Here is a 72,089-nt window from a genome sequence, read left to right on the forward strand (position 1 = left end):
ATTAGGTTTGTTTTCGGGATCCATCTAGATTCCGATTCGTGTTTCCTTGCCGGAGTAGGTTTCGGAAAAAAAAAGGAGTCGGGTAGCCACGCTCCGTTTAGGCCCAAAATTTTTCGAAAACGCATTTTTCGAATAAAATTCTGGCTATCCTATTTTTAGGTGTTTCTGAGTGTTTTGAGACAGGTGCCATTATAGGAAGTTTTTTTTGACCCGTTTCCAGTTTTTGGGTCCGGGCAGTCGAAAAAAAAAATTGGTCGAAAAAATTTCGTGCCCATCCTGTCAGTTTGAGCTAGGAAGAGTTTTGAGACACTCGCCATTATAGTGATTTTTCGCAAAAAAAAAGCAGCGCAAAAAAAAAGAGCGCAAAAAAAAAGAGCGAAAAAAAAATTCAGAGTGTGCTTTTCCCTTGTTTACGTGCCGCGCCGTGATTTTGTTAGTGTTCTAGGCTCGCGTCTCTAGCATAGTCTAGCCTAGGACCAGCACAGTACCGTCGTTGAGCGTTTATTCAACTTTGCATCTCTGAATTGATTATTGCTGACCCTTTTTGCTACCATATTATAAGCCTTCCCAGCTCCACATACATCTACGTCGTGCGTTTGACTCTCCCTGGTAATCGCTCTATCCAAGCTTTGAGAGTTTTTGACTACAACGGTTGCCGATCACCGCTTGCTGCTGGGTAAGAACTGGTAAGAATTTGAGATTTGCTTGACGGAATTGTGACACCCACCACCACCACTTGTTCGTAGTCTGTAGGATCATATTCTTGTGTGTTTCTATTGCTTCTAACCATGCCAGGATCACAAGCCGACGAGATTGACTGGGAGAATTTATCGAACGAGGAGCTTCATGATAAGTTTCAGCAAATGATGACTGAACAGGTGCAAGATGTGCTGAACAATTTTGAAGAGGCCATGGAGAAGATCACTGGCCTTGAGAAGACGTTCGAAACAAAGCTCGATAACAAGTTTAATGAATTGCTCGCGCGTCTTCCACCACCACCACCCGCTGCACCTAACGCACCTCTCCAACAACAACAACAACAACGACTACCTCCATGTCGCGAAGCAGACCTCCGCCCCCTTCCGCATCAGTATGGACGAGCACAGCGTGTTCCTATTGTGCCAGGACAAAATTCTGGTGCCGCTGTTACTGCTGTTGGTGCTTCTTTGGCTCCTGCTACTGCTCCTGCTGGTACCCAGGAGGATGATGAGTATGCGGGCGATTATGAGGATGAGGTTGATCAAAATCAGATCTACGAGCAGCCACCAGCACCACCACCAGCAGGTCGACCTCAGGTATATATTCGTAATGGTAGGCCTGCACCACCACCTCAGGTACGAGATGATGTCCATATTCCTAAACTGAAATTGAATATTCCACCATTTGAGGGTAGATATGTTCCTGATATATATCTTACTTGGGAGTTAGAAACTGAACAACGATTTACATGTTTACAATATCCTGAGGAGAGACGAGTTGCTGCTGCTGTTTGTGCTTTCACTAGTTTTGCATGTGTATGGTGGTCTGAACATTGTAGATTATATCCTATTCCAACTACTTGGGCTGCTTTGAAAAACTGCTATGCGTACGCGTTGGGTTCCACCATATTATCAACGTGAATTGCTTCAAAAATTGCAGCGTTTAAGATAAGGAAAAAATTCTGTAGAAGAATATTATCAGGAATTACAAACTGGCATGATTCGATGTGGTATTGTTGAGGAGAATGAAGCTATGCTTGCATGTTTTCTGGGTGGATTAAATAGAGAGATTCAGACCATTCTAGACTATAAGGAGTATACTAATATCACTCGTTTATTCCATCTTGCTTGTAAAGCTGAACGTGAAGTGCAGGATCGACAAGCATTGGCGCGAACTAACTTTTCTGCAGGCCGACCTTCCTCATGGACGCCGCGTGCATCTTCTACTTCCACTGCACCAGCACCTCAATCAGGTGCCTCCTACAACCGTGATACAAGAAAACAGGAACAACCACCATTATCTGCCAAGAGCGCACCTGCGGGGCCTGCACAGCATTCTTCTTCTTCCATGGCATCAACAGGGCACACAAGTGATATTATTTGTCGTCGTTGTAAGGGAGGAGGTCATTATGCGAGGGAATGCAAATCTCCGCGTGTGATGATTGCTACCGCGGATGGTGGATATGAGTCCGCTAGTGACTATGATGAGGAGACATTGGCTCTTATTACACGTGAAGAACATGGTGGAGATGATTCTGATCATGAGACGCAATACATGGCTCCTGAAGACGCTGACAGGTATGAATGTTTAGTTGCTCAACGTGTTTTGAGTGTGCAGGTCACACAAGCTGAGCAAAATCAGAGGCACAATTTGTTCCATACCAAGGGAGTTGTGAAGGAACGTTCTGTGCGCGTCATAATAGACGGAGGGAGCTGCAACAACTTGGCTAGCTTGGAGATGGTGGAGAAGCTTTCTCTCACCACAAGACCACATCCACATCCTTACTATATCCAATGGTTCAACAACAGCGGCAAGGTTAAGGTAACACGTACTGTTCGTGTGCATTTTAGTATCTCTACATATGCTGATTATGTTGATTGTGATGTGGTACCTATGCAAGCATGTTCCTTATTACTTGGTAGACCATGGCAATTTGATAAAAATTCTGTACACCATGGTAGAAACAATCACTATACTCTTGTTCATAAGGATAAAAATATTACTTTGCTTCCTATGACTCCTGATTCCATTTTGAAAGATGATATTAATAGAGCTAATAAAGCACAACAGGAGAAGAATAAGAGTGAAAATCAGATTGTGGCAAAAGAATTTGAGCAACAAATGAAGCCTAATAATAAACCATCTAGTGTTGCTTCTGAAATTAAATTGAAAAGTGCATGTTTATTTGCCACCAAATCTGATATTGATGAGCTAGATTTTAGCAAATCTATTTGCTATGCTTTTGTGTGCAAAGAGGCATTATTTTCATTCGAGGACGTGCCTTCCTCTTTGCCTCCTGCTGTCACTAACATTTTGCAGGAATTCGCTGACGTTTTTCCACAAGATGTGCCACCGGGATTACCGCCTATTCGAGGGATTGAGCATCAGATTGACTTAATTCCCGGTGCTTCACTGCCAAACCGTGCACCATACCGTACCAATCCAGAGGAGACGAAGGAGATTATGCGTCAAGTACAAGAGCTTCTCGACAAAGGTTATATACGCGAATCCCTTAGTCCTTGTGCTGTTCCTATTATTCTAGTGCCGAAAAAGGATGGTACATCACGTATGTGTGTTGATTGTAGAGGCATTAATAATATTACTATTCGTTATCGTCATCCTATTCCTAGGCTAGATGATATGCTTAATGAATTGAGTGGCTCTACAATATTCTCCAAAGTTGATTTGCGTAGTGGCTATCATCAAATTCGTATGAAATTGGGAGATGAATGGAAAACAGCATTTAAAACTAAGTTTGGATTATATGAGTGGTTAGTCATGCCTTTTGGGTTAACTAATGCACCTAGTACTTTCATGAGATTAATGAACGAAGTTTTACGTGCTTTCATTGGACGATTTGTGGTAGTTTACTTTGATGACATATTGATTTATAGCAGATCTTTGGAAGAACATTTGGAACATTTACGTCCTGTTTTTATTGCTCTACGTGATGCACGTTTGTTCGGTAACCTTGGGAAGTGCACCTTTTGCACCGACCGAGTATCTTTTCTTGGCTATGTTGTTACTCCACAGGGAATTGAAGTTGATAAAGCCAAGATTGAAGCTATTGAGAGTTGGCCGCAGCCCAAAACGGTCACACAAGTGAGGAGTTTTCTTGGCCTCACTGGATTCTATAGGCGTTTTGTGAGAGATTTTAGCACCATTGCTGCACCTCTCAATGAGCTTACAAAGAAAGATGTGCCTTTTCTTTGGGGTACCGCACAGGAAGAAGCCTTCACGGTATTGAAAGATAAGTTGACACATGCTCCTTTACTCCAACTTCCTGATTTTAATAAGACTTTTGAGCTTGAATGTGATGCTAGTGGAATTGGATTAGGAGGTGTGTTATTACAAGATGGCAAACCTGTTGCATACTTTTCTGAAAAATTGAGTGGGCCTAGTCTGAATTATTCTACTTATGATAAAGAATTATATGCTCTTGTTCGGACTTTAGAAACATGGCAACATTATTTATGGTCCAAAGAATTTGTTATACATTCTGATCATGAATCTCTGAAACATATTAAAAGTCAAGCTAAACTGAATCGTAGACATGCTAAATGGGTTGAATTCATTGAGACTTTCCCTTATGTCATTAAACACAAGAAGGGAAAAGAAAATGTTATTGCTGATGCATTGTCTCGTCGCTATACTATGCTTTCACAACTTGACTTCAAAATATTTGGTTTGGAGACCATCAAAGATCAATATGTGCATGATGCTGATTTTAAAGATGTAATGCAGAATTGTAAAGAAGGAAGAATGTGGAACAAGTTTGTTGTTAACGATGGATTTGTGTTTCATGCTAACAAGCTATGCATTCCAGCTAGCTCCGTTCGTCTTTTGTTGTTGCAGGAGGCGCATGGAGGAGGATTAATGGGACACTTTGGCGTGAAGAAGACGGAGGACGTACTTGCTACACATTTCTTTTGGCCAAAGATGAGATGGGATGTTGAGCGTTTTATTGCTCGCTGCACTACATGTCAAAAATCTAAGTCACGACTCAATCCTCATGGTTTATATATGCCTTTGCCTGTACCTAGTGTTCCTTGGGAGGATATATCTATGGACTTTGTTTTAGGTTTACCTCGAACAAAGAAGGGGAGGGATAGCATATTTGTTGTCGTGGATAGATTCTCGAAAATGGCACACTTTATACCATGTCATAAAAGTGATGATGCTGTTAATGTTGCTGATTTGTTCTTTCGTGAAATTATTCGCTTGCATGGTGTGCCAAATACTATTGTTTCAGATCGTGATACTAAATTTCTTAGCCACTTTTGGAGATGTTTATGGGCTAAGTTGGGGACTAAACTGCTTTTTAGTACTACTTGTCACCCCCAAACTGATGGACAAACTGAAGTAGTCAATAGAACGTTGTCTACTATGCTTAGGGCTGTTTTGAAGAATAATAAGAAAATGTGGGAGGAATGCTTTCCTCATATTGAATTTGCTTATAATCGTTCATTGCATTCTACTACTAAGATGTGCCCTTTTGAAGTTGTGTATGGTTTCCTACCTCGTGCACCTATTGATTTGTTGCCTCTTCCATCTTCGGAGAAGGTTAATTTTGATGCTAAACAACGTGCTGAATTGATTTTAAAAATGCATGAGTTAACTAAGGAAAACATTGAGCGCATGAATGCTAAATATAAACTTGCTGGAGATAAGGGTAGAAAACATGTTGTGTTTGCACCTGGAGATCTTGTTTGGTTACATTTGCGTAAGGATAGATTTCCTGATTTGCGCAAATCAAAGCTAATGCCACGTGCTGATGGTCCCTTTAAGGTGTTAGAGAAAATAAATGATAACACATATAAACTTGAGCTGCCTGCAGATTTTGGGGTTAGTCCCACTTTTAACATTGCAGATTTGAAGCCTTATTTGGGTGAGGAAGATGAACTTCCGTCGAGGACGACTTCATTTCAAGAAGGGGAGGATGATGAGGACATCAATACAATTGTTACACCCACAGCCCCTGCTGCTATACATACTGGACCAATTACTAGAGCTCGTGCACGCCAACTAAATTACCAGGTATTTTCGTTTCTTGGTAATGATTCTAATGTTCATGAGAATATGATGCTGCCTAAATTGGATACATTTGTTTTGCTTACAAATGAAGGGCCTAGCTTGGAGAAGGATGAACATTGGAGCAAGAACAAGCATGGAGATGATGGCATGCGCAAGGGGAACAAGAACGGAGTTACAAGTGATGATTTCAGGACTTTGATGCCACCATAATGGGTGCATGAAGCCTTGGACGAAATATACAAGATGCCACTTCATAAATTTCATCCCGAGGCTATTTTAGGTGCTGCGTCACCTTATTATTGGGCCAGGCCCATGTAATTTCGAAATACATAAGTATAGGCTATTTTTAGAGTCCGTATGTGTGGGGAAACAAGAGATAGGGTTGATTTCGGACCCCTCCACCAAGGGCCACGAAATTCCCCCCTCTTCCTCCATATATACAGCCCTTAGGGCATCGTTTAGACTTTGGGTTTTGTTTAGATTAAAAGTTCGCCATAGCTGCAACTTCGCGTACTTCGTTTGTGTTCAACGACCAGACAAAGGCGTCACAGAACCCCACCTTGATCAATAAAGCTTTCATCTTATATTCGCAATATCCAGATTGCAATCTCAGTTTCTTGCTTGTTCTTCGTTTGCTCGCAGGAAACAGACCCTCGTGGTCAGGTTGATCGTGCTCCGGCGTGGTCAATAACCTCTCGGACTTGGTTTAGCGATTGCTAAGGCGCGACGTCCTCGCACGTTCGTAATCGGATCGTCAAAGTCGACTTCCAACAAAGCGATATCCATCATCTCATCGAAAGACGGGACACCTCCGCCTCTATCATTTCCGGCCTTAAGTTATTTTATTTTTCTCGGGTTCGGGTTTTTTTCTCCATGTGTTGTTGTCGTTGTCATGCATCTCATATCATGTCATCATGTGCATTGCATTTGCATACGTGTTCATCTCATGCATTCGAGCATTTTCCCCGTTGTCCGTTTTGCATTTCGGCGCTTCGTTCTCCTCCGGTGGTCATTTCTACCTTTCTTTCGTGTGTGGGGATTAAGACATTTCCGGATTGGACCGAGACTTGCCAAGCAGCCTTGGTTTACTACCGGTAGACCGCCTGTCAAGTTTCGTACCATTTGGACTTCGTTTGATGCTCCAACGGTTAACCGAGGGAGCGAAAAGGCCTCGTGTGTGTTGCAGCCCAACACCCCTCCAAGTTGGCCCAAAACCCACCAAGATCCTCTCCATCATCTAGAGCGTTCGATCATGATCGCGTGGCCGAAAACCGCACCTCATTTGGACTCTCCTAGCTCCCTCTATGCCTATATAAAGATCCCCACATTTCAAATCCCGGGCGAAACCCTAAAATCCCAGATCCGCCGCCGCCGGACAAAAACTCGCCGGGCCGGACACGTCCGACCCGCGCCGCCGCCGCCACTTGTCGCCTTCCGGTTCGCCGCCGCCACTTGTCGCCTTCCGGTTCGCCGCCGCCTCCACCTACCGCGCCGGCCCGGAGAGCCCGCGGGAGGCCCTCCCGACCCGGAGCCGCGCCGCCCGCGCCCGCCTCCATCTCCGCGCGCTCCGACCGCCGCCCACCACCGGCATCTGCCGCCTCCGCCGCGATCTGCCGTCCCGCCGTTGCCCAAGGTCGCCGCCGGCGCCACCCGACCGACCCGCGCCGCTCGCGCGCCTCCATCGACGCCGGCCGCCGTGGCCGCCCCGCCCGGCCACCGCTTCGGCCGCGGCGCCCCTCGCCAGCCCCTCGCCGTCCGGCCTTTCTCCTCCATCTCCGGAGAAGCTCCGGCCAACCTCGTAACCCGTACACCCGGATCTGGATCTAGATCCAAATATCTCGGGTTGACTTTTGCCCGAAACCCTAACTTTTTGCTCCTTTTCATTGCATCGTAACTTTGCATCCGTAGCTCCATTATGGGCATATAGCATATCAAAATGTTCATCTCAGAGAGCACATCATTTCATCTCATTGCATCATTTTCATTTGATTTCATCTTGATGCCCGAAATGCTGTTAGAAAAGTGCTATTTGAGTTAATTGTCAGATCTGCTGCTCCAATTAGATATTTGTCATTTTTGCCATGATTATCGTGTGCATGATATGCCCATGAGCTCTACATATGTTTTGTTAAGGGTTTTTCCATCTTTCCAGAGGTGCAACCCATGTATTTTTGTGATGTGTGTGGCGACTAGCACAAGCTTGCAAAGTGAGGCATTTGTTAATGCTGATTTCAGGGACTTAGCATTTCCACTAAGTCCTTGAGCTGGTTATCTCATATGGCCATATGTTCATGTTGTTTCCTAGTGATCTGTGCCTCTTTTGAGGATGATCAGTAAGGATGTTTTGTTAATATTGTAGTGCTCTATCCATCCATGTCTTTGTTTGCAATTATGGAGCACCCTAGCTTGAGTCAATCGAGCTCTACTTTTGTCATTTCGTGAATCTGGGCAGATTGTCTACTTGTTAGCGATTTTGCCGGGGATGTTGTAGTTGATCCGTGCATGCTATGCTATTGTTCTTGCCATGTCTAGCTTGAATTTTGTGTATTCTTGATGGATGTATGCTTAGTTTATCATGACTTGCACTGTAGTGAGTGCATCGAGCTCGTAAACATGCCTACTTGATATCCGTTTTCAGCATGCTCCAGTTTTCACTAAGTCTGAGAACTGATTATGTTTTTGCCATGTTCACATGCTTGCAAATGTATTTTCTGATCCCTTTTGGCTCAAGATCACTAAGGGACTTTTGTTAAGCTCTTTGAGTAGCTCCATTCCATGCTTTACTTTGCCATGTTCAGGTCCTGTAGCATATTGTTTTCATGCTCCAAAGTGTGCTATCTGATCTTAGATTCCAGACAAGTGTTAATTTCACTAAGTCTGAAATCTGTTTACCAAATGCATTTTTGCCATGCTTGTTTGAACCTGTTAATGGATGAATTGGCCGTAGCTCAGTGCTAGACTTTTGTTAAGCTTCATGAATGGATTCCGGCCATGTATTTTGATGCCATGTTTGAGTGCTGTAGCATGTTCATCTTGTTGCTTTTAGATGGCTACTTGCTGTAAATCGCAGAACGTGGTCATATTTCAATCGCTTGCCATTTCCAAAACCGTAACTCCGATTCCAGCATTCTTTATATCGTTTTCGAGCAATTTCATCTCATCTTTCCAGTGGCACACTTGGATTTCCAATTTGAGGCCAGGTTCATGCATTCCTTATCAAATCTTGCATATGCATCTCGCATCGCATCCCGCATAGCATACTAGCCTTGCATCATATTGGTTGAGCTTTGCACGTGGTTGATTGTGTTCCATTTGCTTGTTTTTCTTGTTTGGGTAGAGCCGGGAGACGAGTTCGCTAATGAGGAGCCCGTTGAGTTTGCTTTCGAGGATCCAATCAACTCTGACAACTTTGCAGGCAAGATGATCATACCCTCGAAATCACTACTATCTTTGCTTTGCTAGATGCTCGCTCTTTTGCTATGCCTATGCTACGATGCCTACCGCTTGCTTATCATGCCTCCCAAATTGCCATGTCAAACCTCTAACCCACCATGTCCTAGCAAACCGTTGATTGGCTATGTTACCGCTTTGCTCAGCCCCTCTTATAGCGTTGCTAGTTGCAGGTGAAGATTGGAGATCGTTCCCTGTTGGAACTTGATTTACTTGTTGGGATATCATTATATTGCCATGTTATCTTAATGCATCTATATACTTGGTAAAGGGTGGAAGGCTCGGCCTCTCCCCTAGTGTTTTGTTCCACTCTTGCCGCCCTAGTTTCCGTCATATCGGTGTTATGTTCCAGGATTTTGCGTTCCTTACGTGGTTGGGTTATAATGGGAACCCCTTGATAGTTCGCCTTGAATAAAGCTTTTCTAGCAATGCCCAACCTTGGTTTTACCATTTGCCACCTAGCCTCTTTTTCCCTAGGGTTTCTGGAGCCCGAGGGTCATCTTATTTAAGCCCCCCCCCCAGGCTAGTGCTCCTCTGAGTGTTGGTCCAAACTAGAGTCCTGTGCAGCGCCCCCTCGGGGAAACTCGAGGTTTGGTTTTAGTTGTATGGAGCGCTCATCTGAGTGTGCCCTGAGAACGAGATATGTGCAGCTCCTATCGGGATTTGTCGGCACATTCGGGCAGTGTTGCTAGATTTGTTTTAACCTGTCGAAGTGTCTTGAAGAACCAAGATACCGAGTCTGATTGGAATGCCTCAGGAGGAGGTCTATTCCTTCGTTGAGCGTGAGAGCTTGTCATGGGCTAAGTTGGGACTCCCCTGCAGGGATTTGAACTTTCTAAAGCCGTGCCCGCGGTTATGGGCAGATGGGAATTTGTTAATGTCCGGTTGTAGATAACTTGAACCTTAACTTAATTAAAATTAATCAACAGTGTGAGTTACCGTGATGGTCTCTTCTCGGCTGAGTCCGGGAAGTGAACACAGTGTTGGAGTAATGTTTTTGTCGCAGGTTGCCCCTAGTTATTCGACCGTGCTTTGCCTCCTATTCTCGCTCTCTTTTGTGGATAGGTTAGCCACCATATATGCTAATCGCTTCCTGCAGCTCCACATATTTTACCTTGCCTTACCTATAAGCTTAAATAGTCTTGATCGCGAGGGTGCGAGATTGCCAAGTCCCTGTGGCTCACAAATTACTATTACACCAGATGCAGGGCCTGATGATTCTGCTCCAGATGGCACGCTTCAGCTCAAGTGGGAGTTCGACGAGGACTCTCAACGATACTACGTGTCTTTCCCTGATGATCAGTAGTGGTGCCCAGTTGGGGGTGATTGGGACCGTGTCGCATGTTGGGTTTATCTTTCATTTTGGCGCCGTAGTCGGGCCATGAGTGTTTGAATGTTGTAATGTGATTTATGCACTATGATTGACGTGGCGAGTGTAAGCCAACTATGTATCTCCCCTTTTATTATCTATTTTACATGGGATGTTGTGATGATTGCCTAACTTGCGACATTGCTTTCAATGCGGTTATGTCTCTAAGTCGTGCCTCGACACGTGGGAGCTATAGCCGCATCGAGGGCGTTACAAGTTGGTAATCAGAGCCTTCCCCGACCTTAGGAGCCCCATTGCTTGATCGTTATTAGCGGCCGAGTTGTGTCTAGAAAAATGTTTTGAGTCATTTAGGAATTATATATCGGAGAGTTTAGGAATTTTTTTTACTTCCCAGTCTCCTCATCGCTCTGGTAAGGCATCCTGACGTAGAGTTTTGACTCTTCTCTTCTCAAATTTCACTAAAAAAATATTTAGGATCACGCGGGTATCTTGGAATCGTTCCGATGGTTTTGTGACGAGAACATTGTCTTGGTGCCTCCTGTCAGGGGTTTGTGGAAGTGTCCCGGGGAGTTGAGCTCTGAGGTGTTGTTGTCATAATTTTATCGTTGCAGTTCTGGAATACCTGAGTTTAGTACGCCGACATTGAAAATCTCTTTTATGCAGTTTGTTGGTGAGATAACCTCGACGCCACCCAGTACTGGGGCGGGAGTTCGGGAGTATCGCCATAACTTGTATAACGGATGCTTTTTTGAAGGTTGAGGTAGATGGTTTCCGAAGTTTTCTCGGTTATGTGTTGAAGGATGGATACAGCTAGATGTAGGATTTGCTAGATTTGGGTGAGATATTGTGCTTCCCCTGTATCCCCAACACCTGATTGCATAACCGGAAAGGTTCGGGAGTTTCATAGGTGGGAATTCTTGTAGCTCTAGTTCTTCTTCCATGGATATTTGGTTTGAGATTGGGATTTCTTACCAAGTATTCGTTCTTGATCCGTACCTTGTTGATTTATTTCTCTACCTAATTCTAAGTGGCTTCTCAATTTATGGATATGTGACCATTTCAAGAGGAATGCATTCGTTCATTTTGTTCGGATGTGAAGACTTTATGTTGCAATTTTCATTTCGTTGGATTCAGCTTCATTTTATCTGTCAATGTGCTAACGGTGGTCAACCTCTTCAGGATGGCTCCCGCTAAGAGCACCAATCAGAATCAGAATCAAGATCCGCGACCACCTCCACCTCCTCCGGAGGCATGGCAAGCTGTGATGGCCGCAACCAATGCAAACACACAGTTGATCATGCAAATTCTTCAAGAGCGCAATCAAGGCAACCAAGGGAACCAAGGCAACAATCAGAATCACTTTGCTACACTCAACTAGTTCCTTGCTAACGGGCCAAAGACTTTCAGCAATTGTGTTGAGGCAACTGATGCTGACGATTGGCTCGTGGATCTGTTCAAGCATTTCGAGTGCAGTAACGTCAGGCCTGAGGACTTTGTCAAGTTCACTTCCTTCCAACTCAAAGACCAAGCTGCAGAATGGTTCCAGCAGTACAAGGATTCCAGAGGTGTACATGTTATTACCTGGGATGAATTCCGTCAAGATTTCAGAGCTCACCATATCCCTCAGAGCGTGGTTGAAAGCAAGCGTGAGGAATTCTACAACCTGAAGCAAGGCTCTTTGTCTGTCTATGACTACAACAAGTTGTTTCAGAAGCTCGCCCGTTTTGCCAAGCAGGACGTCCCTGATGAGAAGAGCATGATATACCAGTTCAGGGGTGGTCTCAGGGAAGAAATTCAGCTAGCTCTTGTTCTCTTTGAGCCCTTGAGGTACGATGAGTTCTACAACATGGCATTGAAACAAGAGGCTGCTCAACTGAGGTGTGATGCTTCCAAGAAGCGAGTCAGAGATGCTATGCCTTCTTCCTCTACTCAAGTGGCCAAGCAGCAGAAGTATTGGCTTCCTCCTCCTCCATTTCGTCAGCCGTATCAGCAGAAGAGCAAAGGTGGCAGTGGATCTTCCCACCCACCCAACCCTGGCTTTCAGAACAAGACTTCGTCTTAAGCTCCAAGATCGAGCGCTCCTTATCACCGTCCGCTTTCAGAGGTCACGTGCAACAAGTGCCAACAGAAGGGTCACTATGCCAACAAATGCTTGAATCAGAGGCATCTCCCTCCTCCTCCTCCTGTGAGATCGGCAAGTACAGCTGTGGTCAAGCATAAACCCAAGTGCGCCAAGGTCAATATGGTGAACGCAGCTCAGCCAGAGGACTCGTCAGATGTCATCATGGGTAACCTTCCTGTTAACGATATCCCTGCAAAAGTTCTTTTTGACACTGGTGCATCGCATTGTTTCATTTCCAAACCTTTTGCATCTAAGTATGAGTGCGATTATCAGTATCTGCAAAGTTCCTTGCAAATCGTGTCACCGGGCAAGCAAATGACAGCTAATACCTGCGTCCCGGATGTTACTATCACGTTGGGCAACTACAAATTTCTAGCTTCTCCTATTGTTCTGGGAAACTCGGATATTGATCTTATTCTCGGAGTGGATTGGCTTTCTAAGCACAAGGCGCATCTTGATTGTGCAGCCAGGCAGATTCAATTGACTCATTCTTCTGAGGATGTAATTGTCTTTGCCGCTCGTGATGATACCATCCATCTATTTTCTCTCAATGAGAAGGGTGAACTGGATGCTATCTCGCATATTCCAGTCGTTTGCGAATATCAAGACGTCTTTCCAGAAGAGCTTCCAGGAATGCCTCCGCACCGGCCAGTTGAATTCGTCATCGATCTTGAGCCTGGCATGGAACCTGTGTGCAAGCGTCAAAGTAGTTGTACTTCGCAGATCAAAATGCCAATCCAGCTTTTGCTCTGCTCTACCTTGGAGTGTTACCATCTTATGTCAAGAATGTCATGAGAATTGCACCACCTCTTATGAATTATTGACGTAGTGATACTTCTCGCCATCATTATTCATTCCTCGGTCCCGTGTTGTTGTAACCGAAATGCCGACAAGTGAATTGTGATGTGTGAAATGAATACTTCGAGCAGCTCGTTGCTTTGTAGCAAATGGACAATATTCTCATTATTAGAGTGTTGATTATTAAATCATCATCCCAAGATTGATCGTGCTACCTAGTCCTTATTTCTGGTGCACTCTTCTATCCATGAGTTGGGATTGTGTCAATCCCTCACTCTTTCGATCATACTGTCTTGCCCTGAAAAGCAAGATTGTTCTCGAGCTTAGAGTCATATCAGTGGTTCGTGATTTTCCGAATATCTTCACGGAAGTATCACTAGGTTGTCACCTAACCGCTATGTTGAGTTCGTGATCATGTTGGTTTTCCTCCAAACCACCCATTCTCCAAGAATCCGTGTTGGATACCCCTGAGCTAGTTGGTTAAGCTAAACAACAACTTGGATAGTTGGAAGATAAAAGCTAGCCCAACTTACTTCATTCCAAAGGGATATCCTTGTGTTTGTGTGTTAGTTGAAGAAAGATGATATCTTCATCGATTGTTCCTCGTGATCGGTTGTTGGATCTATTGTCTTGTCAAAAATTTGATTTGAGTGTGGGCTATCCTGAAATCAAATCAGAACCAACGATATTCATAATGTTGTCTTACTCGTGGTTGACTCCTCGAGCGTATACCATTACATCTTTGGTCTGACCAATACTATCACATTGTTCACATAATGGTGGAAGTCCAGTGATATGGAAATTCCGATGAGTTGCTATTGAGCCCATCAGCAGCATTTTGTCTCCTCCATGATTTGCGTTGAACATTCAGCTAGTGTTGGAAACTTGTGTAAGCATTTTCGTCATGCCCCGTTCATGAAGTGTATGTTTGGATGAAAGAAGTGACTTCCTTTGATTCACGTGCATTTGATGTAAGTTGCTGTCGTGAATTCGAGAAAGTTTGTTTTGCTTCTCTGGAATCATCCCAAGTCATTCACGCATGTGCGAAGTATTCTATGGCCTGATAGACTGATCATCTTCATTCCATATGTATCCCCTAGCACACCAAGCCACTGATTGATTTGTTCAAGGAAAGGAAGTTCCTTCTTAAGAGCATGCCTTATGCAAGGACTTCAATATCCTCGATTATGGTTCCCCACCTGAACTCGGTAGTGTTTTATTATAAGACTGCCACGTGGTCACGCTTGTCTAGGACAGTGTGTTCATAGGTATGTAGCAAAACCTGCTCATGTTTTGGAGCTTGCTATCGTAGTTCATCTCCCGAGAGTCTCGCAACGTTATCTCGTCGACTTGTGTTGAAACTCTTCTTTTCAGACATGTGAGTCTGAAGTATCCTATTTCTAACCAGATCTGAATCGCATGCAGATATGATGGTTGGAACATTCCCGACATTTGCATTTTGTTCCCTGCTTGCACTGCGTTTTGTCAATCTCCCTTGGACTGCCCTTCTCAGCAATGGTTGTTCAGGATCATCTTCAGAAGTGGTCCTACCATGGGTCCCATCCATTTTGATGATAAGCAAACCATCCATTGCGTTGTCTTCAACAAGGTAGTCCACCTCATCCATTCTAGTCTGGGTATGTCATTCTTTTGAACTCCTTCAAATGATCGTTTGTAAATTTCCTTAGGCTGGTATAGAGAGTTCCAATGATATCTGTATCAAAAGTAATTCTTTATGCCACTTAAGGGAATAATTTTACGAGTCACCTCTCCCAAGGTGCCCCGCTATGGGATCATGGAAATTGTTTCTTAGCTACTTTGAAACCCTCGTCAAATTATTTCTTCTGTTCCTCCTGATGCATGTTTTGCCTCTCAGCTCCAGAGATGTTTCTACGTCTCATTCTGTGAGTTGATCTTATGATCATTAAGATGATCCTAAGTTGCTTGAACCTCAAGAAGATCGATTCTTCTAAAATTTTCCCTTTCTTCATGTTGTCATGTTGGATGTAGTTGTCAAAGAAAGACGTCGAGATCAGGGTGATGCAAAATCAACATCCTCGAGAAAGACTTCTGGATCGTGAAGATTGTGTTAGCTTGTGTCCCTCTATCTTCTTACCTCACGACTTGAATCTCGGGACGAGATTCTTGTTTAGTAGGGGTGAGTTGTCACATCCCTAGTTCTGGTCTGACCTAGGCTAGCTTCCATGTGTTGCATCATGTTTAAATTCTTTTGAATCTTGAAATGGCGATGTTGAAACCCTAGCACCACTTGAATCAAACTAGGTTCAACTAAAATTTGCATTCAATGAAACCAAAAATGATCCTTATTGATATTTGGTATTTTTGGCAAGGGCTTTGTTCCAAACCAAAATAATGAACATTTTTAAGGAATTATTTGGGCATTGAATTTAAATCAATATTGTATTTGGATTTGGGTTTATATTCTTAATATATGGAATATAATTTCAGATAACTCTGAAATAATTTATGTGCCACTGGATAATCCCATTGTGCAATATAAAAATATTCACAGGAATGTTGTCACTATTTTCAATTTGTTTGGTGTTCAAAACAGTGGCAAAATGAATTAATAAAAGGAAACAGAACAGAAATAAAATAGAGCAGAGAAAACTTACCTGGCGCGCACCAACCGGACCAGCACTGTAGCTGGCCGGCCCAGCCAACTAGGGGCTCCTCCCTGTCGTCTTCCCCCTTGCCAGGAGGACGAGCGCGTGGCCGGCGCGCGCGGGCACGCGTCCGGCCACCTCCTCCTTGCTTGCCGCTCCTGGAGTCTACCCCGAGCGCCACGTGCATCGCCCCGACCTTCCCCTGGACCCTCTCACTCTCCCACGGCTTCCTCCCCCTTCTCTGCTCTCTCCCCGCACGCGCCCGAGCGGAGCTTGTCGCCGCCATTCGCTGCCACCGCGTCCAGCGCCTCCCCCTCGACCTCCTGTCATGCATGCGAGCTCCGTCTCGACGTCCCCGACCTCCTCGACGAGCCACGAGGCCCCAGACACGCTGCAATGCCGCCGCCAATGTTTTTCCCCTCCTCGGCCGCCGGGGATCGACCTCGCCGCCCCGCTCAGCTCTGGCCTTCCCCGAGCCGCTGCGACGCCTACTGCAACAGTTGTGAGCTGCTGCACCTTCTCCCCCTCTCTGTTTTCTCGATGGCACGCCGCAGCTGTCGCTTCACCGACAACCGAAAACCGCCGCCGCCCGTGCTCACCACCAACGACGCGCCGGTGACCACTTGGTCTCGAGTGCGTGTCCACATAGCTTACCGCCCCGCGCTGAGCCTCGCTAGCGCCTCCCCTTACCCGCTTGCACCCCGCAGCGCCACCTGCGCACATCACCGAGCTCCGGTCACCACTAACCTCGCCGCCGCCGTCGCAACAGGCCATCCCCGACGGCCCCACGGCCTCCCTAGATGCGCACGGGCCTGGGATTCCTCCTGGTGCCCTCGCCCGCCATTCTCGTGGCCTGCCGTGCGGGCTCCGCCGCAACTTGAGGTCGCCGGTGACTAATCGCCGGCAGTGCTGACATGGCAAGTCATTAGCCACTAATGACGCACTAACTAACCCCCTAGAGCCACTGCCATGTGGGCCCCTGCACCTGTTTAGGTTAGTTTTATTTTCTGTTTAGATTAGTTCATAAGCAGTTGGACCCACCCGTCAGCATTGACTCTGCTGACGTGGTCGTTGACCAGGCCCACCTGTCAGCGACACTAACCAGCCCTGTGTCACTGACGTGTGGACCCCACACGTCAGGTTTGACCTGGACTAGCCCCGTTGACCTGCTGACGTCATGAAGACGTCATGCTGACGTAGTAAATAGTTTATGTATTTAAAATAATTCAGAAATTCTAGAAAATAGCCAAAATTTCTATAAATCATAGAAAATCTACCGTAGCTCCAAATCAAACAAATTATATATGAAAAATGATCAGAAAAATCCAATCTATCCATCTGTACCATTTGCATGCATGTTAGAGCAACTTATGTCCTCTATTTAGGACAAATCAATTAAATGGCATTTAAGAAAGCACATATGGAGTTTGAATTTGAACGTGGTGTTCAAACCAACTCCATTTAACCTGTTGCTAGTTGCATTAGGCCAATCAACAGCATATTGCCATGTCACATTCATGCATCATATTGTTGCATGTCATTGATTGTGTTTCTCCTTTGTTCGTCGGTGGTTTTTCCTTCTCGATAGACGTGTTCTGACGACGTGATCAATGACATCGATGAAGAGCTATACTATCTTCATAAGTGCCAGGCAAGAAAAACCCCCTTGTTCATTCTGATACAATCCCACTCTCTCGCGCTTGCTCTATTTTTCTGCATTAGGACAACACCGTTTCAACTGTTACATGCTGCGGTAGTTGAACCCCTTTCCTTTGCATGACCTGTCATTGCCACAATAAATAGATGAAACCCACTAGCATGAGTAGGAGTTGTTTGAGCCCTGATGTGCCTACTCATTCATGCTTGTTTGTCATGCCTGCTCTTGCATAGAGTTGTGTCAGGTCTGATTCATCGGGGATGAATCGGAGGTGTGTGAACATGTCCTACTGTTGAGAGCTAAGTGTGTGAACATGATTTGGTAAAGGTATCGATGAGAGGCCATGTAGGAGTACATGGTGGGTTGTTTCATTGAAGCCGTCCTTAGGAACTGAGTTCTGTGTTTGTGATCCATGAAACAGCTACTACCACACATTGGGCCCTGAAATATGACCCCTCTCGACTTACTGACCCCTCTCGTCCTCTGTCCAGGAGTTGCAACTAGTTTATGGTGTTTATAGGTTATGTGTTGGCGGCCGTGCGTAGCACTGACCCCAGGGGTGGGCTATGATGCGGTAGATACACCATGGCATGGTGTACCGGGCGCCCGTTTGGTGTCTCGGGAACCCTGCACACATCGTTTGGGGCTGTGAGCGAAACTCCACCCGGATCTCCTCGCGGATGGAACCCGAATAGGCAATAAACCTGGACTAGAGACTTGTGTGGTTACTCTGGTCGTGGCCTACACCCACGTCGGCTTCCGCTTGAAGTCTGCCGAGCACATGTCGTGTGCAGATGCTAAGTGGTGGAAACATGTGTGAAGAAGTACACCCCTGCAGGGTTATAAATGATCTATTCGAATAGCCGTGCCCGCGGTAAAGGACTTCTGGGTTGCCTATAACAGTTCATAAACAAGTGAAAGTGGATACTCTAAAACCCGCAAGATAAGCGTGAGTGCTATGGATGGCCTTCTCGTAGGGAGATGGGAGCGGATCCATAGTGGTGTATTGATATGGTGATTATGTGGACTCGTGTGCGCCACCTCAAAAGAGTTACTTGCAGTCGTAGTTTAAGATAGCCACCGAGTCAAAGCTGGCTTGCTGCAGTTAAACTCCACCACCCCCCCTTGTTGATACCGATGCATATGTAGTTAGTTCTGATGTAAATCTTGCTGGGTACATTTGTACTCATGTTTGCTTAATTTATGTTTTGCAGAGAGACGTCAGTCTCGCTAGTAGTTCCGTTTGGACTTCGACATTTACCTTGATACGTCAGCTACGATCTTGTGCCCTCGGCAGGATCTGGTAGATAGTCAGGCTTCTCAGCCTTTTTCATTTGTAGATGTCTGTACTCAGACATGTTAAGCTTCCGCATGTGCTTTGAGTTGTATGCTATGATTGTTGGGTCATGAGACCCATGTTTGTAATATCTCGCTCCTTGGAGCCTAATGAATAATTACTCTGAGTCATAGAGTCTTGTTGTGATGCCATGTTGTATTTGCACATATTGAGCTTATTGTGTGTATGATTGAAATGCTTGGTATGTGTGGGATCCGACAACCTAGTTGTTTATCCTTGGTAGCCTCTCTTATGGGGAAATGTAGTCTGGTCCTTCCACTGAGCCTTGGTAGTCTGCTACAGCCCGGTTTATCGGAGTCCTGCTAGCCTAGTACTACTGCTCCGGAACACTTAGACTAGCCAGCATGTGATTCACTTCGTTCTTGTGTCTGTCCCTTCGGGGAAATGTCACGCGGTGACTTCCGGAGTCCTGCTAGCCTGCTACAGCCCGGGTTCCCGGAGTCCTGTTAGCCCAGTTGCTACAGCCCGGATTCACACGCTGATGACCGACATGTTCGATGTTGTTTCATGTATGCCTGTCCCCATAAGTTAGTGCCACTTTGGGTTCACGACTAGTCATGTCGGCCCGGGTTCACTGTCATATGGATGCTAGCGACACTATCATATACGTGAGCCAAAAGGCGCAAACGGTCCCGGGCTAAGTAAGGTGGCACCCATGGGAACACCATGCGTGAGGCCGCAAAGTGATATGATGTGTTACATGCTAGATCGGTGTGACTTAGGATCGGGGTCCTGACAGCTTCATTCCGTTTGGACTTCATTTGATATTCTTTTTTTGCGAAACACTGGAATACGCAAAAAACAACAATTTGGGTTGGACCTCCGGTTAATAGGTTAGTCCCAAAAATGATATAAAAGTGTAAAATAAAGCCCATTAACATCCAAAATAGATAATAAAATAGCATGGAGCAATCTAAAATTATAGATACGTTGGAGACGTATCAGTTGTGAATGCGATTACATCCACCAAGAGACTCTGCATCTGACGCTTTAGCCAGTCATGATCCCTATCATGCTTCTGATGCAATGCCACAAGAAGCTCTCGGTCATTGAGTACACGAGAATGCTTCTGAGGCCTTTGGGCCATCGTACTTGCATTAGCTTTAGCGTTAGCATGGTGTGGCAGTCTCATGTTTCCATCCAAAGGATAAGCGGGGGTTGCAACATTGGGAGCAAGGATTCCTTCGATTGGTTGCGAGAAGCTTTCATATTCAGCATTCTGAAGATGTAAGGGCTTCTTGGCGGGTTCGAGTTAGGTGGCTTCAATAGACAGATGAACCTCAAGAAGAAAAATAGATCAATGGTGGAATGAAGCTTGATTAGGCGTAGCACCCATGGAGCATAGAACTTGAGGCCAAACAGATCAATCCTAGAAGTAGCTAGTTGTCTGATGAAGAAATCCTGAGTATTGAATCTGATGCCATTGATTATATAAAATACCAAAGTCTTCATGGCTCCTTCAAATTTAGCTTCAGAATGATGTCCCTTGATCGGCCATAGAGTACGCCTCAGAATATGGTATACTGTGCATGGCAAGTACTCGAGGTCCTTCACAAAGAACTTCTTTGGGTATTCAGCATCTTGAGGCAATGGCTTCATCATACTGAGCATCTGACTCATGTTTGGTTCGGGCCTCTGAAAGATACCCTATAGTTCATCTCTATGACGCTGACAACCAGGTTCATAGAACTCACCTGGAGTGGGCAGGGAAGTAAGCTCGATAATGTCTTGAGCTTTGGCTTCGTGATGTACATCACCTAACATCCACTCAAGGACCCAAGTCTTTGGATCCCTATTGTAGCTACGAATATGGAGGGTAGCATAGAACTATAGGAGAAGCTCTTCATTCCAATGTTCTTTGTTAATCACAAAAGGCGGAAGACCAACATCCCTAAAGCAGTCAAGAGCTTCTTCAAGACAGGGCAGCCCAGCCATGGCATCACAATCCATACGCTTGTGCGGATAAATCCGATCTCGGTTGTAGAGGATACACGAGTAATAGCTTCGCTGCAGATGACTCCAAAATCTGTCTGAGGAGATCTTGGCTTCATGCATGGGTTCTTGGTGCTGTCAAAGAAAGTGTTATGTGCCCTGAAGCTTTGCACACAGAATGATTCCTGGGTTGTGTCAGCACTTGGAATCCTTGGCAATCTGGGCTTTGGCTTCTCCACTTGAGGCCTATGATCCACATGATAATCATATTGTTGCCCGGGAGCAGTAGGTGGAACCATGATGGGCCATCTGACAGTTAGCAACGCACCCTGATTGAATGCTTGTTCAATGGTGTGAGGCGTTAGAGGAGGAACAGTGTCTTCAACATTCTCATTCGCTTCAGGCTCCACATTGTCTTCAGCCATGACAGTGTCATTGGCTTTAGTGGCGTTGTTGGTGGCAGCCTTAGTGTTTTCAACCTCCATCTGTTCAAGAAATGGAGGGTCCAGCACAATCACATTCCCTTTGAGAACGATTTGATCAATAGTTGGGGGTGTGACAACTCTTTCTTCTTCTTTTTCTTTGTTGTCTTCATCGGCTGATGCAGCCATAATGTCTTCAGCTACTTTGGCTTCAGAATCAGAGGCATTCACAGTAGGGGTGGCTTCAGGAAATACTTGATGTGTGACAGAGCTTTGTGGCACTTCCCCTTCTGGAATGCTTGACATGGTGACCTATGGCCTGGGGCCTTTGCAAAGCCTATAAAATGCTGGTGACGCCTTTGGTGAGGGGGTGGTCTATACCATGTAGTTGTCGTCATCAAGCATCGGAGTGGTGACTTGAGGTGGTGGTGTTCTTGGTGTCTCATCTTGTACTGGGGTTTCTTGCTATTGGCGCTCAGCCCATGAGTCCCCCTGAGCGATTGGCATCGATCGATGACCAATGCTGATAAGTTCACTGCTCACCGGAGCAGGCAATGATACCGACTGGGGCTCAAGCTGAGGAATGACTACATCATCATCAACATTGTCTTCATGACCAATATCTTCAGCTGTGTTGAGTTCAGCAGCTGGAACTTCTTCACTTGCATGAGCCTCTGTGGAAGCAGGAGGAGCAATAGAAATGGGTTCAACATTGAGGGGTTATGAGGCTTTAGGACGATCTTTCACTGAAGACTTGGTCTTCAATATATTCTTTGATGGAGCACCATCTGAAGTGTCTTTGTGTTTGCGCTTCCTGGCTTTAGTTTCAGCTGCCTTTGTTTTCTTTAGCTCTGAAGCTGCTGAGGTAACCTTAGGCTTCGAGCCTGTCATGTTGGCAGGGAAGACAATGCGAGGTTCTTCCTGCCTTGGTGCTTCAGATTGGGCCGTAGCAGACTTCGTCTTTTGCTTAGCGGCCATCCTGGGGTCGATGCCAGGACTCCCAAGAGCCTTTCGCTTCTCAGCTTCATTATGAGCTTGAACACATTTCTGCACAAAGTACTTCATGCGCTCTCGTGAGCCTTTTGCTTCTTCACGCTTATTGTGGAATTCTTCCTTAAGAACATGCAACATCTTCTTGAAGATATGCACATTAGCCACACTGAGCTTGGCCATATTCTTCTTGAAATGTGCCTTCTCATAGTCAATCTTTTTATTGAGTTCGACGATTTTCTGAGCCAAAGCCAACTCATTGGCAATGGATCCATGAAACGTGACGCTTATGCCCATGGGCAGCTGAAGATCATCAATACTGATACTTTGGTCATCAAACCACTCATCGATGAAGTTGTTCAGGATATCAATACCAAAGAGGGGCAGATCGTTGAAGATCTCTGCCTCTTGATTGCTCTTGACCAGCATCTCAAGTGCTTCATCACCAAGATCTTCATCACTAGACAAATCAATGGTGTCTTCCTTGTTGCGCAGAACGGCAGCAGGAGTCAGTTCATGCCCAGAAATCGGGTTGCTTGGTCTTCTTGGAGACACGAGACAAATATTCATACTGCACACTGGGTTTAGGAGGTGCAGTCTTCAACAACGTCATAGTTGAAGCTTTTGGTGCGGTAGATGGCTTTGAAGCTTCTGACTTCTTTTTCTTCTGCTTTGGTGAAGTTGTAGCATCTTCGGAGTCTGCATCATCAGCAAATTGCTCCACTGTGGCCCTCTAAGCAGCTATGTGAGAGAGAAGCCCATCGAAGCTGGTGAAGGGGCCAATGACATTGGGATTAGCTCCACGTGTGCCATCCTATCTTGGGGCATGATGACCAGGGTTGAAGTTGAGTCCAACATCCTTTTTCTTCTTGGTGGTTGACTCCTTGGAAAACTGATAGTTGCGCTTGAAAAGATTGTCTTCGCGACACCATAACATAGATGATGGGTCAGCATTCTCAGGCTTCGGTCCACGGACCATGCATGGGTAGAAGCCTTGGGTAATAGCTTCAGGCTTCGATTTTGGCTGCAGATTCCTGTACAGTATGTCGCCCCATGGGCGCTTGATGGTGTTCTTCTTAGCATACTCGGTAGTGACGAAGTTGTACTTGAACCACTGTTCAGCCCAATATCTTTGGATCCACTGTATCCGGGTCTTGCGCTGACCGTAACTTTCCTCAGGATCTGACTTGTACAACTCATACAGATCCGGAGGTAGATCTGGAGCTGTGTTACCTCTGCGCTGCCTGCCACCTTTCCTTGCTGATTTCTCTATGGCCATGATATTCAGACCGATTGGCTTCAGAACAGTGAAAGGCTTTCGTCTACTAGTCAGACAAGAACTGGCTTCTGGGAGTGAATATGATGCTGTAAGAACTCTGCAAATGAATGCGACTATGAGAACCAAGGGATTCTCCCACGGACATGGACCTGTGACAGCATTAGAGGTGCGAGGGAAGGGGAAGAGGTCATATGCATTCTCATAAGATTTTGAAGATAAATCAGTTTGAAGACATTGACCTCATAGAGCAAAGACATTCACTTGTTTGGAGTTGGTTCCAGATTTGTACGAATCCATGAATAAGTACAAGTGAGGGATCTAACAAGTTATGAAGCATAAATGATTATTCTTAGCATGATATGAGATGCAAATAAAGACAGATCTAGATTTGGAAGTATAGAAACCACTTTTGGTTGAAGTGCATGGATTTGACATATCAAAAGGATAGTAAAAGGTGAGATTTAATTACCACTGTCGAACTGCTAGACTAGGCAGAGTTAGAAGCTGAGAAGTTCAATCTCCCGCGCCCTAACTTGCTGGCGGAAGACACCTATGGCGGCAGCAGAGAGGACGAGGTCCGCGGCCGGCGTGAAGACGACATCGAAGAAGCCGCGGTAGCTAAGTGCTTCGTCTCCGGCATCGACGTGAGCTAGTAGAGGCGCTACGGTTTGAGCGGGGTGGCGTGGTGGAAGAAGAGATAATGACAGTGCGGTGTGTGTATTTATAAGGAAAGGGACAACACATCGTAATTATGCAGGTGCCCTGGCTGTTCACATCTGAAGTACACGTGGCCTGCATGCAACTTATTGGAAGTTGGTCCATGTTCCCACGCATGCCTCGATTGTCGGGTGGTTGTTCCGGCTTCTCCGGTATTCAGGCAAAAGGGATATGGAATTAAAAACATATTTAAATGTTTGTCTCTGTGTCTTCTGTTGACAAGGACTCAGTGAAGACATTTGACAGGTTTCAACAGAATGCATATGACTTAGATAGATATAATTTGAGGTAGAAGCACAAAAGGGGTTAGGGTCCGATCACATTCACTTAGATAAAAAAAATTCAAGTATGAAGACATAGCTATAAGTGAATGTTGTAGAGGACAGAACACGCATATATATATATATATATATATATATATATATATATATATATATATATATATATATATATATATATATATATATATATATTCTGATCATGGGATCAGAATATTATTCTGATCACAACATGAACTTCCTGAGTTACACGCATGAACTTCCCTCTGTAGGAACACGACCTTCGGGCTATTTTCTCAACCGTGGCTTCTACCGCGAGTTTTTTTGATCATTCGTGTTGTTTGTGATGTAAGTGTAATATGGACATGGTTTTTAGCAACTAAATGCCTGTTTTAAATAGGAATCTTGCTCATTGGTGGATTTGCTCTCAGGTCATGATGAAACAAGCCTCTGTTGCAATTTTTACTGCCTAAGTTTTTCGACCAGAACTTCCCCCTGTGCTAGGTTGAACTTCAGCCAACATTGCCCAAATGGGGCTTGCGATATACCGTTGGAAAGCTATGGACCCCGGTATCATGACCCAAGTTAATTTTTTGGCAAAATGTAAGCAGTTTTGAAAACCGTTTTTTCTTCATACAAATAACGTGAATCATATATTCGATCATATTTCTAAACTGTTTAACGGAATGAGGCAAATAATATGGCGTTGGAAAGCTGCTGCAAAACCGCTTCTTCCACATGTTGAAAGTTTTCTCTAATTCCCTATGGTTAAGGAGGAATTTGGAAAATCGTAAAATTTTACAAACCGAACAGCCGAGTTGATGAGGACATGACTACCTTGGATACGACCAAAAATATTGCATACATGCATATTTGTCAGGTGATTTCTAGTGCAAACTATTCAATAATCTATTTATGTTATCCAGAACAAAAATATTTCACACACTTTTTGTGTTTTGTCTAATTGCAGGTGTATGGGACATTTGTACAATCCACATATGAAGATAAGGGAAAAGGAGAAGTTTAGGTTCTGTTCAAAAAGTCCTCTCACGTCACTTTTGGGCCAAGAGAAGATAGAGTCCAAGTCTGTCATTTTCTGGATTCAGATTCGGACTGCACAGACATACCTGACTCAAAACGTCAACAACTTTTTCATACGGACTCCGAACTGGGTGATTCTTTTTTTGTTGGAAAGTAGATTTCGTGCTCTTTCCAACCCATTTGGAATCACCTTAAAATTCGTCCAGAGCATTGAGATATCGACGAAACAATCTAATGATGTAGCAGAATTCGAGTCAAACAACAAGTACAAAGGTGTTGCATCACCTTCACTTAGGCCCAGGAGCCTTGTACGACTTAGGGTTAGTTTTAGGCTGCCTTGGGACGTCCGTCCACCTCCTTGGCCGCCACCCCTTGCTCCTATATAAGTAGATCCGTCTAGTAGCTTTTTCCTTGGGATTTGTTTAGTTAAAAGTTAGCCATTGCAACTTCGCGTACTTTGTTTGTGTCCAACGACCAGACCAAGACCGCTTACAGATCCCTACCATTATCAATACTTCATATATATTCGCAATATTCAGACCGCTTTATCATATTCTTGCTCGTTTTTCGATTGCTTGCAGGAATAGACCTTCGTGGTCAGGCTGACCGTACTTCTGGCATCGTCAGTAACCTCAGGAGATTAGTCATGCACGTTCGTACTCGGATCGTCAAAGTCGACTCCACCAAATCGATAGTTATCATCTCATCGAAAGATCGGGACACCCTTGCCTCTATCACGAGTTTGTATTTTCGATGTCATTTTTAAACGGCTAATCCAATTGAGGCAAATGATATGGCATTGGAAAGCTTATGAAAATGCGCTACTCTTTCATGTTTAAAGTTTTTTTTCTAATTTTGAACGTTTAAAAGTAATTTAGAAAACGGTCCAAGTTGCACCGAGTTTGCATTTTCGAGCTAATTTTGTAACCGTACGTCCACATGCAGCAAATGATATGGCGTTGGAAAGCTTGAGTAAATGCGAAACTTTTTGGTATATATTGTTTCTCCCAATTACTTACTGTTTTAAGTCAATTTTGAAAATGGGTAAAAATGTATTTTCACTGTAATTTCTACAAACTTTAACTGAATGTGGCAAATAATATATGGTTGAAAAGCTACGGAAAATGCGAAAAAATTCATGTCGATGGTTTTCTCTGATTCATAGCTGTTTTCAAGTAATTTCGAAAATGGCAGGATCATTCATTCTGCCTTTATCGCGAAACATATTCTTCAAAAATGCACCGGGTGAAGAACTTGAACTTCTCGGCATGCCTACCTGAACTTCACTCTGTTTTTCATGTGCTTTTTTTGCCCGTAGATCTCCATCCACTCACCAGAATTGAGCAAGTGATATACCGGTGGAAAGCTGCTGTAAACATGCAACTTTTCGGTGTTGATCGTTTTTTTATACTCGCGGTGATGTTAAAAGTATTTCATGTGAAATTCATCCACTGTAATAGTTGAACTTCCTGTTGTTTTCAGTTTAACTTCTGTGACGTATTTTCGTTTGTAATTTTCTCATCCATCGTCAGTGTTACACAAATGATATCTCTCTTGTATAAATATCTCTCACAATAATTTTTTTAACTTTCTCCGACGAAGGATTTGAACTTATAACTACAAAACTTTTAGCCTTTGCTATTTTATTCTTTTTTAATACAAAATGCACACCATGTAGTTCATGAACTTCTGGCAGTTATCAACCTAAACCTCTCTCCGTTACGTGAAAATATTTGAGTTTTTTGTGAATTTTTAATCTGATTTTTCTTAATCTTTTCTTAATAATTTTGAAGCGCTCTATTTTTAATAGTTGAACTTCTTGTTATTTTATTTTTTGAACTTCTTGTTTCCATTCTTTAATAACAAGGAAAATCTGAGTTTTCTATAATCATCGAACTTCTCCATCTTTTTAATATGGACTTCCTGGTTTTATTTCTTAATCTTTTTATGAAATTTTGAAGTGCTCTATTTTTAAAAAGTTGAATTTTTTGTTATTTTAGTTTTGAACTTCTTTGTTTCCATTCTTTAATAACGAAGAAAAATCTGAGTTTTCTATAATCATCGAACTCATCCATCTTTTTAATATGGACTTCTTGGTTTTCTTTCTTAATCTTTTTTTATGAAATTTTGAAGCTCTCTATTTTTAAAAATTTGAACTTCTTGTTATTTTATTTTTGAACTTCTTTTTTTCCACTCTTTAATAACGAGGAAAATCTGAGTTTTCTATAATCATCGAACTTCTCCATCTTTTTAATATGGAGTTCCTGGTTTTATTTCTTAATCTTTTTTTATGAAATTTTGAAGCGCTCTATTTTTAAGAAGTTGAACTTCTTGTTATTTTATTTTTGAACTTCTTTGTTCCAATTCTTTAATAACGAGGAAAATTTGAGTTTTCTATAATCATCGAACTTTTCCATCTTTTTAATATGGACTTCCTGGTTTTATTTCTTTATCTTTTTATGAAATTTTGAATCGCTCTATTTTAAAAAAGTTGAACCTCTTGTTATTTTATTTTTGAACTTCTTTGTTTCCATTCTTTAATAACGAGGAAAATCTTAGTTTTCTACAATCATCGAAGTTCTCCATCTTTTTAATGTGGACTTCCTAGTTTTATTTCCTTTTTATAAAATTTTGAAGCGCTCTATTTTTAAAAGGAAAGTTGAACTTCTTGTTATCTTATTTTTGAACTTCTTGTTTCCATTCTTTTAATAACGAGGAAAATCTGAGTTTTCTATAATCATCGAATTTCTATCTTTTTAATGTGGACTTCCTGGTTTTATTTCTTATTCTTTTTTATGAAATTTTGAAGCGCCCTATTTTTAAAATAGTTGAACTTCTTGTTATTTTATTTTTGAACTTCTTTATTTCCATTCTTTTTAATGCATTTTTTGCGTTTCGGTGAAATGGCCTAGGCGGTCCCTTTTTTCATCGATGATTTTTCTTCTGTACGTGGCACAGGTGAACTTCAGAATTTCTGAAACATGAACTTTGCGTGCTAGTAATTTTTTCGTGAAACTCCATAGTTTTTATTCTTTGAATTCCATGATTTTTTTTGTTTACATTTTTTTGGTTTGAACTTCGATGTTCGTTACACCTGAACTTTCGAAATAACACATTTTTATACACATTTCCCCTTGAATCCAAGGTCTACAATTAATAAATGAAGGGCACACAAACAGTCAGAAGCCACCCTCCACCTCCACTTGGATGTACTGGCCTACATAGAGCATACATACATTCTCGAAGATATACATATGAATTCGGAATAGCATTCACATCTTCATTCTTCAGCTAAGTCATATGTAACAGAATCCATTATGTAGTTTGGTTCAAGATAGTTGACTCATCAAGAAAGTTGCAAGTAATTTAAATCGAATGTGTACCTTGTGGAGTTTGCTGATCAACATTGAAGGTGCATTGTTTTGCTTCTTGAGGATGGCTTGCCGCAACAACATAATGGATGGATGGAATTAGCTAGTAATGCAGACAATAACAAGTGGCATGTGTTACATTTTATAGTGCATGCATGAGATGTATCAAACAAGTAACTTCGGATTAGAATGAGTATGTGAATGGTAGCGTCGTCAGAGGTGGACTAAAGGATGGTGAGCGGGGCTGCGATGGAGGAAGGGGCGCCGACGCTCCCGTGGTGGCTGGCGGTGTACTGGCAGACATGAGTAGGTTAACATACAGTAGCATATGTTTGCATTTTAATGGTTGTAAAATATGGACGCTGCTGATTCTTTTTTTAAGACGAACACTGCTTTTGAAGAGCAGCATAATCATCAGTGTTTCTTGTTGCAGGAAGAGCAAGGGGCGAGGGCGCTGGGCAGCCAGTTGACGTCGCGCGAGTGGCCTAAGGTTTCGGGAGGGAGGGTGGGCGAGGGCGCCGCACACAAGGAGCCAGGGCGCAAGGGGTAGCGACGAGCGGGAGGTTTTTTTAGATGAACAAGGAGGCAACCTCCCCGGCTCCATTTCTCATAGAAAAACGAAACCAGCTTGATACAAAGGTCTTAGCCTAAGGCTGTCAAGTCTTGCAAGACTTAAAAACAGAAAAACTAAAATCTAGGATCTACAAAGATGTGCTCAACAAGATTAATCTTCCACCAACACCACATGAAGTGTTGCACGCAGGCAAGCAAAAGGATTAACAGAGCAACCATTCATCCCCAAATACATGGGAGCAAGAACTCCTAGATTTCCTTGACAGCATCGCCTCATGGGTGGAGACCAACAACAGTCCAGAGTAGAGGCCGTACTTGTGAATGCCAGCTTCTGATCCTTCCCAATGCACGGCAATGGGAATTGAAAACAAGATTGATGCCTGAAGATGGAATCACCTGCAGGATTCTAGTAGAGTTCTGGCACAATCCAGGAGCACAGGTAGAACCATTGCGTGATCTTGTCAGCAACAAGACCTAGCAAAGGGAAACTGTCCAACGACGGGAACACAAGCACGAGCTGAAAATGGAGGCCATGCACCCGTGGCCACGATCGTCCATCCAGGTCGACAGCCCCCGCCCTGCCCAGATCTGGGCAGTCCTGGGCACCCGTAGGCAGCCAGCCTGGGCCGCACGAGGTAGCAACCGGTGCCTGGCCGCGACCACGTCGCGAGGCAGACGGCGACGACCACGAACCAGGCTGGACGACGAGAACAGCCCAGACGACGGCGACCATGAATCGAGCTGGAGGTCCCATGGCGAAACTCCATGGAGGCGAGCTCTAGGCCGAGGCTAGACGCAGCGCCGACCCTTCTAGCCGCGAGCACCTCCGCCGAAGGCGGCCGACCTCCCAGATATGACTGGAAGTTCCCGAGTGGGAGGATTTCAAGGGTCCTCGCCGGAGGTAGAAAATGAGAGGAGGGAGGCAGAGAGAAGGAGGAGGCTTACCAGAGCGAAGGCATGCGGGGTTGATAGCATCCGCGTCGGCGGTAAGCAGTGGACTGCATGGGCAGGCGGCCAAGGACTGCATGCCACGTTGATGGAGTCCGGGACGGCGCCGCGGGCAGAGGTGGTTTGCTGGCAGCAATTCCGGACCGGGGGGGCAAGATGGAAGGTGGGAGCAGAGCATGGGGGTGGCCTGCGGTGGTTTTGGATCGGAAGGCGGGTCGTTTCGGGAGAAGGTGGGCAGTGGGTGGCCGCCGGCGATTCTGGATCACACCGCAGGGGAGGGGGGAGGGGGGCGCACGGAGGGAGGACGGGGCGCGGCTGTGGAGGCCCGGGATGAGGCCAGCGGCGGGGCCGCGGGAGGAGCCCGGTGGCGGGTCTGCGGGAGGTGGACGGCGCTGCAGTAGAAGGTGGGAGGTGCAGGCGTGGTTGGCGCGGGGTGGGACTGGGAGGTTGACAGGGCAATTTTTCTTTTCGACCGCACCAGTCGTTGCTTTCTCCATAGTTCAGGAACATGTCCGTCGGGCCTATATAGGGTGCCGTGATCCAAATAACTATTCTGATCCTGGGATCAGAATAGCGTTACTCTCTCTCTCTCTCTCTCTCTTTCTCTCTCTCTCTCTATATATATATAGTGTTACTATTCATCACCCAGTGTACAGAATAAGTTATTCTTCATCTGAGGTAATCTTACGATCGCTTCCTAAATAAATTACGTTTAGAATATAAATAGTTAGATGCATATTGATTCAATATGTAAAATTTGGTATAAAAATAAAAATTTAGGTTATAAACTAGAAAAATCATATATTATGTATGTTTTACACTATGTTTTTACATTCGTAATTTTACATAACATAAAATATTTTTTACGGTGAGTACATTTTTTCTTACATTCTCTTTTTATCTATGAAATAATAAAAAATTTACGAAACGTAAAAATACGATGCATTGATGTCAAAATAGAGAGGGGGTGAAGAATAACTATTCATCACCCAGGGTTACTTGAATCATTGCTATGGTAAAACTGTGTCTACCATAACTTGCCACAGAACTAGTTAAGGGTCGCTAAACTTTTAAGGGTTTAAAAGTTATCAAAAAATATGAAATAAATATGGGAGCATCTCTCTAATGTAATAAGATGATCCAATGTAGGGATTGTCAAAATATGCATCTATGTGTCCTCGGCAAAAATAATAAGCATTTCAGCTCACTTCGACATAAATATATACTGAACTATTTGTTTTTTTGTCTAGGACACATACAGTTGTATTTTTTTAATCCCGCCGTTGGATCATGTTATATTATTGGTGTGTTGGTTCAGTATTTTTTCAGAATTTTTGAGAACTTTTGCATCGTTGAAACCCTTAACTAGTTCTGTGGCAAGCACTTGTAGAAAATACTAGTCTAAGACCAACTCAACAATGCGAAGATAAACCATGAGGTCAAATCAATGTTGAAGACAAACCAAATGCGAAGACTATGCAATCATGACGCCAAATGAAACACTTCAAGAAGATTTTGGTGGTGGCGTTAGCCATCGTATAGGAAGTATAAGACCCAGACACAACACACAATTATCGTGGCGCTCCGACGTCAAATTCCATGTTAATGTATTCACACTTAGAGTGTATGCCTTCATTGATTGAAGATATACGTTACTTCGTGTGTTGCACACCTAAGTCATCAACATGCATAAGTGTTAGGGTGTGTGTCCAATTATACGACATTTGAGGATTCTAAGATATTTAGCTCAAACCGCAACTTGCAAAACCTTTTCTCATCCAAGGGCTTTGTGAAGATATCTGCGAGTTACTCTTCAGTGTTGATGTGAATGATATCAATATCTTCCTTCATGACATGATCTCTGGGTAAGTGATGATAGATCTGAATGTGCTTTGTCTTCGAGTGCTGAACTGGGTTGTTCGCAATCTTGATGGCGCTTTCATTGTCGCAGTAGAGTGGCACTTCCTTCAGATGGATGCCATAGTCCTTGAGAGTTTGCTTCGTCCATAGAAGCTGAGCGCAGCAAGATCCAGCAGCAATGTACTCAGATTCAGCAGTGGAGAGGGATACACAGTTCAGCTTCTTTGAAGACCAACATACAAGAGATCGTCCAAGAAAGTGACATGTGCTTGATGTGGACTTGCGATCAACCTTGTCACAAGCATAATCAACATATGAGAATCCAACTAGATCAAACTCTGAGCCCTTTGGATACCATAATCCTAGAGTTGGGGTGTAAGCCAAATATCGAAGAATTCGCTTCACAGCTAAGTGAGGCGATTCCTTTAGTGCCACTTGGAATCGGGCACACATGCAAATGCTAAGCATTGTATCTGGCCTAGATGCACATAAATAGAGCAAAGACCCAATCATGGAGCGGTATACCTGTAGCGATCCGACCTCACACGGTCAAATCTCTATGTATAAGTGTCATCCCTAGATCGGTAATGCTGGCACACACAATACTTGAAGGACTTATAACAGAGTTCAATCACACACTTATTACATCGAATATCTCAAAAGAGAGTACTTATTACAATAATATGGCTGAAGGCCATCTAATGAAGATAACAACGGAAGCTTCGAAGGTAAAATGAGTCCATCAACTCCAACAGCATAGTTGAGTGCATGACAACGACCTATCGCACCTTACTCTTCGTCTGAAAACTCTGCAACATAATACGTTGCAGCCTGTGTAGGTCAGCATATGGAATATGCTGGCAAGATAACACTATAAAGCAATGAAGAAGTACAGCTATGACTATATGCATATATGGCTGGTGCAGGCTCTACGGTTATTTTTGCAGAAAGCTAGTTTTTCCCTACAACAAAGGAATATATTTTATATAACTACAAAGTTTGTTGAAAACATTGAGAAGGTTCCTCCAACTCAATCCCAAATTAATAATCATCAACCCAACAAATTAATTAATAGAGTGATGAGATCTAATCAATAATTCAAGTACCAAATACTCAAGATGTCCATAACCGGGGACACGGCTAACCATGATTAGTTTATACACTCTGTAGAGGATTGCGCACTTTTCCCCACAAGACTCGATCTCCTCCGTTGGATTTTCGGGCACTACATGGTGTTTGAGAAAGGGATGACCGAGACACAGTCTTTCAGAAGTATTAACTCTTTACTTTGGGCAGACAGTACCACCTACATCTGCTAGCCTACCACTGAACGAGGTAACACAACTTACTCAACTATGCCAGAGCCCGTAATGGCTTGTGGCTGCACACTCGAAGTTTCTAGCACGAATAATCTTATGATCCCTTTGAGCCTGTGTGGCAAACCATAGGATGATCACATGGGTACTCCGGGATATCCCAGGACAACACTGGATTGCTCCAGGTGCCCAGACAACCAGTGGGTGGTCCAGGGTGCCTCAACCAATCCACCCAGATGCGTATTAAAGTAGCCACCTTAAGTTTAACCATTAAGTAAAACTCTCACATATGTCATGGATCACTCAAACAAAACCACGTCTACAAGCATAGCATAGCATAGCAGTATAAGCATAACGTAGAAGTAACTCCTGGGGTTTGAAATTAAAGGCAATAGGTACTACCCCATCACTACTTCCCAGTACCCACAAGTATTCAAGCCCTAACCATGCAGTGTTTTCAGGATTGAACTAATGCATAAAAACTGGGTAATAAGGGGTATGATCAAAGTGTAACTTGCCTTGCTAACGATCTGAAAACCCTAGTGACTCGTAGTAGCACGCTTCACACTTCGGAAACTCTATCGTACACAAACAATAGCATACATGAGCAATCAAGCATAGGATGCAAGTGTAAAACTCAAATGACAAGATCCAAACTGAATGTTCAACTGAAGAGCTTCGATTTGCAAAAAGAATCAATCAAATCGAAGCTGTGAAACTCAAACTACGATCAAAAGAAGTTCCAATTCAAATCTGCTTGAAACCAAATTTTAAATTGTCAAAACCATGTTCATGTTGACTATCTGGAAAGAGGGGAACAAGGCGAAGATTTTGGCGTTGGTTTCACTGGATTTAGATGAACGAGTAAAAAGTTGCGAAGGTTTGAAGATCAGGGGCTAATATGCGATAAAAATAATCACGGATAGGTCACTGGCCGAAAATAAAATAAAAAGAAAAGGCTATCGAATGAACGTTCGCTATCAGGGACAAACGAACGAACACGTTCGTTAACAGAAACGTTCGAATAAACATTTGCTAATTAGCGAAACCGAAAAAAATCCAATCTAAACCAACCGACAAAACCCTAGAAAAATAAACCCGGGAAAACCGAGGAAACCGAGATCGGTTTTACCGGTTCGGCAGCGGCGGTGGCTCCAGCGAGGGGGAGGCAGGGGCGGCGGCGGCAGCAGCGGCGGCGGCGAGCGGCGCGGCCGCGGTGGCTAGTGGCGGCTGCGGTGGGGCGAGGAGAGGAGGCGGCAGGGGCGCCTTGGGGAAGGGGGCGGCGTGGGGTGGAGTCCGGCTCAGACTCCCCTCGACGTCCGTGTGGCAGCGGGGCTTTGTGCGGGAGGGATGCGGCGCGCAGGTGGGCCGGCCTGCTCGGCTGGGCTTCGGCCCAGTCGGGCGGGAAAAGTTCAAAAAAATCGCCCGAAGAAAAATCCTAAAAAAAATTTAAAAAATTCTAAAAATGCCAAAAGCAATTTTCACCGTCTAAACCTATTTTTTAGAACAAAGTGAACATTTTTCTAGCCTAAAATGCAATTTCCAAAAATGCATATTTTTTCTAATTCGATTAAAATAGCAAATAAAATCGAAACAAAATGTAAATTTGATTTTAAATTTTCTTCTCAAATATTCCTTCTCTTTTGAAGAAGTCGTATTATCTTCTCTCTTTTAATTTAAATATTGGAAATAATTGGAGAGAAAAATATTAAAACCAAATTGATCCTCTTTTCAAATTTGAGGAAATTCAAATATGAAAATTTCTGAAATCCCCAACTCTCTCCTTGGGTCCTTGAGTTGCTTAAGATTTCTAGGATCTCAACTGAAAATGCAAATAAAATATGATATGCATATGGTGACCTGTGTATAACATCCAAATTGATAATTGGGATGTTACAAACCTACCCCCCTTAAGATGAATCTTGCCCTCGAGATTCGGGTTGGCTAGAAAATATGTGTGGGTGGTCTTTCCGTAGGTCTTCTTTTCGCTCCCAGGTGGCTTCATCCTCGGTGTGGTGGTTCCAATGAACCTTGCAAAACTTGATAACCTTGCTGCGGGTAACTCTATTGGCAAACTCGAGAATCTTGACAGGTTTCTCCTCGTAGGTTAGATCACTCTCCAACTGAATTGCTTCCAGGGGCACTGTGTCTCTTAGAGGAATATCGACCATCTTTGCACGACACTTCTTCAAATGGGAAACGTGAAACAGATCATGAACTCCTGACAATCCTTCGGGTAACTCCAACTTGTAGGCAACCTCTCCCATACGTTCTAGAAATTGGTATGGTCCTACAAATCTTGGGGCTAACTTTCCCTTAACTCCAAATCGTTTAACTCCTCGGAGTGGTGACATACGAAGATACGCTCTGTATCCAATTTCATAGACTACCTCCTTGCGTTTAGTATCGACATAACTCTTCTACCTAGACTAAGCTACCTTCAGTCTATCACGAATCAACTTAACTTTCTCTTTGGACTCTTTGATCAAATCTGGTCCAAATAACTGACAGTCTCCAACTTCATCCCACATTAACGGTGTCCTGCATCTCCTTCCATACAAGGCTTCAAAAGGGGCCATCTTCAAACTAGCCTGATAACTGTTGTTCTATGAGAACTCTGCGTAAGGTAAATTGTCACCCCAACTAGATCCATAATCTAACGCACACGCTCTCAACATGTCCTCCAGAATATGATTGACTCTCTTGGTCTATCCATCTGTCTGCGGATGAAAGGCTGTACTGAACTCTAGCCTAGTGCTCAAAGTCTGGTGCAGCTGATTCCAAAACTTCGACGTAAATTGTGTCCCTCTATCTGATACGATGGTCCTCGGAACTCCATGCAGACATACGATCTTGGTCATATATATATTGGCCAACTTCGCGCTTGTATAGGTGGTTTTCACTAGGATAAAGTGAGCTACCTTGGTCAAGGGATCAACTACTACCTAGATAGAATCATATCCTGATCGGGTCTTGGGTAATCCGGTGATAAAGTCCATACCAAGTTTAACCCACTTCCAATCGGGGATCAGCATAGGCTGTAATAATTCGGCTGGCTTCTGATGCTCTGCCTTCACTCTCTGACATACATCAAATACTGCTACATACTCGGCAATATCCTTCTTCATACCTATCCACCAGAAACATTCCTTCAAATCCAAATACATCTTGGTGTTTCCGGGGTGAATTGAGTATGGCGAGTCATGAGCTTCCTGAAGTATTAACTTCCTGATTCCGCATTATTGGGCACATATACACAATCCTCAAACCACAAAGTCTCGTGTTCATCCTCACGAAAACCCTTGGTTTTTTCTTTGCTCATCTTCTCCTTAATCTCAGCAATTTCCTTATAATCCTTTTAAGCTTCTCAAATCTTTCCCAATAATGTAGACTGAACCTTCATTGTTGCAACAAAACCTCTTGGAACTATCTCCAAACGAAGTTCCTTGAGATCGTCAACTAACTCATGCGGTAATCCTCCGCCTACTAGGATATTAGCATAACTTTTGTGGCTCAAAGCGTCTGCTATGACATTGGCCTTGCATGGATGATAGTGCAACTTCATATCATAATCCTTTATGACCTCCAACCATCTCCTCTGCCTGAGGTTCAACTCCTTCTGCGTGAAAATGTACTTTAAACTCTTATGATATGTGTACACATCACATCTATTTCCAATCAAGAAATGTCTCCAGGTCTTGAGCGCATGCACTACGGCTACTAACTCCAAATCATATGTGGCATAATTCAACTCGTGAGGTCGAAGCTACCGTGAGGCATATGAAACAACTCTTCCGTCTTGCATAAGTACACCTCCAAGTCCCAAGTGAGAAGCGTCGCAATACACTTGGAAATCCATGCGTATATCTGGAAGAATCAGCACTGGGGCTGTAACCAAACATTTCTTCAACTCCTGAAAACTGGCCTCACAATCTTCGTTCCAGTTGAATTTGGTGTCCTTCTTTAACAACTCTATCATGGGTTTCGCAATCTTGGAGAAATTCTAAATGAACCTCCTATAATATCCTGCGAGTCCCAGAAAACTTCGGATCTCTCCAAGTGAGGTGGGTGCCAACCACTCAGTGACAGATTGAACCTTCGTACGGTCTAAGGCTATACCTTCTCCTTATATAACATGTCCAACAAATCCAACTTCCATTAACCAAAACTCACACTTGCTAAACTTGGCATATAGTTGATGTTCCCTGAGCTTCTCAAGAACTAGGCACAAGTGTTCCTTGTGTTCCTCATCATTCTTCGAGTACACCAAAATTTCATCAATGAACACCACAATGAACTTATCCAAAAACTCCATGAACACCTTGTTCATCATACTCATAAAATAGGCAGGGGCATTAGTCAATCCAAATGACATGACGAGGTACTCATATAGCCCATACCTTGTGGTAAAAGTTGTCTTAGGTATATCCCATTCTAGGATCTTCAACTGGTGGTATCCTGATCGCAGATCGATCTTGGAGAATACTTTCGCTCCTTGCAACTGGTCAAATAGATCATTGATCATCGGTAGTGGGTACTTGTTTTTGATCGTTACTTCATTCAACGCCCGATAATCAACGACCATTCTCAAAGATCCATCATTATTCTCAACTAAGAGCACTGGGGCTCCCCACGGTGATGAACTTGGTCAGATGTAACCTTTCTCCCATAACTCCTTAATCTGCTTCTTAATTTCTTCCAGATCATTTGCGGGCATCCGATACGGTCTCTTCGATATTGGTCCGGCGCCTGGCAACAACTCTATCAAAAACTCAATGTCTCGATCTGGCGGCATGCCTGGTAATTCCTCTGGAAAAACATCTGGGTAATCCTTCACAACAGGCACTTCTTCCTGAACAACTCCTGAGAGAGAATTCACTTGGGTCCTCCTTGGCACATGCCTAGACATGTACTTGCTCTTTTTTCCCTCCGGGGTGGTAAGTAAAACTAACTTACTAGCACAATCGATGTATCCTCCATATCCATGCCTAATATTATATCCAATCCTTGGGACTCCAAAATTATTAGGTCTGAGGGGAAAACGTGGCTACCAATGGTTAGGGGTAACCGATCACACCATCGGCTGGCCATATACTCTACTCCTGGGGAGCTTACTAACATGGGTGACCTAAGGGCTAAGGTTGGAAACTTAAACTTGTCCACAAATCCCCTTGATATGTATGAATGCGATGCACGAGTGTCAAAAAGAACGAGAGCGGTAAATGACTTAATCAAAAACTTACCGATCACTTCATCATGATGTTCTTCAACCTCCTCCATGTTGATGTGGTTCACCTAACCTCTGGTGAAAGGGTTTGGCTTCTTCCTTGAGCTTCCATTGCCATTTCCATTCTTTGCTTCAGGACATTCAGTGGTGTAGTGTCCAGTCTTCCCGCACTTGAAACAAGTAATGTGACTTAGATCCTTCCTGGCGGGTGTTGCTGGGTTGGAACAGTTCTGTCCATTGCTTCCTCCATTCCTATTCTTGGGGCCACTGTGGTTATGCAAACTCCATCCATTATGACTATGGCCTCCATGGTTATGTGTGTGTCCTCCCGAGTTCGGGGTAAAACGATGCTTGTGCTGAGCTCCAGAATTGTACTTCCCTTGTCCATACTTCCTCTTGTGGCTCTCTATCTGTTGCTTCTTGCCTTCAATCATAAGGGCCCTGTCTACCAAATCCTGGTAGTTATTGAATGTTTCCACCATCAACTACATACTCAACTCATCATTCAGCCCTTCCATAAACTTCTCCTGCTTCGCGACATCTGTGGCCACATCATCTGGGGCATAGAGATCTAACTTACTAAACTCATCCACGTACTACCCCACGGTACGATTTCCCTGGCGTAGACATAGGCTCTAAGGAAAGCTTGCTGAAACTGATCCCATGTGACATTGGCTATGGGAAAAGTGGCTGTGTAATTCTCCCACCATGAGGCTGCGGGTCCATCCAATTGATGTGCGACAAAGCGCACCTTCTCAGCAACTGTGCAACCTGCGCTGGTCAGCTCCCTTCCAATCCTGCAGAGCCAGTCATCAGCAACAATCGGCTCGGTGCTATGGGAAAACACCGGCAGATTCAACCTCAGAAAACGGGCTAAGTTGTCAACTGGAGGTGGTGGCGGTGGATTGATGTTGTTGTTGTTGTTGTTGTTGTTGTTGTTGTTGTTGTTGTTGTTATTGTTGTTGTTGTTGTTGTTGTTGTTGTTGTTGTTGTTGTTGTTGTTGTTGTTGTTGTTGTTGTTGTTGTTGTTGTTGTTGTTGCCTTGGTTCTGGACTAGTAGCTTCATCAAGACATTCTGCTGTTGGATCAACCGAGTGAGCTCCAGTGGGAAGACAAAACCGGGGTCACGTCTCAGAGGCATCTGATAGGTTTAGATGGGAGAGATTAGAATAGAATAGAGTCAGAACCTTGTCAATAATGAAGGGACCTTCCCATTTGGGCTTGAGCTTGTTCTTTTTCTTCTCCGGTAGGCGTAGAACTAGTTCGCCAACGCTATAGGTTTTGGCCCGTACTTCTCTGCTTTGATACCTTTGAGCCTGTTGCTGATAGAATGCGGAACGGGCTTTTGCCACGTCGCGCTCCTCCTCCAGGGCGTCCAAACTATCCTCCGATCGAGCTTGGCCTCTTTTTCTTCGTACATGCACACTCGAGGTGAGTCATGAATTATGTCCCAAGGCAGAACCGCCTCTGCGTTGTACACCATAAAAAGCGGTGTGTATCCGGTAGTGCGATTCGGCTTGGTCCACAGCCCCCATAGTACGGAGTCGAGCTCCTCTACCCAGTGTGTGTTTGATTCCTTTAAGGACCACACTAATCTGGGTTTGATGCCACTCATGATAAGACCATTTGCTCGCTCGACTTGACCGTTAGTTTGTGGGTGATAGACAGAAGCATAATCGAGCTTGATGCCCATGTTGCTGCACCAAAGTTTCACCTTGTCGGTTGTAAAGTTCGTGTCGTTGTCAGTGATGATGCTGTGGGGGATGCCATAACGGTGTACAACCCCAGATATGAAGTCTATCAACGGTCCGGATTCAGCCGCTTTGACAGGTTTGGCTTCTATCCATTTGGTGAATTTATCCACCATGACCAGTAAGTATTTTTTTCTTATGGGTTCCCCCTTTAAGGGGTCCGACCATATCAAGCCCCCAGACCACAAAGGGCCAAGTAATGGGGATTGTTTGGAGAGCGGTAGGCGGCATATGGCTTTGGTTTGCAAAAAGCTGGCAACCGACGCAATGTTTGACCAGATGTTGTGCATCTGCTCGGGCCGTCGGCCAATAGAAACATGTACGGAGGGCCTTGCTTACAAGGGCCCGGGCTGCGGCAAGATGGCCGCCGAGTCCAGCATGGATTTCTGCCAAAAGCTTCCACCCTTCCTCTTCGGAGATGCACCTTTGAAGGACTCCGGTAGTGCTTTTCTTATAAAGCTCTCCCTCGTGGACCTTGTAGGCTTTAGATCGCCGCACTATGCAGCGTGCCTCATTTTGGCCCTCGGGTAGTTCCTGCCTGGTTAGGTAGGCCAGGAATGGTTTTGTCCACGGGGCGATGACGGCCATTATCACGTGGGCTGAAGGTGTTATTTCGATGGCAGAGCCTCCGATTGTGTCAGAGTGTTCGGTATCTGGTGTTGTGGCTGGGTCCGGACTATTGTTACCGGTGTCCCCTTCCCATACCACAGATGGCTTAAACATTTTTTCCAGGAAGATGTTAGGTGGGACAGGGTCGTGCTTAGCGCTAATACGGGAAAGGATATCCACCGCCTGGTTGTTATCCTGAGCCACATGGTGGAATTCAAGCCCCTCGAACTAAGCTGACATTTTGAGGACAGCGTTGCGATATGCCGCCATTTTCGGATCCTTGGCATCGAAGTCTCCATTTATTTGATATATTGCGAGGTTCGAGTCCCCACGCACCTCCAGGCGTCGAATGCCCATGGAAACTGCCATCCGAAGACCGTGTAATAGGGCCTCATATTCGGCTGCGTTATTGGAGTATGTGTATAGTATTTGGAGTACGTATTGCACTGTATCTCCGGTAGGGGACGTCAGGATGACGCCAGCCCCCAGACCAGCCAGCATTTTAGAGCCGTCGAAGTGCATGATCCAATTGGAGTGTGCGCCGTACTCTTTAGGGAGTTCGGCTTCTGTCCATTCGGCGACGAAATCGGCCAGTACTTGCGACTTAATGGCTCGCCATGGTCTATATGTTATGTCGAACGGGAGAAGCTCGATAGCCCATTTGGCAATCCGACCCGTGGCATCGCGGTTGTTTATTATGTCGTTGAGTGGTACTTCTGAGGCCACCGTAATTGAACACTCTTGAAAGTAGTGTCGTAATTTCCGGGATGCCATGAATATCGCGTCTGCTATCTTTTGATAATGTGGGTACCATGATTTGCATGGAGTGAGGACAGTGGATACATAATATACCAGCTTTTGAAGTGGGAATTTATGTCCGTCCGTCTCTCGTTCAACAACGAGCACTGTGCTTACAACTTGGTGTGTTGCCGCTATATATAACAACATTGGTTCGCCGACATTTGGCGCGGCCAAGATTGGGTTGGTGGCCAAGATGGCTTTTATTTCTTCCAATCCGGTCGTGGCTGCATCGCTCAACTCAGAGTGTTTGGTGCGCCGAAGACGGCGATAGAGGGGGAGTGCCTTTTCTCCTAATCGGGAGATAAAGCGGCTTAAGGCCGCCACACATAGAGTTAACTTCTGGATTGGCTTCAGGTCAGTTGGCATAGCCAACTATGACAGAGCCCGGATCTTAGCCGGATTTGCTTCAATTCCTCTACTGGAGACGATAAAGGCCAGGAGATTTCCGACGGGTACACCGAAAACGCATTTTTCCGGATTGAGCTTAATGTCATATGTTCGGAGATTGCCGAACGTGAGCCTCAAGTCATCTATTAAGGAGTCAACGTGTCTGGTTTTAACGACCACATCGTCGATGTATGCCTCCACTGTTTTGCCGATCTGCTTTTCCAGACATGTCTGAATCATGCGTTGATACGTTGCACCGGCGTTTTTGAGCACGAAGGGCACTGTGTTAAAATAGAAGGGGCCGTATGGAGTGATAAATGCCGTTGCGGGTTGATCGGACTCCGCCATCTTAATTTGGTGGTAACTGGAGTATGCGTCGAGGAAGCACAATGAGTTGCGTCCTGGGGTAGCATCGATAATTTGATCAATGCGAAGGAGGGGGAAGGGATCCTTTGGGCAAGCCTTATTAAGGTCCTTGAAGTTGATGCATAGGTGCCAGGATTTGTCCTTCTTTGGTACCATCACCAGGTTTGCTAGCCAGTCCGGATGCTTTATTTCTCTAATGAATCCGACCTCTAGTAACTTGGCTAGCTCCTCTCCCATGGCTTGTCGCTTAGGTTCAGAGAAACGCCGAAGAGTCTGCTTGACCGACTTGAATCCCTTTAGAATGTTAAGGCTGTGCTCGGCCAGCCTGCGTGGGATTCCTGGCATGTCTGAAGGATGCCAGGTGAATATGTCCCAATTCTCTCGCAGGAACTCCCATAGTGCGGTGATAACCCACATGTATAGGGGATCGCAATAGTTTTCGAGGGTAAAGTATTCAACCCAAATTTATTGATTCGACGAAAGGGGAGCCAAAGAATATTCTCAAGTATTAGCAGCTGAGTTGTCAATTCAATCACACCTGGAAACTTAGTATCTGCAGCAAAGTGTTCAGTAGCAAAGTAAAATGATAGTAGTGGTAACGGTAGCAAAAGGTAACAGTAGTAAAAGCAATGTTTTTGGTATTTTGTAGTAATGATAGCAATAGTCACAGAAAAGTAAATAAGCGAAGAACAATATATGGAAAGCTCGTAGACAATGGTTCGGTGATGGAGAATTATGCCGGATGCGGTTCATCATGTAACAGTCATAACCTAGGGTGATACAGAACTAGCTCCAGTTCATCAATGTAATGTAGGCATGTATTCCGAACATAGTCATACGTGCTTATGGAAAGGAACTTGCATGCCATCTTTTGTCCTACCCTCCCATGGCAGCGGGGTCCTTACAGAAACTAAGGGATATTAAGGCCTCCTTTTAATAGAGAACCGGAACAAAGCATTAACACATAGTGAATACGTGAACTCCTCGAACTACGGCCATCACCGGTAAGTATCCCGATTATTGTCACTTCGGGGTTAATGGATCATAACACATAATAGGTGACTATATACATGCAAGATAGGATCAAGAACACTCATATATTGATGAAAACATAATAGGTTCAGATCTGAAATCATTGCACTCGGGCCCTAGTGACAAGCATTAAGCATAGCAAAGTCATAGCAACATCAATCTCAGAACATAGTGGATACTAGGGATCAAACCCTAACAAAACTAACTCGATTATATGATAGATCCCATCCAACCCATCACCGTCCAGCAAGCCTACGATGGAATTACTCATGCACGGCGGTGAGCATCATGAAATTGGTGATGGAGGATGGTTGATGATGACGATGGTGACGGATTCCCCTCTCCGGAGCCCCGAACGGACTCCAGATCAGCCCTCCCGAGAGGTTTTAGGGCTTGGCGGCGGCTCCGTATCAGAAAACACAATGATTTCTTCTCTCTGATTTTTTATCATCAAAACTCAATATATGGAGGTGGAGTTGGAGTCGGAGACGCAACAGGGGGCCCACGAGGTAGGGGGGCGGGCCCCCACCCTCGTGGTAAGGTGGTGGGCCCCCTGGCCTCCATCTTCAGGTATTTTTCTTATTTTCTGAGAAGTTGCTCAGTGAAGTTTCAGGTCATTTCGAGAAAGTTTAACACCATGGTAATTCTGCTGAAAACAGCGTCAGTCCGGGTTAATTCCATTCAAATCATGCAAGTTAGAGTCCAAAACAAGGGCTAAAGTGTTTGGAAAAGTAGATACGTTGGAGACGTATCAACTCCCCCAAGCTTAAACCTTTGCTTGTCCTCAAGCAATTCAGTTGACAAACTGAAAGTGATAAAGAAAAACTTTTACAAACTCTATTTGCTCTTGTTGTTGTAAATATGTAAAGCCAGCATTCAAGTTTTCAGCAAAGATTATAACTAACCACATTTGCAATAACGCATAGGTCTCAAGTTTACTCATATCAATAGCATAATCGACTAGCGAGCCATAATAATAAAACTCGGATGACAACACTTTCTCAAAACAATCATAATATGGTATAACAAGATGGTATCTCACTAGCCCTTTCTGAGACCGCAAAACATAAATGTAGAGCACCTTTAAAGACCAAGGACTGGCTAGACATTGTAATTCATGGTAAAAGAGATCCAGTCAAGTCATACTCAATGTAAACTAACAATAATGAATGCAAATGACAGTGATGCTCTCCAACTGGTGCTTTTTAATAAGAGGATGATGACTCAGCATAAAAGTAAATAGATAGGCCCTTCGCAGAGGGAAGCAGGGATTTGTAGAGGTGCCAGAGCTCGGTTTTGAAACAGAGGTGAATAATATTTTGAGCGGTATACTTTCATTGTCAACATAACAACCAAGAGATGGCGATATCTTCCATGCTACACACATTATAGGCGGTTCCCAAACAGAATGGTAATTTTATACTCCCCCTTCCACCAACAAGCATCAATCCATGGCTTGCTCGAAACAACGGCTGCCTCCAACTAACAAGAGTCCCAGGGGGTGTTTTGTTTGCAATTATTTTGATTTAGTTTGCATAAAGCATGGGACTGGGCATCCCGGTGACCAGCCATTTATCTCGTGAGTGAGGAGCGGAGTCCACTCCTCTTGAGAATAACCCGCCTAACATGGAAGATACGGACAACCCTAGTTGATACATGAGCTATTCGAGCATACCAAACAGGATAATTATTTGAAGGTTTAAAGTTTGGCACATACAAATTTACTTGGAACGGTAGGTAGATGTCATATATAGGTAGGTATAGTGGACTCATGTGGAATAACTTTGGGGTTTAAGGAGTTTGGATGCACAAGCAATATTCCCACTTAGTACAGGTGAAGGCTAGCAAAAGACTGGGAAGTGACCAGCTAGAGAGCGACAACAGTCATGAGCATGCATTAAAATTAATCAACACCGAATGCAAGCATGAGTAGGATATAATCCACCATGAACATAAATATCATGAAGGCTATGTTGATTTTGTTTCAACTACATGCGTGAACATGTGCCAAGTCAAGTCACTTAAATCATTCAGAGGAGGATACCACCCTATCATACCACATCATAACCATTTTAATAGCATGTTGGCACACAAGGTAAACCATTATAACTCATAGCTAATCAAGCATGGCACTAGAAACTATGATCTCTAGTTGTCATTGCAAACATGTTTATTCATAATAGGCTGAATCAGGAACGATGAACTAATCATATTTACAAAAACAAAAGAGGTCGAGTTCATACCAGCTTTTCTCATCTCAGTCAGTCCATCATATATCATCATAATTGCCTTTCACTTGCACGACCGAACGATGTGAATAATGATAATAGTGCACGTGCATTGGACTAAGCTAGAATCAGCAAGCATTCAAGAAACAGGAGAAGACAAGGCAATATGGGATCTTTTGTCAGATCAACAATAATGCATATATGAGCCTCTTCAACAATTTAATTATGGTCTTCTCCTATCGACCCCCAAAGAAAAGAAAAGAAATAAAACTATTTACACGGGAAAGCTCCCAACAAGCAAAAGAAGAATAGGAAATCTTTTTGGGTTTTCTTTTTAATTACTACTACAAGCATGGAAAGTAAACTAATTAAAAGCTACAACTAATTTTTGTTTGTTTTTCTTAAGGTTTATTAAACACACCAGAAGAAAGAATAAAAAGGAAATTAAACTAGCATGGATGATACAATGAAAAAGTATGAGCACCGATGAGTGTATGAACATGAATATAATGTCGGTAGGAAATACGTACTCCCCCAAGCTCAGGCTTTTGTCCTAAGTTGGTCTATGGCCACGGCTGGCCTGGATGATATCCATAATAATAGTTGGGGTCGTACTGCGATGTGGAAGAAGAGGGCTCAGATTGCCACTGGCTGACAATCATCTCCGGATCCCACTGGTAATTAGACTTTCGTGAAGGACCAAATTGTGGTTCCAGCTCTGGCTCCTCGGCTAGTGCAGGGTTTCGGTAGGCATGGATAGCCGTCAACGGAACAAGGTACGTGCCTATAGTCAAATCAAACAAAGAAGGAGCAGGCAAGGTAATAGTCTCAGGATGATGTTTACTAAAGAACAATTGATATTTAAGCTCTCCTTCCCTATTCTTAACAATAAAATCATGTGCCACCATACTTTTATAATCTAGATAAACACGGGACAGCACTTTTTCTTCCTTCTTAGCATGCCTAATAGGTATGTTAAAATGTGCAGCTAGGCGTGTAGCATAGATGCCCAAAAATGGGGCCCTTGGTACAGTTCAGAATTAACCGTTTGGTAATAATACTACCCATACTAAAAGAGTTATCACCGTACAAACCATGGTGCAAAATAATAATATCAGGGATACTCAAGTTTCCACAGTTTCCGTGACCAATTAAGCAACGACTAGAAAATAATGCAAAGTAGCGTAAAACAGGAAAATGTATGCTAGTGATTCGTGCATCGGAAACCTTCCTTGTTTCCCCTATAGTGATAGTGTCAATAAATCCCTCCACATCATCACGACGTGGTTCTTCTGTCTTTCCCCCAAAAGGGACTAAACAAATCCGACAGAAATCATAAAGTGACATCTCCTTATGCTCATCATATAAATGAAATTCCACCGTAGGTGGTGAGTTCCTAGAATGAAAATGAAAGTTTTGCACAAAGGTATTTGTGAGCAAGAGATACAGACCGTATTGGTCGTGGAGGAAAGCGGTAAGGCCTGCAGTCTGAGCCAACTCATGAAAATCTTCATAAATCCCGGCTGCTCATAAGAAGTCCTCGGAAGGCCATTCACAAGCCCGAACCTCCACGGTGCGAGGCAAATTATACTTAGGCTTCGGTGCCTTCTCCTTCGAGCTTTGGCTCGATGAGCCCCTCAAAAGTCTCCTCATCATTTTCTGAAAAATTCTGAGATTTTTAGTAACTTGAAAATAAAAGTAAACCAAACTCAATAATATTGATAGTAACTACTCCTACAAGTGCCTAGGGCCTATATCATGCATCAAAACTACTTTTGACCCTATAAATTTGACATGTAAGCTCAAGAACAGGGTCACCTAAGCAGCAAAAATTTGCAATGAATAAAGCACTAGAACAAAAACTAATTGGACCAATGGAGGAGTCACATACCAAGGAACAATCTCCCCAAGCAGTTTTGTGAGAGGTGCTTTGAGCAAGGAGATCGAAAATGGCAGCAAAACAAGCTTGGACTCGGGTTTGAGTTGGTTATTCGTGTTTGGGGGAGGAAGATGAAGTGTGTGGGTGCAGGAATAAGTGGAGGACGGCCACCGTGGGCCCACGGGGCAGGGGGGCGCGCCCTCCACCCTCGTGGGCAGGTGGTTGACCCCCCTGGTGTGTTCTCAGTTCCATAAATCCTCAAATATTCTAGAAAAAATCATATTTAATTTTTAGGGCATTTGGAGAACTTTTATTTTCGAGGTATTTTTATATTGCACGGATAATCAGATAACAGACAGAAAAATATTTATTTTTATTTTATTTAATATAAATAACAGAAAGTAAAAGTGTGGTACAGAAGGTTGTGCCTTCTAGTTTCATCCTTCTCATGATCATCAAAAGGAATCCTCTAACAAGGTTGATCAAGTCTTGTTAACGAACTCATTCTGAATAACATGGAACCGGAGAAATTTCGAATAACACTATGTTACCTCAACTGGGATATGAACATCCCCAATAATAAGAATATCATATTTCTTCTTGACAGTAGGAAGAGGAAATTCAAAACCTCCAAATATAATCGATGAAATTTTTCCAATAGAGTTGATACTATGCACTTGAGGTTGTTTCCTCGGAAAGTGTATCGTATGCTCATTACCATTAACATGAAAAGTGACATTGCCTTTAGTGCAATCAATAACAGCCCCTGCAGTATTGAAAAAGGGTCTTCCAAGAATAATAGGCATACTATCGTCCTCTGGAATATCAAGAATAACAAAGTCCATTAAAATAGTAACGTTTGCAACTACAACAGGCACATCCTCACAAATACCGACAGGTATAGCAGTTTATTTATCAGCCATTTGCAAATATATTTCAGTAGGTGTCAACTTATTCAAGTCAAGTCTACGATATTAAGAGAGAGGCATAACACTAACACCGGCTCCAAGATCACATAAAGTAGTTTTAACATAGTTTCTTTTAATGGAGCATGGTATAGTTGGTACATCGGGATCTCCAAGTTTCTTTGGTATTCCACCCTTAAAAGTATAATTAGCAAGCATGGTGGAAATTTCAGCTTCCGGTATCTTTCTTTTATTTGTAATAATATATTTCATATACTTAGCATAAGGATTGGTTTTGAGCATATCAGTTAATCGCATACGTAAAAAGATAGGTCTAATCATTTCAGCAAAGCGCTCAAAATCCTCATTGTCCTTTTTCTTGGATGGTTTAGGAGGAAAGGGCATGGGTTTATGAACCCATGGCTCTCTTTCTTTACCGTGTTTCCTAGCAACAAAATCTTTCTTATCATAATGTTGATTCTTTGATTGTGGGTTATCAAGATCAACAGTAGGTTCAATTTCTATATCATTATCATTACTAGGTTGAGTATCATTATGAACATTATCATTAACATTATCACTAGTTTCAGGTTCATTACGAGATTGTATTTTAGCGTCAGAAATAGAAATATCATTTGGATTCTCAGGTGTTTCAACAATAGGATCACTAGAAGCATGCAAGGTCCTATCATTTTTCTTTTTCTTCTTTTTAGAAGAGCTAGGTGCATCTATATTATTTCTCTAAGAATCTTGCTCAATTCTCTTAGGATGGCCTTCAGGATACAAAGGTTCCTGAGTCATTTTACCACCTCTAGTCATAACTCTAACAACATTATCATTATTCTTACTATTCAATTCAATGAGCAAATCATTTTGAGCTTTAAGTACTTGTTCTACTTGAGTGGTAACCATAGAAGCATGTTTACTAATAAGTTTAAGTTCACCTTTAACATTAGCCATATAATCACCCAAGTGTCCAGGCATATATGAATTGTATTTCAATTGTCTACCAAAATAAGCATTAAAATCTTCTTGCTTAGCCATAAATTTATCAAACTCATCTAAGCATGGGCTAGCAATTTTAGTAAATGGGACTACAACTTTATCATATCTATAGAGAGAATTTACCTTTACTACCTGTGTCGGGTAATCAAGACCATGAGTTTCTTCAATAGGTAAAGGATTAAGATTATATGTTTCTTCAACAGGCGGTAAATTAAGACCATGTATTTCTTCAATAGGAGGTAAATTCTTAACATCTTCAGCTTAAATACCCTTTTCTTTCATAGATTTCTTTGCCTCTTGCATATCTTTAGGACTGAGAAATAGAATACCCCTCTTCTTCGGAGTTGGTTTAGGAATAGGCTCGGGAATTGGCTCCGGAGGTGTCCAATTATTTTCATTTGTCAACATATTATTCAATAGAATTTTAGCTTCATCTGGTGTTCTTTCCCTCCCCTCGCAGTTGAGGGATTGATCTTGGTTTTTGGATCTCTCAAGTTCTTCATAATGATAAGAAGATATATATCCCAAGTGACTCAAAGAATAGAGCAATGTTCCCCGGCAACGGCGCCTGAAAATGGTCTTGATAACCCACAAGTATAGGGGATCGCAATAGTTTTCGAGGGTAAAGTATTCAACCCAAATTTATTGATTCGACACAAGGGGAGCCAAAGAATATTCTCAAGTATTAGCAGCTGAGTTGTCAATTCAACCACACCTGGAAACTTAATATCTGGAGCAAAGTGTTCAGTAGCAAAGTAATATGATAGTGGTGGTAACGGTAGAAAAAGGTAACAGTAGTAAAAGCAATGTTTTTGGTATTTTGTAGTGATGATAGTAATAGCAACGGAAAAGTAAATAAGCGAAGAACAATATATGGAAAGCTCGTAGGCAATGGATCGGTCATGGAGAATTATGTCGGATGCGGTTCATCATGTAACAGTCATAACCTAGGGTGACACAGAACTAGCTCCAGTTCGTCAATGTAATGTAGGCATGTATTCCGAACATAGTCATACGTGCTTATGGAAAAGAACTTGCATGACATCTTTTGTCCTACCCTCCCGTGGCAGCGGGGTCCTTACGGAAACTAAGGGATATTAAGGCCTCCTTTTAATAGAGAACCGAAACAAAGCATTAACACATAGTGAATACATGAACTCCGCAAACTACGGTCATCACCAATAAGTATCCCGATTATTGTCACTTCGGGGCTAACGGATCATAACACATAATAGGTGACTATAGACTTGCAAGATAGGATCAAGAACACTCATATATTGATGAAAACATAATAAGTTCAGATCTGAAATCATGGCACTCGGGCCCTAGTGACAAGCATTAAGCATAGCAAAGTCATAGCAACATCAATCTCAGAACATAGTGGATACTAGGGATCAAACCCTAACAAAACTAACTCGGTTACATGATAGATCCCATCCAACCCATCACCGTCCAGCAAACCTACGATGGAATTACTCACGCACGGCAGTGAGCATCATGAAATTGGTGATGGAGGATGGTTGATGATGATGATGGCGACGGATTCCCCTCTCCGGAGCCCCGAACGGACTCCAGATCAGCCCTCCCGAGAGGTTTTAGGGCTTGGCAGCGGATCTGTATCGTAAAACACGATGATTTCTTCTCTCTGATTTTTTTCTCATCGAAACTCAATATATGGAGGTGGAGTTGGAGTCGGAGACGCAACAGGGGGCCCACGAGGTAGGGGGCGCGCCCTAGGGGGGAAGGAGCGCCCTCCACCCTCATGGCAAGGTGGTGGGCCCCTGGCCTCCAACTTTTGCAGGTATTTTTCTTATTTTCTGAAAAGTCGCTCCATGAAGTTTCAGGTCATTCCGAGAACGTTTGCTCCTGCACATAAATAACACCATGGTAATTCTGCTGAAAACAGCATCAGTCCGGGTTAGTTCCATTCAAATCATGCAAGTTAGAGTCCAAAAGAAGGGCAAAAGTGTTTGGAACAGTAGATACCTTGGAGACTTATTATGTGGCGTCTACAGCGGGGTTTAACTGTACCCCGATGGATGCTGTTCTTGTGGGGTCCGTTGGATGGACTTGGAATTTGACTATTTCATCCGCTGGTTTAAAAGAAGTGGAATTGAATCTTTTGTCTAGTATCATGTCGTCCCTGTCCACTATAGAGCGCAACACGGTTAATTCCTCCGCCACAAGGGCTTCGGATAATGCCTCGAGGGCCAGTGCGGCTGTTTTGTTCTCGGCGTGGAGTGCTATGTCCGGATCACTAGCTAGAGTGATGATTCCATTGGGCCCGGGCATTTTGAGCTTCATGTACCTGTAATGGGGTATGGCTTGGAAGATCATGAATGCCTCCCGCCCTAGAAGGGCGTGGTATCCGCTACTGAATGAGGCCACTTGGAATGTAATTTCTTCGGACCTGTAATTCTCCGGAGTGCCGAATACCACATCTAGTGTGATTTTCCTAGCGCAACGTGCCTCTCGACTAGGGATGATTCCTCGAAAGGTTGTGCTGGTTTGCTCAATGCGGTTTCTGTCTATTTCCATTTTTTGAAGGGTCTCCTCATAAATGAGGTTTACTCCGTTGCCGCCGTCCATGAGCACTTTAGTGAGCCGAAAGCCGTCCACAATTGGACTGAGGACCAAGGCGGCCGGTGCTCGGGCTATTCGGAATTTAGGTTAATCACTGGCATTGAAGGTGATAGCCGTGTCACTCCATGGATTTATTGCTGCCACGTGGTAGACTTCGGCAAGGCTGTGGAGTGCTCGCTTACGCCTATTATTTGAGGCGAAGGTCTCGAAGACTATCAATAGTGTATTGTTATCCACGGGATGCTGCTCTGAGGTGTTTTGGATGAGGAGATACTCACCGCTCTTGGCCACCTGCCGGAGTACCCAACATGCTCTAAGGCTGTGTGTTGGTATGGTATCCGTTGTACTATGAATTTTGGAGGGCCCGTTAAGCCATCCCTCCAATACGGTTCCACGCCCTGTAGTGGGCTTTTGCTTCTTTGTAATTGAGTCGGGCGACTTATGAGAGCGCACCCTTTTAGTTTGGACTGGGGGTTTTGTTAGAGCCGGATTATCCCAAAATTTTGTTTGGGTTTTTCAGGCGCTTTCCATCGCACAGTACTTCCATACTATGGCCGCCAAGTCAGCGAAGTGTGCAATGTCACGGCGACTTATGGCGTTGAGGATTCCCTTGTCCGTGCAATTGTTGCAAAAGAACGAAATTGCGTCTTCCTCGCGATAGTCCTTGACCTTGTTCATTACAAGGAGGAATCTGGCCCAATAGTGATGTGCTGTCTCTTGGGGCTCTTGCCTAATGTGGGAAAGATCGTTTGTATCTGGGTGGGTGGGTGGATTTAAGTCCAGACCTTGACCCAATTTGAGACCCCGGGGCGGGGGAGTTTCCGATCTTGGAAGTTCGGGCTCCGGGATGTTGCCCCGCAGGTTTGGCATGCAGCCTGATTCTAGGTTCAGGGTTAGGGTGATGTCCTCTCGTGGGCAGGTATCCGGCTTGGAGAGCTCGGGAATCCGGACATAGTTCGTCCTCGGGATAAAGGGAGAATCGCCGCATTGCTCCTCCACCACCGCTATCTGATGGGTGACCAGCGGAGAGTTGATCTCCCTTTGGTAGGGTTTAAGCCCAATCCGATCGTAGTCCGTAGCGACTCCCAGAGCGACGATGCGATCCAAGAGCTTGTTCAAATAGGAGAGATCCATTGGATCCATCTGCTCGGTGAATTTCGAGCCAATGTGGAGGCTATTTTCGATGACCTGAGAAGTCATCGTCGGCGCAGCGGCCGAGCGGGCGGTCATGATGAAGCCACCTAGTCGGAGAGTTTGGCCTATAGCCAGGGCTCCCCCAGAGGTGATGTTGTCCTTGACAATGAGACGAGCCATCCCTCCTTATGATGATGACACAGTGGAACTCTCAATGAAAGCACCAATGTCGGTGTGAAAACCGGCGGATCTCGGGTAGGGGGTCCCGAACTGTGCGTCTAAGGCGGATGGTAATAGGAGGCAGGGAACACAATGTTTACCCAGGTTCGGGCCCTCTTGATGGAGGTAATACCCTACGTCCTGCTTGATTGATCTTGATGATATGAGTATTACAAGAGTTGATCTAGCACGAGATCGTAGAGGCTAAACCCTAGAAGCTAGCCTATGGTATGATTGTATGTTGTCCTATGGACAAAACCCTCCGGTTTATATAGACACCAAAGGGGGCTAGGGTTACACAAAGTCGGTTACAAGGGAGGAGATCTACATATCCATATTGCCAAGCTTGCCTTCCATGCCAAGGAGAGTCCCATGCGGACACGGGACAAAGTCTTCAATCTTGTATCTTCATTGTCCAACAGTCCGGCCAAAGGATATAGTCCGGTTGTCCGAAGACCCCCTAATCCAGGACTCCCTCAAGCCCCGGTTCATGTGATCAGTGAAAACAATAATTTCACCGTCTTTCGGCTGAGGTTTCACTTCAGCCGGGTCAGGAGCACGGTAAGACATGACACTTTTTCCGGTAAGTATCCAACAGTGACAAAGTCTTTCAAAGTACTTTCAGTGACTGTGGAAGGGACCCAGTTGCAAGTGGTCATCGTCTTTCGGGGCATGATGAAAGGACGATCCAAAAAGAAATAATTTGCCGGATCAAGTTAGTTGGTGGGATTGAAAATCAACAACTACAGAGCAAGTTTATAATGGCGTTTTGAGTGAGGGCTAATGATATATGAGGTACAGGTAAGCCGGCGGAGTAAGCCACCATGACCAAGATATTCAAGAATGACCAAAAACAAAATTGGCTAAGTACTGAGACAAACAAGTTCCACAGATGGAGGTTACAAATTTGGATCTACCGCTGTTCAGAAAAAAGGATAAATTTGTCTATAAAAGGCGACGGTGGAAGAACAGAGATGGCCTGGAAGAGATCTACACGGTGGGGATGCAGTCTAGTATTAAAACAAGTGCTAAAAACAACCACCATGCAAGCTTTCCATACCTTTTGGAACTAATACCTGGATCTAAATAGAGGAAAAGAAGGCTGATGATGAACGCGGATGAACACCGAAGAACACTGATGAAACCCTAATGGCAGATTAGTGATGAATAGAGGAAGACTTACTGGAGCTGTAAGAGCAGGGTAGTTGCACCGCAGTTCTCTGGTCTTCTCAGGGCGATGCAGCGGCCTGAGTCGAGGACGAGGACGGAGGTCGATGGCGGCAGGGTTCGTACAAGGACAGCGTGTTGTGAGCAAGGAAGGAGACGGAGAAGAATGGAAGATGGCTTTCGGGTCCTCTTTATAAGGAGACAGAAACAGGCAGGCATGAAAGACGAGGAGGTCAAATGATACTTATCCAGCTAATTGGATGCCTCGATTTTCGAGAAGACATTAATATAAAGATCCATTAAGATGACATCGTCACGGGTTTCCGAAAATCTAGGAGATGACGTCATAGCGGGTTACAAGGTTTTCGCAGCGGGAATGAAAGGATTTTTGTAAGTCTTGAAGGTTGACATGAACAAGTCCAAGTCAACCTGGGGCCTAATGTTTGGGATATGACTATTAGGTATGACCCGCCCAGGAGGGGCCGGGTCAACCTTATGAAGATTCATCACAATGAAGCCCAAGGTCACATGGCGATTCATAGATAGGCTTAGTAGAGGTCCCAGACCCAAAGGCGGCTTAAAGCCCACGAGTATGAACCGCCATATATGTAAACTTGTATTATAAGGCATGTGTAAAAGGTCACCGAGCCGGATACGTTGTATAAGCCGGCCGGGACTCTAATGGCCACAGGGTGTCTAACCGTGTATATAAGGGGACAACCTAGCAGCGGCTTAGGGCAAAAAAGAATAGATCGATAGCCGTGTAAAGCATATTTGTTCCCTGCTCATCAAAACCCTAGCAATACCAACCACAAACTGGACTAGGCTTTTACCTTCATCGTAAGGGGCCGAACCAGTATAAACTCCCCGTGTCCTTTGTCCTGATTAACCCCTTTAAGCTAACCTCAACGCGATGGCTCCATGACTAAGTCCTCACACTAGGACATCTTCCGTGACAATTCCACGACATATACCATGTCAGGATGCTTTGGGTCTTCAAAACCAGGTGGTTGTGCAACATACACTTCTTCAATTTTTCCGTTGAGAAAGGCACTCTTTACATCCATTTGATACAGAAGGATGTTGTGATGGTTGGCATAGGCTAGCAGTATGCGAATGGCTTCAAGCCTAGACACCAGAGAAATTTTTTCATCAAAGTCAATCCCTTATACTTGAGTGTAACCTTGAGCAACGAGACGAGCCTTGTTTCTAACGACTTGAGCATGCTCATCTTGTTTGTTGTGATAGATCCATTTGGTGCCTATGATATTGTGCTTGTGAGGATCAGGACGCTTTACTAGTTCCCAAACATTGTTCAGCTCAAACTGTTGAAGCTCTTACTGCATAGCTTGAATCCATTCAGGTCCCATGATGGCTTCATCAACTTTCTTGGGTTTAGATATAGAAACAAATGCAAAGTGCCCACATAAATTTGCTAGCTGTGTTGCTCTTGAACGAGTGACTGGACCAGGTGCATTGATGTTATCAATTATCTTCTCAATCGGTACTTCATTTGCAACACGAGGATGAACTAGACGAAGATTTTGCTCTTGCCGATCATTGTCTTCATCTTCAGGATTGACTTCAGGCTGAGCAGTGTCTTCGGTTTGATTAGGTGCAGAAATGATGATTTCTTCTTCAACCTATGCCTCTGAAGGTATGATTTCTCCAGTACCCATAAGCTTGATAGATTCACTTGGTGAGGCTTCATCTATAACATTTGGTAGGTGCTCTCTTTGCGAGACATTAGTCTCATCGAACCGCACATCCACAGTTTCAACCACTTTATAGTGAAAGAGGTTGAAGGCTCTGTAGGCGTGCGAATCCTTTCCATAGCCAAGCATAAACCCTTCATGTGCTTTCGATGCAAATTTTGAAGTGTGATGTGGATACTTGATCCAGCACCTAGCACCAAATACTCTGAAGTAACTGACGTTTGGCTTCTTACCAGTTAGGAGCTCATAGGATGTCTTCTTTAGAAGCTTGTGAAGATAAACACGGTTGATGAAGTGGCACACAATATCAATGGCTTCAGGCCAGAACATTCTTGGTGTCTTGTCCTCATCAAGCATCGTTCGTGCCATCTCAATGAGGTTTCTGTTCTTGCGCTCCACAATGCCATTCTGCTGAGGTGTGTATGGAGCTGAGAACTCATGTGTGATGCCCAATGTATCAGGATAAGTGTCGAGGCCAGTGTTCTTGAATTCCGTGCCATTGTCACTTTTGATGTGCTTGATCTTGATGCCATAGTTCGTCATGGCACGATTGGTGAATCCCTGAAGACATCCGGCACTTCATTCTTAGAAAGGATTATGTGCACCCATGTATATCTTGAGTAATAATCAACAATGACGAAGCCATAGAGGCAAGCAGTGATAGTAAGTGTAGTGTAGTGTGTAGGGACAAATAAGTCCATGTGAAGCAACTCGAAGGGACGAGCCGTCGTCATGATTGTCTTCGAGGGATGCTTGGCCCTAGTCATCTTTCTAGCTTCGCAGGCACCACATAGATGATCCTTCTTGAACTTGACACCCTCGATGCCTACAACATGCTTCTTCTTCGCGAGAGTGTACAGGTTCCTCATGCCAGCATGCCCGAGCCTCCGATGCTCGAGCCAGCACTCTGAAGCTTTTGCTAGGAGACATACGGCCAACTGTGGTCCTGCTGAGAAATCTACCATATACAGATCGTCTTTTCGATACCCTTCAAAGACTAGATATTTGTCAGATTCCATAAGCACAAGGCAACGATATTTTCCAGATATCACAATCATGTTCATATCACAAAGCATTGAGACAGACATTAAGTTGAAACCAAGGGATTCAACAAGCATCACTTTATCCATGTGTTGATCCTTTGAGATTGCAACTCTACCTAGACCCAATACCTTGCTTTTACCAGTGTCAACAAATGTGATGTGACTCTTGTCAGATGGACGTAGGGTAGAATCCATGAGAAGACTTTGATAACCAGTCATGTGGTTAGTGCATCCACTGTCCATAATCCATTCTAAAGCCTTTGGTGTTATACCCTACAATGCAGTTTGGGTGATAGGCTTCACCAAGAGTATTGTGAAGCATAAACATTTGACGAACAAGCGGATTATAAAAGTTTAGATCATGGTTGGGATAAATAGGATGTTTGTCAAGGAATCCTGGGACGAAATACATAGTAAGACCATTTTGACATTTTATCTTGCGTCCCACAAGATGTTTTAGGTCCCCAGCATAAGCATCAGAAGCTTTTGAATTTCAGCTAGAGACCTTTCCCTGCAAAAGAGAGTTAATTTTTCTTAACCACCCACATCTTCAGGGGTGGCTTAGAAGCAATGAGTCTAAGTGCAGCATATGAGAACCTCGGCTTTGGAGCCCTAGGAAATAGCCTTGCAGGAGGTGAATAATACTCGTAAGAATAAGAAGAAAAGTTCTTGGTCATATTAATAAGACTGAGTATGGTTTCCCTGCAAAACATTGGCGTTAGGGTGACTCTGGTGAGTCCTCTGTCTGTATGAAGCCTTTGGACCATATGAAGCCTTTGCTCTAGGATTTGTCTTCTTCCTTGCTGGTGTCATGATGAACTTCACAGGAAGTTTCTCAAGACAACTTTTGGGCACCCAGATCTTCTTCAAAGGTGGTTCGTTCCTGAAGTTAGTACTAATATACCTGGCAAACACTTCACAATTTTGATTCTTAAACAGTTTATAGTTTGCATCAAAGGATTCATCAATGATAATCGGGTTAGCACAAGTGAAGCCTGATAAAGTGGATGAATCCACTGAAGGTCCCTTTGTAGCAACCCATGTGGTTTTGGGGTACTGCTCAGGCTTCCAGTAAGAACCATCAACATTCATTTTCCTCTCAAATCCAACACCCTCTTTCCTAGGGTTTTGATTCAGAATCTGTTTCTTGAGGACATCACATAGTGTCTGATGCCCTTTGAGACTTTTGTACATTCCCGTTTCAAGCAATGTCTTCAACCTGACATTCTCATCAGCAATAGTAGTGGTATCCTCACAAGAGGGGTTAGTTTCCACATCAGCAGTTGAAGACATATCAACAGTAGCAGCAGTAGAACATTCAACAACAGAGACAGCATTATCACGCTCAAGACATTTTAAACCTGGTGGCTCAAAGTCTTCCTAAGCAGTACTGATCTGTTGAGCTCAAAGTGACTCATTCTCCTTTTGAAGATCTTCATGAGACGCTCTCAGGTTCTCAAGTTCTTTCTTCCTTTGAAGATAATCATAGGAAAGCTTCTCATGAGTGGCTGAGAGTGTTTGAGGACGACTTTCAAGTTCTTCGTACTTAACATGAAGATTTTTAATGTCTTCAATTAAGGACTGAGTTCGAGTCATTTCTGCGTGCAACATGTCATCGCTTTTGTCTAGCAACTTTTGAATGTGTTCCATAGAATTTTTTTTTGTTCTGTTGCAATTTTAGCAAGTGTTTTGTAGCTAGGTTTAGATTCACATTCAGAGTCATCTTGACTGGATGTTTGAAAGTAAGCATCGCGCGAGTCTACCTTGGCAACACGTGTCATGAAGCAGTAGGTAAGAGAAGATGGCTTGGGTTCGGGAGTCATTGTTTTGAGTGACTCTTTGAATTTGAGGAACCATGGGTCCTGACATGTTTGATGACCTTCATAGACGTCAGAGATCTGGTCCCATATAAGCTTTGCATTGAAGAGATGCATGATGCGCCTGAACTCGTCTCTTGACAGATAGGAGCATATAACAGTCGTCGCCTTCGTATCCAGAAAAGTGTATTTCTGCATATTGTCAGCACACGCCATCTTACATAAATCGGTGAGACCAATCTCTGTGACAGTCCAAAGCTCACTGTCCATAGCAAGAAGGCGCTTCCTCATCATAGCCTTCCATCAGGGATAGTCATGACCATCGAAAATGGGGCACGCAGCTGAGACCTTGATTTCCCTGTAGTCGACATAGCTAAAACTCCAGGTGGTTAAACCAAATCACACAGAACAAGGGAGCACCTTGCTCTAATACCAATTGAAAGTGCTAGTTATCGACTAGAGGGGGGTGAATAGGCGATTTTTATGAAAGTCTTCAAAACACGAGGGCTTTGAAGACAAACAGTAGAAATGAACCTATTGAGATGCAGCAGAAGGTAGACTACACTAGACATACCATAGTCAAGTAAGCAATGAAGTGAAAGCACAAAGACTATCAACAGCTAGGTAGTATGGATCATGATGGAAAATAGTATGAAGCCTAATAGTAAACAGTCTTCAAGCAGTGAAGACACTCAGAAAATGAAAGCAGGCAATGGCTTCACGAAGACAAACTGTAAGTAAAGGGAAGGGATGGATAGAACCAGTTGCTTGGTGAAGACAAGGATTTGGTAGACCAATTCCAGTTGCTGTGACAACTGTACGTCTGGTTAGGCAGGCTGAGATTGATGAGGACATGACTACCTTGGATATGACCAAAAATATTGCATATATGCATATTTTTCAGGTGATTTCTTGTGCAAACTATTCAATAATCTATTTATGTTATCCAGAACAAAAATACTTCACACACTTTTGTGTTTTGTCTAATTGCAGGTGTATGGGACATTTGTACAATCCACATATGATGATAAGGAAGAAAGAGATGTTTATTTGCTGTCCAAAAAGTTCTCTCACGTCACTTTTGGCCCAAGAGAAGATAGAGTCCAAGTCTCTCACGTTCTGGATTCAGATTCGGACTGCACAGACACACCTGACTCAAAACGCACACAAGTTTTTCATACGGACTCCGAATTGGGTGATTCTTTTTTTGTTGGAAACTAGATTTCGTGCACTTTCCAATCCAATTGGAATCACCTTCAAATTCGTCCGGAGCGTTGAGTTGTGGACGAAACAATCTAATGCTGCAGCAGAATCCGAGTCAAACTACAAGTCCAAAGGTGTTACATCACCTCCACTTGGGCCCATTGGCCTTGTACGACCTAGATTTAGTTTTAGGCTGCCTTGGGACATCCTCCCACCTCCTTGGCCGCCACCCTTTGCTCCTATATAAGTAGATCCATCTAGTAGCTTTTCCTGGGGATTTGTTTAGTTAAAAGTTCGCCATTGCAACTTCGTGTACTTCGTTTGTGTCCAACGACCAGACCAAGACCGCTTCCGGATCCCCACCATTATCAATACCTCATATATATTTGCAATATTCAGATTGCTTTTATCATATTCTTGCTCATTCTTCGATTGCTTGCAAGAATAGACCTTCGTGGTCAGGTTGATCGTGCTCCGGCGTGGTCAATAACCTCAGGAGATTGGTTTAGCGATTGCTAAGGCGCAACGTCGTGCACGTTTGTAGTCGGATCGTCAAAGTTGTCTCCACCAAATCGATAGTTATCATCTCATCGAAAGATCGGGACACCCTCGCCTCTATCAAGTGGTATCAGTTTTCAGGTTGCTCGGTGAGAATTTCCAGTTTTCCTAGATTAGATTTATTTTCTTACCTATTGTCCAAGAAAAATCCACAAAAAAGAGTTAGATCTATTCATCCTTTGTCCAAGCCAGTCTGAGCCTTTGCAATTTTCTTTTTATTGCTTGCATAGTTGAATTATCGGTTGCATCGTCGTGTCGAGTTGCTGGTCTTAGTGTCTAGGTCGTTTAGAGTTTCGAGTTCTGTTCACATTAGTCACGTCGCCGCTGCATCGTTATCCCTTCCGCTGTCCACCACCCATCCATCAATTTCCTCCACGTGCTACCCACCGTTCATTGTCATAATCATAGTTGAGATCGTTCCCATCTTCGCTTGATCCAATCTACATCTTATCTAGTTTGTTTTGGAAAGAGGGAGAGAGAAAAAAAAAGATAGAGAAAAAAAATGAGAGAAAAAAAAAGTAAAAAAAAAGTCAGAGAAAAAAAAAGGAAAAGAAAAAAAGTGTGAGAAAAAAAGAGAGGAGAAAAAAAAACAAAATTCGGATCTATCTAGACTCAATCTCGTAGTTGAATTCGGATTGGAATCTGTTTTGTGCACTGTTCAGTAAAACAGGCATAACTTCCTCATATGAAGTCTGTTTTGGCTCCGCGAGTACTCAAATGAAAGCTAGCGACGAGCCGCATCTAAATAGTTGCAGAAGCTAGTTCAGTATTTGGCACCTCAACATCAGCTTCTAAATAGGTCTACTGCTATTGTGATCTTCACTTATATATTGCTGTCCAGAGCTACTTCATTTCCTTTATTGATGCTAGTTGTGCTACGACGTGACCTCATTAGTGTTCTAGGCTCGCGTCTCTAGTTTGGTCTAGCCTAGGACCAGCACAGTACCGTCGTTGAGCGTTTATTCAACATTGCATCTTTGAATTGATTATTGCTAATCTTTTGCTACCATATATAGCCAACCCAGCTCCACATATTTCTACATCGTGTATACGTACGCTCCCCTGGCAATCGCTTTACTCAATATTCGGAGTTACTTGACACCGCTGGTTGCCGATCACCGCCTGCTGCATGGTAAGAACTTGTAAGACATTGATATTTGCTTTACTGTGAGCGTTTTACCACCACATCCTAGTAGTTATAGGAACATTATTTTTGGGTTTTGTTTCTTGTTCTACTAATCATGACAGGATCCAGAGTCAATTCATGGGCTTTGTCGATCGCGGGAGAAGTGCCACCACCTTTGCAAATACCACAACCGTCACGAGAGGTGCACAAACATCCAAATGCACATGATCAGGTTAATGTATCTATACCACCATTTAATGGCCGTTTTAAACCTGCTTTATATATTGAATGGGAGTTCGACATAAAAAATATATTTGCTTCCCATAATTTCGATGAACATAAAAAGGTTAAGGTTGCGGTTGGTTCTTTCACTGGTTATGCTTTGGTTTGGTGGAGTGAATATTGTCGGTTACACCCTGATTATATACCTACTACTTGGGATGATTTGAAACTTGCCATGCGACATACTTTCGTCCCTGCTTATTATACTCGTGACATGATTAAGAAGTTGCAACACTTAAAACAAGGTAGTGAAACTGTAACAAAATATTATGATGATTTACAAACTACCTTGTTGCATTCCTCTTTAGAAGAAAGTGAAGATGATTTTATGGATAGATTTTGGGGAGGATTAAACCGTGATATTCAAGAGATACTAATTCATGAAAAGTGTTATCCTATGGACCATTTGTTTCATCTTGCTTGCAAAGCTGAACAGGAAATAAAACGACGTGTTGGCCACGAGGAGAACAAGCGCACGTTGCACATTCCAAGAGTTGATATGATTGTTCCTTCAACTACTAGGCATACTATGACAACCACATCCGTTGTTGTCAGGACTACATCACCTCCACCATGTGACACATCGCCCCCGAGAGTGGCTACATCATCTGAGTTGATCATAAGAGGTAATGACAAAGGTACTGATCTTCCATCTCTACATGAGAATGATGAATGCCTTGTCAATTTGAATGCACCATCTGATGAGCTACCCACTACTTTGATCACACCACCTATTTTAGAGGACTACGTTGATAATTTGACTTTGCCATGTGATCAAACAACTGAAATACCAACAATTTTGAGTGCACCCATTGAATTAACTATTGATGCAAAAGAACCAATGTTTAATCATTTTGATATGACCTCTAATCTTGGTGATGATTCTGTGTTGAATGACTTATTGCATGTGATGAGGACATCAATACAATTGTTACACCCACAGCCCCTGCTGCTATACATACTGGACCAATTACTAGAGCTCGTGCACGCCAACTAAATTACCAGGTACTTTCGTTTCTTGGTAATGATTCTAATGTTCATGAGAATATGATGCTGCCTAAATTGGATACATTTGTTTTGCTTACAAATGAAGGGCCTAGCTTGGAGAAGGATGAACATTGGAGCAAGAACAAGCATGGAGATGATGGCATGCGCAAGGGAAACAAGAACGGAGTTACAAGTGATGATTTCAGGACTTTGAAGCCACCATAATGGGTGCATGAAGCCTTGGACGAAATATACAAGACGCCACTTCATAAATTTCGTCCCGAGGCTATTTTAGGTGCTGCGTCACCTTATTATTGGGCCAGGACCATGTAATTTCGAAATACATAAGTATAGGCTATTTTTAGAGTCCGTATGTGTGGGGAAACAAGAGATAGGGTTGATTTCGGACCCCTCCACCAAGGGCCACGAAATTCCCCCCCTCTTCCTCCATATATACAGCCCTTAGGGCATCGTTTAGACTTTGGGTTTTGTTTAGATTAAAAGTTCGCCATAGCTGCAACTTCGCGTACTTCGTTTGTGTTCAACGACCAGACAAAGGCGTCACAGAACCCCACCTTGATCAATAAAGCTTTCATCTTATATTCGCAATATCCAGATTGCAATCTTAGTTTCTTGCTTGTTCTTCGTTTGCTCGCAGGAAACAGACCCTCGTGGTCAGGTTGATCGTGCTCCGGCGTGGTCAATAACCTCTCGGAGTTGGTTTAGCGATTGCTAAGGCGCGACGTCCTCGCACGTTCGTAGTCGGATCGTCAAAGTCGACTTCCACCAAAGCGAAATCCACCATCTCATCGAAAGACGGGACACCTTTGCCTCTATCAGTTTTACCACCACATCCTAGTAGTTATAGGAACATTATTTTTGGATTTTGTTTCTTGTTCTACTAATCATGACAAGATCCAGAGTCAATTCATGGGCTTTGTCGATCGCGGGAGACGTGCCACCACCTTTGCAAATACCACAACCGTCACGAGAGGTGCACAAACATCCAAATGCACATGATCAGGTTAATGTATCTATACCACCATTTAATGGCCGTTTTAAACCTGCTTTATATATTGAATGGGAGTTCGACATAAAAAATATATTTGCTTCCCATAATTTCGATGAACATAAAAAGGTTAAGGTTGCGGTTGGTTCTTTCACTGGTTATGCTTTGGTTTGGTGGAGTGAATATTGTCGGTTACACCCTGATTATATACCTACTACTTGGGATGATTTGAAACTTGCCATGCGACATACTTTCGTCCCTGCTTATTATACTCGTGACATGATTAAGAAGTTGCAACACTTAAAACAAGGTAGTGAAACTGTAACAAATATTATGATGATTTACAAACTACCTTGTTGCATTCCTCTTTAGAAGAAAGTGAAGATGATTTTATGGATAGATTTTGGGGAGGATTAAACCGTGATATTCAAGAGATACTAATTCATGAAGAGTGTTATCCTATGGACCATTTGTTTCATCTTGCTTGCAAAGCTGAACAGGAAATAAAACGACGTGTTGGCCACGAGGAGAACAAGCGCACGGTGCACATTCCAAGAGTTGATATGATTGTTCCTTCAACTACTAGGCATACTATGACAACCACATCCGTTGTTGTCAGGACTACATCACCTCCACCATGTGATACATCGCCCCCGAGAGTGGCTACATCATCTGAGTTGATCATAAGAGGTAATGACAAAGGTACTGATCTTCCATCTCTACATGAGAATGATGAATGCCTTGTCAATTTGAATGCGCCATCTGATGAGCTACCCACTACTTTGATCACACCACCTATTTTAGAGGACTACGTTGATAATTTGACTTTGCCATGTGATCAAACAACTGAAATACCAACAATTTTGAGTGCACCCATTGAATTAACTATTGATGCAAAAGAACCAATGTTTAATCATTTTGATATGACCTCTAATCTTGGTGATGATTCTGTGTTGAATGACTTATTGCATGTTTGCTTATTTAAGCATGTTGTAGCATGTAAATTTGATGCAAGTAAGGTTTATTCACCAATGTTGGGATGGTTTAATGATGAACATTATCAATCTTTTGAAATGAATAAGAGCTTCACTTATATGTGCAAACTGAGTTGCAATATTTTCATGCCTTCTACTTCTTGTGCTAATTTTTTGGCTTTAGATTTTATGAACTAGGCAAGTTACTCATCTATTCATGTGTCATATATGCAAAAATCAAGGGAAGTAAAAATGGATGACATATACATATACAACATGTACACCTTGTCTCTTTTGTTAGCCACATTTCAGATTAAGCAACGCCGAGGACGGCTTTATTTTCAAGAAGGGGAGGATGATGAGGACATGACTACCTTGGATATGACCAAAAATATTGCATATATGCATATTTTTCAGGTGATTTCTAGTGCAAACTATTCAATAATCTATTTATGTTATCCAGAACAAAAATACTTCACACACTTTTGTGTTTTGTCTAATTGCAGGTGTATGGGACATTTGTACAATCCACATATGATGATAAGGAAGAAAGAGATGTTTATTTGCTGTCCAAAAAGTTCTCTCACGTCACTTTTGGCCCAAGAGAAGATAGAGTCCAAGTCTCTCACGTTCTGGATTCAGATTCGGACTGCACAGACACACCTGACTCAAAACGCACACAAGTTTTTCATACGGACTCCGAATTGGGTGATTCTTTTTTTGTTGGAAACTAGATTTCGTGCACTTTCCAATCCAATTGGAATCACCTTCAAATTCGTCCGGAGCGTTGAGTTGTGGACGAAACAATCTGATGTTGCAGCAGAATCCGAGTCATACTACAAGTCCAAAGGTGTTACATCACCTCCACTTGGGCCCATTGGCCTTGTACGACCTAGATTTAGTTTTAGGCTGCCTTGGGACATCCTCTCACCTCCTTGGCCGCCACCCCTTGCTCCTATATAAGTAGATCCATCTAGTAGCTTTTCCTGGGGATTTGTTTAGTTAAAAGTTAGCCATTGCAACTTCGTGTACTTCGTTTGTGTCCAACGACCAGACCAAGACCGCTTCCAGATCCCCACCATTATCAATACCTCATATATATTTGCAATATTCAGATTGCTTTTATCATATTCTTGCTCGTTCTTCGATTGCTTGCAGGAATAGACCTTCGTGGTCAGGTTGATCGTGCTCCGGCGTGGACAATAACCTCAGGAGATTGGTTTAGCGATTGCTAAGGCGCAACGTCATGCACGTTTGTAGTCGGATCGTCAAAGTTGTCTCCACCAAATCGATAGTTATCATCTCATTGAAAGATCGGGACACCCTCGCCTCTATCAGAGATTTAACTCAAAAGACCAGTCTTCACCTTATTCCCCTTGAGCTAAGGACACCCAGTCCTTGCCCAATCACTCTGGTAATTCTTCTAGGTAGACTTCCAAAGCTTCACAAACTTCGTTCACTGGCGATCCACAATGACTCTTGGATGCTTAGAATGCGATGCCTAACCGGCTGGAGGATTCACAATTCTCAAGTGTAACAAGTCTTCAGGTCACACAGATAGAAAGACTTCAGTAATGCCTAACAATCTTTCGCTCTGGGTGTTTAGGGCTTTGTCCTCACAAGGATCTCTATCTCAAATGCTTCGGAGGTGGGTTGCTCTCAAACGACAAAAGTCATGCACTAACTCTACGCAGCCACCAATTTATGGTGTAGGGGGTGGGCTATTTATAGCCAGGAGGCAACCCGACCTAATTTGTCCGAAATGATCCTGGGTCACTAAGGAACTGACATGTGTCCAACGTCAGATTTCAAACACACGCGGTAGCTTGACTTGGCCTATAAGTAAAGCTGACTCATCTAGCTCTGCATAAGATTTGCTCTCATTGTCTTTGCTCGAAGACATAGGATTTGGTTGAGCATCACATCAGTCACACTAACTTGGACCCCACTTAACAGTACAATGGTTCCTATGACTCAACAAAGAAGAAAAGGAAACTACGAAACAACTATTTCTTCGCACTCCATAGTCTTCATGTGAATGTCTTCTCATGTCATAGTCTTCACAGTGAATATCTTCACAGACCACCATTGTCTTCAATATCTTCGCACATTTTTAGGGGTCATCTCTGGTAGGTAAACCAAATCAATAAGGGACTACTTCCTGTGTTATCCTGCAGTTCTCATGAACACATTAGTCCCTCAACCATGTTTGTCGTCAATACTCCAAAACCAACAAGGGGTGGCACTAGATGCACTTACAACTATGATTATTTTGGAATGGAGGAGCTAAATTTGAATCTATTTTGTACACGACTATATATGCTATTATGTACAAAAGCAGAGCAAAGATTGGATTTGAATCTAATTTAGGTATGATTTACAAATGCCATGATATCGAATTCAAATAATTGAATGGACTTCATGTTGAATTTGAATTTTTTAAACCACCTTAAGTTGAATTCAAATGTATGCTAGTTCATAGCTAGCTATTTATAATGTTCATTGTGTAACTTTCGTATGTATAATGTGATTTACACACACAACATGAACTATACTCACGTTTATATTTGATAGCTAAAGCGATGCATTCTTTGGAGTTCAAAATACTAACTATGTGGATCAATTATGTCGATTAATAACATAGACATGCTCAAATTTGATAGAGTCTATATGTCTGATGGATCAATGACCGTTCCTTACGCGAATTGCAAATATCATGATCCCATCCTAATATTTGGATACAATTTATATCTTTAATCTATGTGTACATCAGTCTTTTACATGTAGTTTCACTCTCCATCGGTGGTCTCTCACACATGCTCACACACACTCTCCCAAGGTGTCTTTCTCGCATACATGCTCTCGATATAACTCTCCCTCCCTCTCGTAACCATTTACGACTGTTTTCACTAACCTTTTTCACAAGCACTCTTGCTCTCACAAGTAGACACACGCACAATCCCCATCGGCCCTTTCTATATATATAGACATGCCTACGTGTCTCCTATACGCACATTATCTTTAGGCCTGTCTTTCACGCATTGTCTCACACCTCTCTTCCTAATGAACGAGTATGGTTCTAGCAGAGCATTCTGTAGGATGCCCCTTAAAGTTAGGTCGGATGAATAGTAATATCAGAGATAAGGGGTTACCTTAGTCCGAGGACCTAGGGTTACATATCCTGGCCGGCTTTGTGAGTGGACACAGAGTCCTTCACGATTCTGCTATCTTTGTCTTGTATGAGTAGTCATCCATGGGTCTCTCTAAATGCGTCACGGGTCGACCAATGTGGCGCAGGACGGAACCGAACCAAGGGCCTCACATCGGCCCACCAGACCTCACGCAGTGACACACCCTCTGCCCCCAGGTCTCGTTATCTTCTCACACCCACACATACCAACATAGACACCACACAAAAAAATCTCCTTGTGCATCCCCCCTTGCATATACACACTCAAGGGAATCTCTTGCGGTGACATCATATTCGTCTCTCTCTCTGTCTAGACCTCTCTCATCTCTCGTTCTATCTCTCCCACGCCCCTCCCCCCGCCGGCCCCTCTATCCATGCCTCTGTCGAATATGTAATACACACACATACCTCTCTAGGCCCTGCCAAATACATCAACTACACATTCACACATGTTACATCACGTACCCAATTGATCTAAAAAGCCCTCTCTTCATGTTTATTTCGCATACAACATTCCTTTTGAATAAAGTGTGGCCAAAACATTATTTTAGAATTTCTAGATATATACAACATTACAAAGTTATATGGAGGAGTATGAACGTTAATTTGCATTGCATGGTGCCCACAATGATATTTATTCCGCACTTTGAATTTTTATATTTTTATACTGTATATAGTTAGTCATAATAAAGAGAAACGAAGAGCATCTCTCTCTCCATCGCAAACGCCCCCTCTACCCCCCTTTCACGTATGCACACAAACTATCTCCAGGTGCTCCAAAAGTACGCCCCCAGCACATTCATGCATGTTTCATCTTTCTCTCATGATATATATAGTGACGATCATTGTATTTGAAGAGAAAGCATGATACGTATATTGGACTTCAGAATCCACTCATGACGTTCACCATTTACGTTTTATGGTTATTATACAGTCACGGGCTCTCCGTACTGTTCTGTATTTGCTCAAGACATGACTAGTTGACCAGTTAAACGCTCCACGTGGCACCTCTAGTGTTGCATCAAATTATCTTGCTACCATTGGGCCCACATGTCGGCTTGTATCTACTCTACACTCTTATAAAAACAGAGTTGATGATGATGGTGTGCCTGCCATCCTGCAGTATAGGCCGTCCGATTTATATCTGACGGATAGGAAGGAAACTATGGTAATTTTGCAAAAAGGTACCCACACACCTCTCCACATTTGCAAATAAGTCCTTCCCTCATTCATCCTTTTCTCTCACAAGATAAACTAGTCATACAAATGCATCTTGATGTTACGTGCAACGCACAGGCATCTTGCTAGTAAGAATGAAAACAAACGACAAAAAAATATTGGATGGTGGTTCAAAGTCATGACCGCGGGCACAGCGGACTAGGTGGCCTTGTATTGGTATGCCGAGCCGTCTGTTTTAACACACATGAATTGGTGTGGTGATTATACACACACGCACACATGCACACGAACTGCATGCACGCAACACTCACACAAACACATGCAACCACGCGCGCACGCAACACTCACACGTACACACACAGCCACGCATGCAACACTCACACGCACACACGCACGCATGCATGCACACACCACACGACCAACACACACTCTCACGCTCAAGTGCTCAACCTACACATGCATGCGCACACATCAGGCCCTGACAGACATATACACAACCAGGTGGTTCCCGCGCACGGGTTGGAGTCTTGTCGCGCCTACGTAAATTTGTGTTTATCTGACCTTTTTCCTATGCGAACTAACAGGTGGGACCCACAAGGAACATGTTCAATTTAACTAGTCAACATGGTGCCACACAGACTATTTGGCCGGTCAATAGAGTGCAATCAGATGTTGAACGGTGAGCAAGTGACCGTATAATCAGCGGAAAATGTATATAGTGACTGTAATGAGCGTATTCTGAAGTCCGGTGACCGTATTACGCTTTTCTCTCTGTAGGCCCTCCAAAACTACATCTCTACATGTCCTCGCATGTTACATCTAACAACTATGCAATACAGCACTACTACTATACTCTAACACAGCAAATCATATGTGTTTTTAGTTTTACTAGATATCACATTGTTACTTAATTATTCAGTTTCCATACATTAAAATTACCATTGAAATGTATGGCCAGTATCATCTACCACGCGGGAAAAATCCCGCCCTTTCCTGTTTAATCGGGTTTGTATGGATGGATCGTGCGAAACAGCAAAACTATAGTACTATAGTACACCACTATACAGTACAAGTAACAGTTCACTAGGCCGCCGTGGCGTGTACTCCTCCATCATAAGAGTAGATCACTCGCTTTCATAAATGTTCAAGTCCCTTTCACCGACATGTGGGACATCAAGCTACCGGGTCCATGTGCCATACCAAAATACAATGCAGAGCAGTCGGGGTGAAGCACCGCGGTCATGGCGTCGGCGTAGTAAGGAGCAGTGAGGCGTCAAATCACAAAGTTGCACCTTCCCGCAGTTAAGTTGGAGGGACGAAGTAATAATGCTAAAAGACAAGTTCGAGGGACGAAGCAACCATCATTTCACTAGTTGCTGAATCCGCTTCTCCCTCATCTTCTTCAAGTTAACCACGTGTTACTTCTGTCGTTGTGCTGCCTCATGTGGGACACGAATCAGCTTGGTAAAGCACTGACACGTGGGACCGCATGTTAGCAAACCGCCAGGCCAACATCCTCTAAAAATAAGAAACCTCCCCTGCCATCCGCGTGGCAAAATCACCTCCTTTTTACTAATCTTGATTCTATAGTTTTTTTAGATCAATATAATTGAGATTTGTATAGATAGCACACAGGAGCAAAACCAAGTGGTACGGTTATGGTCATCCACAGTGTGTAGCCAAATGTGAAAATAGCTTTTGGCATCAATGGGAACCATTGTGGACGGTGCTACCAAAGCCAAAAACATAGAACCGAAGCTCCCTGATTGATTGATTGATTGAAGGAATAGAAAAATGCAACGTCTCTCCTCTTTCTCCCGTGCTTGGACGCATGTACAGTATAGAGCACAGAGTCTACTCCCCTGTCCCTTCTATCACAAATCACAAAGAAATGAGGCGTCAAATCACAAAG

This window comes from Triticum dicoccoides, chromosome 6A (genome assembly GCF_002162155.2).
Source record: "Triticum dicoccoides isolate Atlit2015 ecotype Zavitan chromosome 6A, WEW_v2.0, whole genome shotgun sequence".
NCBI lineage: Eukaryota > Viridiplantae > Streptophyta > Magnoliopsida > Poales > Poaceae > Triticum > Triticum dicoccoides.